The sequence below is a fragment of the Monodon monoceros genome, unplaced genomic scaffold, assembly GCF_005190385.1.
Source record: "Monodon monoceros isolate NGI ecotype Baffin Bay Population unplaced genomic scaffold, NGI_Narwhal_1 Super_Scaffold_11, whole genome shotgun sequence".
In the NCBI taxonomy this organism is placed as follows: Eukaryota; Metazoa; Chordata; class Mammalia; order Artiodactyla; family Monodontidae; genus Monodon; species Monodon monoceros.
In genome coordinates this window covers 4,049,962-4,121,619 of record NW_021703767.1, presented here as the reverse complement: position 1 = coordinate 4,121,619, position 71,658 = coordinate 4,049,962, and the positions used below count along the sequence as shown (strand labels likewise).

Sequence of the window (71,658 nt, the reverse complement as noted above, 5' to 3'; positions counted from 1 at the left end):
TGCCCCGGTCCAGGAGGATCCCACATGCCGCGGAGCGGCTGGGCCTGTGAGCCATGGCCACTGAGCCTGAGCGTCTGGAGCCTGTGCTCCGCAATGGGAGGGGCCACAACAGTGAGAGGCCCGCGTACCGCAAAAAAAAAAACCCAAAAACAGAAAACAAACAAAAAACGTATAGCAATAAAGGATGACATAAGTGAAGAGGAAACAAAAAGGAATACACAGAGAAACCCCTTTTGCGGGGGTGGGCAAGGTAAATACAAAGTACTCAGTGGCCAGTGGGTATTTTGGCCACAGGCTGAATGACAAGAATGCTTGCCCTGAGGCCACCAGGGACCTGGGAGACGGCCAGGGGCGTGGGGGGCATCCGGAGAGATGAAGATCCAGACTCGGACTCAGGGCTTGAAGCACAGGCTGGAATAACTCTGTACCCCTCCGCGCTGGGGTGCTGTCAGGAAACTGGGCCCGGGAGGCCTGGACCCCCAGTGAGGACAGGACAGGGCCCTTGAGTGCCAGGGTTGGACCTGGCTCTGGATGGAGAGCAGGGGGCCAGGAGGAGGGAGCCACAGGAATCCACGGCACCGAGACAGGTGAGCTCGCCTCAAAGAGGCTGGACACCCAAACCCCTTCATAAATGCCAATACTGGGAGACATGCAAGAAATTGATCTTTGGAACATGAATTCTCTCCTGGCAAGTTAATTTTACAGAAGATGTGAGTCCGCTCAGAGCTGTAACTGGAGGAGGAACTTGTGTGTTTCTGTTTGGATTTCGTGGTGTTCTGGAGGACCTCTTTTGTGCATGGGAAAAACTACCCACAGCTGCCCTTTTAAAAAATTTAATATTTGATTTATCAATAGTGACAAGTTTTAAAACTTGTTTTTTTTCCTCTTAGGCTTTGAAGTTCACTTTATCTTATTCTACTTACAGATCTGGAGAATTTTGATAAGCCTTAGTGGGGGAGTCGTGCTTCAAAAACTGTTTATTCAATGTCCTTAAACATTTTGGACTGCATTTCTTATTTTTAAATATTTATATTTTTGTTTCAAATACTTTAGTTATCTCACAAACAAAACTTGTAGAAGCACCTAAGTAATTTTAACAATCTAAGGTTATAAATGCAGTGACTTGTCAGCCATCTTCCAATATTTAATAATGTTTTTAAAAACTTAGTAAGATTCTATCTTTCAAGTTGATATCAAAATCTCCATCAATTACTCAAAAACACATTAGATTGGAATCACAAGTCCAGTTTGTTATATTCTCAAAGAGTCCAAGTTCTCTTAACTGTTACAAATATTTTAATCTCCAAGATTGTCCTAGCTATCCCTTCACTTGATACACATAGGCTGGACTTTCCTGTCTCTAGTGCCCAGGTCCTCGGTCAGGGCTCTTGCGCTTGAAAAGCCTGAAGCTTAAGCTGGATTCATTTCATGGTAAATTCAGTGTGGGCACACACACACTCACACACACATACCCCTTTGTTGTGTGTTTAAAATAGGTTAACCTGTAGGTGACAATAGTGATCATTAGAGGTTGGGTGTCAGAGTGGCCATGTCTCCTGGAAATAGAAATGTTGGTTTTCTTTATGTTTTAAAGAAAATGTGTAGTCAATTGTGCATGTTAAAAAAAAAGACCATCACTAAAGGACTAGTAGTTACATCAGTTTGGGCCCATTCAGGGAACCACAGAGAAACCAATGCAACAGAACAGAACTCGAAGGAAGGAACCGTCCCACACGTTGGTGGGGAACCGATATAGGCTGGAGGCATCCTGACGACAGCGCGGGTGGAGGGACCGTTCCTTCGTCAGCCCCAGGACCGGCCTGGGGAGGCAGTGGGTTTTGAGAGTTGGGACCACCTGACCCAAGGCAGAGGAAAGCTGATGTGCCGACTGCCTGCCCACCCTCAAGACTCCCCACCCTTAAGAACGAGTTCATTCTAGAGCGACAGGTATGGCTCTGTCAACTGAAAACAATGCACAACCTGAAAGTTGAGAATTATGTTTTATTTGGTGGACATTCTGAGGACTTAAGCCTGGGATACAGCATCTCAGATGCTCTGAGGGATGGCTCCAAAGAGGTCAGAGAGAAGCCAGGATATTCGGGGTTTTTGCAACAAAGACCAGGCAGTCGGAACGTCAAAAGATTGCTGTTAATAAAAGAAAACCAGACATCTCAAGTTAAGGAATTTACTTGTATGGGAAGACACAAGAGTCCGGGCTCACTGAAATCATTCCTTTGATGTGCACCTCAGCTCTCTGGGGCCAGTACCCTGTGCTTTCTCATCCTGCGTCTCCTCAGGGGGCACCGTCAGGGTGACTGTGTGTGATGGCTTGATGTCTGCAACATCCTTTGTTTACTGACATGACAGGCAATATTTTTACACTCACAGCTCTACAGGAATAGCTGCAGTTAGAACTGGGTCCTCTGCTGACACCTGGCCTGAAAGGTTGTTGGCTTGGAGGCCATCAGGGGCCCAGGGCTGGCAGAATGTGGCGGTGTGGTGGGGGACACCTGTCTCCATATCTGGGGTGCCTGAAGGCCCGGGCAGCAGTGAGCAGGGATGGTACTCATCTGGACACATTTACTGAGCGGCTTCCCCTGCCGGCAGCCAGGTCCCAATCTGAGACCTAGTTAAGTGTCTGCTCCAGCCTAGGTCCTGCCTTTATGAGGTTGATGGAATCTCAGTTTTACCAAGGAAAGATGCTCGAAGATGTTAAGTAGCTTGACTTGCCTCACACTTTATAAGTGGCTGGGCTGGGATTTGAACCAAGGGCTCTGTAGGTCAGAAAACACATCCCCCAACGCACCCCCCTTTAAGTTGCTGCTGACTCTTGTGTTGGAAGCAGAAGTTGTAGCCAGCAGAGAGAGGATCCTTCAGATGCATCTCCCAGGTCACTGCCAAGAAGACAAAGCAGCTAAGAGGCCGTCTCAGAAGTCGGGGAGGATTTAAGGGAGGGGAGGGCTCTGGGGAAAGGAACTGTATTTGAATTCAGACGTCCTTTGTTGCTTTCAAAGAAGAAAGGCAGCTAGCTCAGAGCAGGCTGTCCCCGTGGGGCTGGAAGAGGTCCAGGAAAAGGCTCAGGAGATGAGCTCCTGAGTCAGGGGCAGTGGAGAGTCCCTGACAGCTGCTAGGCAAGGATGGTGTCAAGGTTATGGCTGTCTAGATCCTCACCCTCCAAGCTTGCCTCCGTACTCAAATTGCTCTGCTGAGAGGCAGCTGAAAACAAGCCCCCTCCCACCTCCTGACCTGGCCGTTCCCCTAAGTCGGAGGAAGTGAGGGGTGCAGTTTCCAGGTCGGCTTTAAACCCGGGCAGATGAGGGCCTTGAGTGGGTCGTCATGGAGAGATCATTGAAAGCGCGCTGAAAATTATTTCACACCCGGAGGGGGCCCTTCGCGTGTGCCGGGCACTGTTGGAGGCCCCACTGACATAGCCCACGAACACCCCCAGGGCTGGACAGCACTGGGCCCACCTGGCAGGTAGGGAGACCGGGAGAGGGGTGTCAGGTCTAATGAGCCTGGCTGCCTCGCTTACATCATGCGATTCTGACCAGGCGCTCGGAAGGACTTCAAAGATGGGCAGTGTGGCTGGACCAGGGCTTTGTTCCCAGCTTCTTACTGAGATCAGCAAGCTTCTCAGTGTAAGGCCAACTGGCCCGGGGCAGGGGAACACAATCAGATTCACAGGTTGCATCAGACAGAAGCTCTCCGGACCACCCAGTTCCAGGAACTGACCTGGGGACTTTGCACCCGGCCCAGCCTTCCCGCCTTTCGAGGGGCGGGACTAAGGGTCCCCCAGGATACCCGAAAAGACCACCAAATAAGGAATACCCTGTGCCCTCCCAGATTCACCACACCCCTTTCCCTTCTTCCCCTATAAAATCTTGCCCAAGCCTCGCCCGGGTGTGACTTCTCTGGCCTCTTTCTCTCGGACCAGTGAACCTCGCCCGGGAGCGCTCCCTAATAAAGCTCGCTTGAAGCTTTCCTCTGTTTCGCGGTGCCGTTTGTTAAGATCTGACCGTACACCCAGCCCTGACATTTATACATCAAAGAGCAGAAATCCAGCTGATGCCCGACTTCTCACTCATCTGGAAACATAACCAAGGTGGGAAAACTGGAGCAGTCTGTTGCCTGTATTCCCATGACGAGTCGGGTTCGTTGGTCACCAGGCTGGGCAGCGTCCAGCTCCACGGAGCTGGGGAGTGTCTCGTAGGCGGAGTAAGGTCGGGATTTTTTGTGAGTTGGAAGTCTGGCTGGCTGGCGGGAGAGAGGTTTAGTTAGAATTGGGCCAGATGGTAGGATAGGTGGAAACAGACAGGAGAGGATTTTGAGGTGAGGGGTTTGAAAGAACGTTGGCCTGTCTCTGGACACCTGCCATTGAAGTGTTGATGGGCCTCTGGGGAATTTCCTGGAACGAAAGATGGAGCCATCCGCCTGGGCGCAGACGCCAGGAGTGGTACAATCATCTATGAAGACAGTGGGTTGGTGACGTTTCCTTAGAAGGAGCTGTTTGTTTCCATTCTCAGATCACACCATCTCATTAATAGTTCCAACAAATGGTTTATTAAACATAGAAGTTACAATCGCATCAAAATTTATACTATATACTCACATTGCCATCATCAACTATGCGTTAAGCATTGTGACAAAAACTCACAATTCAAGAGCTTTTTTGACACTCAGTGCCCTATGCCTCAGGTAATTTAAAAATTACATTTTCTTCCAAGGAAGCCCGACAGGTTAATCCAAAAAGCCACAAATACGTATTGTCAAATCAAAAACAAATTGAATCCAGGCTTAGTAAGGAGAGACAGTATCTGAAAGGCTATTGCAAGAGAGGAAAAGGGCCTCTTGCAGAAGGAGAACCACTCTGAGGAAAGCCTTGCAAACATCTCATGATGTGAAAGGGGGTTTCTTCCCTAGAGTAAAGCGAACAAAACTAGAAAAGAACGGGGACCGGGAAGTGAGATGAAAGGAAGACAGGGGTTCTGGCGGAGGAGAGGCTGCCTGGGGCACAGGCCAAAATTCAGGAGGCTGGAAGGAGAGAAGCTTCGCTCTGGGTAACCAGCGTTTGGTTCCGTGATCAGTGGGAACGATCACTTGAGCTAATCATTTATGAGGCGAAGAGTGCAAACACGGAGGGTCTGCACACAGCCTCGTCGCAGGTAAACAAGGGGGCCTCTGGGAGCCTTCTTAAGTCTTGTGAAGAAGGGGGGGTGGCCCTTGCTGTGAGCCATTTACCAGAACACAGAAGGGTCAGGGGATGTCTAAACCTTCAGGTAAAATTCAGCATTATCAATATCGAACTGATTATTTTGGGATTAAATCGGGAGGGCGTGAGGGTGGAAATGCAAGTTCAGCAAGGGAAAAATCCACGTGGAATTCCTGATTGTAAAAGAAGGACTGGTTCCTGTACTCTCTAAGTGGCCAGTGGTGGGGGTCAGATCTGTAAGTTATTTAGATTCTATTGGATACCTTTTAAAGATGATAAAAAATTGTATTTAAAATGTCAATATTCACAATATTCTGGATTCCATACTTCACTAATTAGATGTGTGACAGAAGTGTTTAGATAGCAGCTTAGGAAGTGCAAGGAGGCACCTGGTCTTTCAAAAATATTCTAGAAGTCAGAGAAGTAAAAATTTGAAGACCACCCCCAAGAATGGGTGGGAGTTGGGTCTTAAAGGCGACTCTCAAAGGCCGCCTGTTGGCGGGGGCGGGGTTGGCTCCCCACCGTCAAGGGGGGCCCCTCAGTCTAGGAGAGGGGCTGGAGGAGGACCGGAGGGGTCTGTCGGTCTGGGGGCTGCAGGTCTCTGGCCTGCAGGCTGCTGGCGACTCTTCTGAAAATACTGGCCTAGCATCCACCTTCCTTCCCCATCTCTGAAGGGAAGCACGTCCCTAACTCTTTGGAGGCGGTACTCAGCTCTGGCCGCCCCTTGCACTCACCTGTGAGGCTCCAGGAAAACCAGGGATGCTCAGGCCACATTCAGGCCACTCAGGTCCGAATCGATGGGGGCAAGACCTGGGGCTCTGGAGGATTTTCTGCTGCCAGGAGATTCCCAGGTGAGCCCAGGTAGAATGCCTCTGCTTAAAGGGATCCACTGTACCAGGAGCAAAGTGTTTGAGAAAAAGGCAATGTGAGTTTTTGTTATTAAAGGGACCCCAGGGCTGAAACCCCGGGTCTTCTCTCTCCTTTCAGATGCAGCCCCTTTGCTCGTCCTACGGGGATTCCTGTACCTCGCTCTGCCCTCTCTCTGCTTCCTACCTGTTGGCCCATCTGTCCTCCACATTCTCAAAGTTTGTGCTTCCTTGGGGACTGAAGTGGGCAGAAAGAAATAGCCGTTTTTTGGCTCTTACCTGGAAAAGAGGTCTAATTGTGTTGGCTTTGTTTTTGTGTAAAATAACGGGCTATTTACTTGCAGCCTAGGAAATGAATTTTAAAGATGACTGTCTCAAAGCCCCTGGATAAAATTAGCAATTGTGAGACTTCCCTGGTGATCCAGTGGTTAGGACTCCACTCTTTCACTGCCAAGGGCATGGGTTCAATCCCTGGTCGGGGAACTAAGATCCCACAAACCGCGCGGCCAAATAATTTTTTTAAAAAATTAGCATGTTGCTAATTAACTAAAATTGCAAAACCAGTATTGATGCTATAGCCCTGAGTGTCTCCTGCTTCAGCCTAAACTCAGGAAGCTCCCTCATGTCCTCGAAGATAGGAGACCCTGACCATTAAAGACATTTTCTTATGAGAAAATCCATAAAAGATTTAATGACCCAGATTAAACAGTCAAATCTTTCCCTAAAATATAAAATGTATTAATTTCATTACATACATCAAAACATCAGGTATTATCTATATCAATTCCAAACAACCATCTCGCTGATTTTCCATACTCCCATTCGATGAAGCCATACTTACTTGCCCCCTTGTCATCCAGTTTCTTTGCCACTTTTGAGTTAATAGTTTTCCAGGGTACATTATATGGTTTTCAGTTTTGTCTCATTTCTTTGAGCTAGAGCAAGCTGACTCAAGCAGGGTGCTGTCACTAGAAACTGTATCCCAAGCTGTAACTTTTTACATAACATGAGAACATTGTTGTTTCTGTTTCATCCTTTGTAGGCGAATTTACATAACATATTGCTTTTAATGTGGTCCTTAAAAGGCTTACTTTATACCCTAGGTGCCTAAGCGTGAGGTCATCCCTTCTGGAATAATTCAATCCCTGTTAAATGTCTTTTTTTCTTTATCTTTTGTGAGTGATTCAACAAGGTGGCTGCTCTAAACATCCCAACCAAACCCTGATCGAGGTCATTTCAGGCTATTGTGCTTTCAGGGAAAAGAAGCTTGCTTTTCGTATTAAAAAAAAAAAAGCTGGTGTTATATTTCACAATAAAAACATTAATTTAAAAAACAAGTATGAGTGCCTTATAATATGATAAACTTTATTAGAACTTAAATAGAAGGCAACCTAAGTTTTACTGGGGGATGAATTTTTTAGGGAAAATGCTTTATTTAGGGATCTGTGCAGTGATTGTGATTTCTGAAGATTTTTCTTTCTTGGCATCGTTAGTGTTGTTTTGAGTTGGCTGTGGTTTTCAGTTGCTGCTATCATGCTGCCTGCTTATAAATGACTGTTTTGTTAGTTTGTTTCATTATCAATTTAACTTGATTTGGGTTGTTTGGTTATTTAAAGAGAAATGAATTGATAGGATTTTTGGTCTAGAATTTTCTAATAACTAAACCCTGTGCCTTGGAGTTCACACGTGTTACCCAAACCCTTCCTGATGAGCAGGTGTGGGTTGAGACCTTGTGCCCAAGGAGCTTGTTGGAGCCGTAACGAGTCTGCCTGTGAGTCTGCACAGAAGAGTCTGTAAAATTCTCCCTAGTTCGGTGTACTAGCACTATTGGATTATTGGAAACTTTACAGAGCATTGGTTATGATATCAAGCAACGTATAGAAATTGATATTCTTTTCTAATTGAGGTGTAAATAGGGGGTTCCTATACAGTTCTAGGGCAAGTTGAATATTTATCTCTCTCCATTTTTGTTGTCGTTTCCAACAAGTTTTTTCTACTGCAGAATGAAAATGGGCAGATGTTGGTAGACCTCTGGGTCTTTTGCTCTAATTAAGTTCAGATTGGGATCAAAAGAGATTGTGAGTTAGTTGATCTTTAAATTCTATTCTACTTTTGATTTCTAGGAGCCCAGGAGATCCATGCGTGGTAGAGAGTAGAGTTGTGTGTATATACACCCATGCACATGTGTTCACACACATACACACATGCCCACATGCACATGTGCATACATGCTCATGACCTCACATGGTCACACCCACATGTATATACATATGCATGGACTTGGCTTCACACATGTACATATGCTCAAACATGATCACACACACACACACACACACACACACACACACCTGTCATCCTTTGTTTTCTTTTCAACAGTTTTATTCTCTAGGTCAGGTTTTCCCCAGGGAGAGTGGGTAAGCTTCAATTGTTTAAATTTAGCTTAAGCTTTATTAAGCTTCACATGCCCCATATATAAGCCCCCTTTTATCCTTGTATGGAATGACCTGAAATGATTCACGTCATTTCTCATCTCTCTTCTCATGAAGAAAAGTCCTTCGCTGATCCATCTTGAAATAAAAACGGTCTCAAGATCAAGTTCCACAGAAAGGGACAGAGGGTGTGGTACCTGACACTTGGCACTCAGTCTGCCTTTGGCCCATCAAGCAATCCCTCAAGCCTCTGGCAATGGTCCTCGGATTGTTGACATGTTCACGCTGAGTTGTGGACATTGCAGGTTCAGAGGAGCCAGGCCCAGAGCAGTGCCTACTCCAGGCCACCACCTCCCCACCCAGCAAGGATGTCCTCACGGGACACCAGATCTCATTCAAGCTTCAAGGCAACACTGTGATATTCATTCTGCTTCAGGTAAGGAGACTGAGGGCATTTTGCATTTTGGCTGTAATCTTGGATTTGGGGACTTATGAAGGGTTTAGGAACCATTGCTTTCAAATAGCAAGTATCTTCTGAACTGCGAAATTCTATAGGCTGCCAGGCAACATGGCATAGGGAGTTGTCATAGAAACACACCCTGAGATTCACCATGTCTCTGTCCTCTCCCAACTTAGCAGAGGTGATGGTTGTCTCCTTGTCACTCATTCCATCCCTGCCCCAATATATATCAGCAGCCCTACGACTGGAGGAGGGATCTCAGAGCTAGAAAATCTAAGCCAGTCACAGAAATTCCAACTTCCTCAGTAGCCATTGGTCAGAACACCCCTGTCTAAGCCAATCAACACATGGCATTTCCCCAGTGGAAAGGAATTGGCTCAAGAATGGACATGTGACTGATTATGGCCAATGAAATATCAAGGGAAGTTGGCTGGTGGCTTCTCGAAAAAAGTCTTTGTTTTCTAAAGGGATGGCCTCTTTCTCTCTCCCTGGATGCTAACACATATCAACAATTACTGCCCGTAGCCATCTAATAACAAACCACCGTTAGGAGGAATCTCATACTGTGGATGGCAGATTGGAGACACAAAAATACACTGATCTCTGGTGACGTTTTTGTTTTTTTTTTTAATTTTTATTTATGTATTTTTGGGTGTGTTGGGTCTTCGTTTCTGTGCGAGGGCTTTCTCCAGTTGTGGCAAGCGGGGGCCACTCTTCATCGCGGTGCGCGGGCCTCTCACCATCGTGGCCTCTCTTGTTGCGGAGCACAGGCTCCAGACGCGCAGGCTCAGCAGTTGTGGCTCACGGGCCCAGTTGCTCCACGGCATGTGGGATCCTCCCAGACCAGGGCTTGAACCCATGTCCCCTGCACCGGCAGGCAGATTCTCAACCACTGCGCCACCAGGGAAGCCCTCTCTGGTGACTTTTTATCAAGCAAATTCCCAGTAGATGGCACATTCAAATAGGAATAATTTGAAGAGATTTTTTTTTTTGGCCACGTAGTGCAGCTTTGTGGGATCTTAGTTCCCTGACCAGGGATTGAACCCAGGCCCTCGGCAGTGAAAGCGTGGAGTCCTTACCATTGGACCACCAGGGAATTCCCTTGAAGAGATTTCAATAAAGTAACTGCTTTAAAAAGTGCAGAAGAAATAAGTGCAGTGCCCCCCTTAGAGTTAGTAATGGGGGGGGAGCTGTTCCATCCTGCCCTCCGCCCCCAAGTCCTGAAAGAAGAGAGGAGACTTCTGAAACCTGGAGACAGAGTTGCTGTGTGGAGATGCCCTTCTGAGAGGAGCTGGGCTGGTCCATGGAGGATGCAGCTGGCCTGAGGGTCCCTGCAGGGAGACAGCAGGGAGAATAAATACCCCCTCACTCCCTTTTCCCTCTAGGATCTCCTGTTAATGCTGCGAGTAGCCACATTTGACTGGACATCTATTCAGGCAGGCAGCTGAGTAGACAGCACAGGGAGGGCTGGGACAGTCTAGAAAGACAAGTAGAAGTTTCCAGCACATTTTAGAACAACTGGACAAGAATTGCCAGATGTGCAGCTGCATGACGTGGGAAGTTTCCTTGTTTTAAAGTCACTCTGAGTTGGGTTTTCTGTTTCTTGTACCCTAAAGCATCCTAATATGTATACAGAAAATATTTTATGTACATCGTTATTTTTTTAAAATATTATGGGCTTGAAACCGAATGAGGAAACTCAGAGAAGAAGAAAAAGCTACCGGCCTATAGGTGTCCGGGCCCAGACACAGGCAGTGCCACCAGGATTTCACATCCTAAATGGGAAAGGACACCAGAGGCACCCAGTGTGTGGGAGAAGCCCAGAGCCAGCTCACTCTAGGAAAGAAAGAGGAGGGACATGGCTTCCCACCCATGAACAAAAAGCTGGACTGCTTTTGACAAGGGTTGTTTGTCTGACCTTGGAGTGGGGTAGAGTTGCAGGTGAGTTGACCAGGAGTCTGTCAACCATAATAGGATGAGAGAAGGAAGAGGAGAAACAGGAGCTGCAAAGTGACATTTCAAAGCATAGGGAAAACAAATGCCTTGAAAACATTTCCAGAAAGTGCAACAAATGGAAGAATGCTCCCAAGGAAATCTAAATAATAGAGCCATCATCGGAGGACTTTAACTTGCTGTGTGTGTTCTTCAAAGCGATGGAGGAAAGGATAACAACAGAAATGAACAAAAAATGGGATTCCATGAAACAAGCAGCTGTGAATCAAGAAGAAGTAGATTTAAAAACTGGCTGATTGGAGATCCTGGAAATAAAGAAAATATATATTGAGATAAACAACTTAATAAACAAGATGAGTTAAACACAGTTAAAGAGACAACTAGTGAAATAGAAGATTGTACCAAGGAATTAATGCTAACAGGCAGAGAGATAAAGAAATGAAAAACATAAAAGAGACTTAAATGATATGGAAAACTAAACGAGACCCTACAACATGCATTTAATAGGTGTTCCAGGACTAGAAAATATAGGAAAAAATGGAGGAAAGATCCAACTTATAGCAGAAGGTAACTCTCCAAAATTGAAGAAAGACATGAGTTTTCAAATAGAAAGATAACACAGAGAAGCAAGCAGGATACATAAAAATAGACCCACTGTCAGATGCATTGCAGTAAAAATGCAGAACAACAAGGACAAAGAGAAAATCTAAAGGGTAGCAGAGAGAAAAATGGTAGGTGAGCTACACAAAGGAATGACAATTAGACTAAAAGCTGACATCTCAACATTAAGGATAGAAGGTGGTGAGTGGAAACTTTCAAAAGGGAGAGGAAAATGACTTTCGACCTGGAATTCTATGAACAACCAAATGATTATCAAGACCAAATGCAGAAGAAAGACTTCAGACTTAAAAAGACTGAAGTGTTTTTTTTTAAATAAATTTATTTATTTACTTATTTTATTTATTTATTTCTGGCCGCGTTGGGTCTTCGTTGCTGTGTGTGGGCTTTCTCTAGTTGCGGCAAGCGGGGGCTACTCTTCGTTGTGGTGCGCGGGCTTCTCATTGCGGTGGCTCCTCTTGTTACAGAGCACGGGCTCTAGGCGCACAGGCTTCAGTAGTTGTGGCAAGTAGGCTTCAGTAGTTGTGGCGCATGGGCTTAGTTGCTCCGCAGCATGCGGGATCTTCCCAGACCAGGGCTCGAACCCGTGTCCCCTGCATGGGCAGGCGGATTCTTAACCACTGCACCACCAGCGAAGCCCTTGCACCACCAGGGAATCCCTGAAGCATTTAACACAGACTTTTTGATGAAAGAACTACAAAATCAGTGGCTCTCAGCCTTGCATACCCATTAAAGTATCCGGGGAAAATTTTTAAATTCCAGTGCCCAGGCCACACCTCAGAACAAGGCATCAGTTATATTTGGTCTCCCTAGGTCCTTCCAATGTTCAGCCAGGATTGACATCACTGTGCTACCTAATAACTTCAGGAAGAAGAAAAGCAAATACAGGAGAGGTTAACAAGAGAACAGAAATCAGTAAATTACATCAGCTAATATAACTATTGTTGGGGGAGAAATAAAATCCCCGGCAACAATCTCATTGGTTCTGGTGAGGCAGTTATTGGACAATCTGAATTTCACTTGGTTTGTTCTATTCCAAGTGAATTTTTCTCATTCATTTGTCAAGTGATTAAGATTCGTTTTGAGGAGAAAGTCCGGTTTGGTTTTGTGAAGGGAGTGGATCACAATCTTTCTGCCCATCGGAAACACCTGGGGAATGTTTTAAACCTGTTAATGCTTGGGGTCCACTCCCTGGGGCTCTGTTTTAATTGATAAGGAGTGAGGCCTCTCTGACAGGAGCTTTCAAATCTCCACAGGGACAGTCAAGTCTGAGAACCACAGAATTGCAGATTCTCTGGGCCAAGGACACCAAAAGAGGCAAAGAGAAGGTAGGAAGAAGCATTGCGTCCTATGAGCTGTTCTGAAGCCTCTTAGAAATAATGGGTAATGGGACTGCTGAATCCCTTAGAAGGTACAAATATAGCTTATTTTCACAGTTATCTCAGACAGAGATTGTGCATTAACCACATGAATGTTTTCTGAACTTTGGAACTGTCTAGAGAATTCATGGGTCATTTAAAGAATTGCTTACTCATAGTTTTTTCTGAGCCTACTTCTGCTTCTCACCACTGGAACCACTGTGGGCTCATTGGAAGATGACAGTGGTTCAGAACTCTTATCTCAACTGTGTTTTTACTTGGGAGACTTTAGACAAATCAGTTCATTGTTCATTGTTCATCGAGGTTACTTCCGGGAGAAGCCTGACCAATCCCACATATTTGCGGTTATAAAATAATTTGATAGTGAGCTCTCAAAAAGGCACTAGGTGCCTATGGAAGATAAAGCAGATTATGTGGGCCTTCCATGAAAGCCTAGTGGCCTTTGTCCAGGCATTTCATTTTAATTCATTTCCACAAGCATTTACATGGAGTATCCATTGCATCCAGCCTCTTGCCCTGACATAAATGAGCCCAGGAAGGGTAAGACAGCATCCCTGCCCTGAAACTTGAAATCTGTCTCAAATAACCACTCTTGGAACAGGAGTTGCAAACATAAATGCCCAAGGAACCAGACGATAAGACTGTGGGAATCCAGAAGGTGAGCTGGTAGGAGGGTGTTGTTTACCTGAGGACTTACAACCAAGATGTTCATGGACACAGCTGTCTACACCAAGGGCATTTCTGGGCTGAATTAGGTGAGACTTTTTCAGTAACATAAAATAAAAGCTGGCCAACTTTTTAAAAATAAATTTTACTTTATTTATTATTTTAATTTTTATTGAAGTGTAGTTGATTTACCATGCTGTGTTCATTTCTGCTGTACCGCAAAAGGACTCAGTTGTACACATATATACATTCTTTTTCATATTCTTTTCCACGATGGATTATCCCAGGATATTGAATCTAGTTCTCTGTGCTGTACAGTAGGACCTTGTTGGTCCATTCTATATATACCAGTTTGCACCTGCTAATGCCAAACTCCCAATCCTTCCCTCTCCCCTCCCCCCGCCCCGGCAACCACAAGTCTGTTCCCTTTGTCTGTGAGTCTATTCCTCTTTCGTAGATATGTTCATTTGTAAAAGCTGGCCAACTTTTGAAGGATTCACGTTTTATAAATCAAACTTTGCTACCCGGCTTCTCAAGGTTTCCAAACTTTAATATTCATGGAAACCCCTTGAGCACATGACCCAGATTCCCTGGGCCTACCCTTCAAGGCTCCGAGTCAGGGGGTTTGGGACAGGGCCCAGGCATCTGCATTTTACAGCAGCCTCCCAGGAACGCTGAGGGGCCTCCAGCACCAGGTGTGTCTGCTGTGCCCCGCCTGGTGCGGCCATCCTCGGAGCAGGGGTCACTTCTGCAGTGCCCTGAAATCCGCCGCACGGCTATGAGAGTAGGGAACTAGAATTTACTGTTTCTTTCCTGGAGCACTTTCCAAGTATCGATGCTGCATTGCTGGAGACTCAGTTGCCATGGGTGACCGTTGTCATCTTGAAAGGCCATCCAGTGCCAGGGCGGGGTCAGGGGGCCCACGACTGTCGGCATTGTTCAGGGACCCAGCTAACGGCCTGCTGCTGTGAGAGCTGGGTTATTAGCGTGTCTCCGAGATTACTGAACTGGTTTTGATTCCCTCATTTTACATATGGGGAAACTGAAGCTTTCAAAGGCAAGGGACTCCCCAGGTCCCAGCACCGAGGCAGAGCCCGGCCTTGCGCTCAGGCTAGCTGCCCCGTCTCCTCTGCTCCATCCAGCTCCACTTTCTTTTTTTCTGGCTTCATCAGATTCTTCCAGGAGTCTTCATGGTCCAAATTCTCCCATGTTTGGGTGCCCTGGAAGGGCCGGCTTCCCACATTCTGGGTGTTTCTCCATCAGCACAGAGCATCTGCGGTACGCAGGCTCTGGACCAGCAAGCCCACACCCTAGGAGAGATTGTCCAAAGCCCAGGTCTGTGGCCACAGCGAAGTGGGGAAAGGCCCCCAATCCCCCGTTGCTTGTAGAATGGCTCTCTCTCCCTGGGGCAGAATAAGCCACCTTACCCCCGGGGGCGTGTTTCTTAAATAGAATTTGGCAGGGCTGCAAAGACCTCTCTTATCTAAGGGTAAATGGGCTTACAGCACTCTCTGGCTCTCTCTTTCACACAGACACAGACACACACACACACACACACACACACACACACACTCACACACATAGGGGTTTTTGTGGTCAACCCTGGCCAAACTCACAGTAGTTCCGGAGGGAAAGGACTGTGACCCAGGGTGACGCCCGCCTCACCCCATTGTACCCTCACTGCCTCCCAAACCACGTGGACAGGAAGAGCGGGGGACTCGAACTGGGTGTGGCGGCCGGAAGGAGCCTTGTCCCCTGGGTGCCCAGGGCCCCGGGCCAAAGGGTACAGGCACACAAACGCCCGGTAGGACCGGTGATTGCCGTGGACAGGTGACTGGATGCCTGGCTCCCAGCCTTTTGCATTTTAGCCCAAATTGGATGTTGGCCAACTGTGGTCTTACCGATAAGAAAGGAAACTTTAAAAAAACAACAATCACTTGATAGAGCAAGAGAGCTATGAACAGTTGTCTTCCCTGGAGCCCCTCCCCGATCCAAAACACCTGAAGGGTTTCGCTTGTTAATCCAAAGAAATACTGCCTCTGTGGGTCACCGACACTGGGCCGCGGCACCTGCGGGTGGGAGACACTGCCCACTGAGTCTGCTGTGTCCACCCTGACCCCGCTATGATCTGTGTCCCCCAGATTCCCATGTTAAATCCTGCCCCCCAAGGTGATGGTGGTAGGAGGTAGGTCCTTTGGGAGGTGCTTAGACCATGAGAGTGGAACCCTCATGAATGGGATCAGGGTCTTTATAAAAAAGACCCCAGAGAGCTCCCTAACACCTTCCTCCTGACAAGGACAGAGCGAGAAGACGCTGTCCATGAACCAGGGAGGTGGACCACACAGGACGCTGACTCTGCTAGCACCTCGATCTTGGACTCCCAGCGTCTAGACCCGTGAGAGATAACTGTCAGCTGTTTATAAGCCTCCCCGTCCCTGGTGTTTTGTCATAGCAGCTGAGCTAAGGCAGACCCTGTCTCACACCATCCCTTTCCTACCTTCCCGGGCAGACTTCTCAGAATAACACCCACCACCCGCAGAGTCTCACCAGTCTCCTGCTGTCACGTCTTGCAGCCCGGCGCCCACCCAGAACTCTGGAAGTTGCTCTAAGTTGGCCCTGGGACCCCCGTTCCAGTCTGCCAGCAGTTACGCTGTCCTCATCCTCCCAGACCTGCAGCTCCTCAATTCTGTCTTCACACTTGACCCTTGAAATGCTTGCCTTCCTTCCACTGAGTCTCTTGTTCCCCCTCCAGGCCCCCAGGAGATGCACCCAGGAAGTTTCTGGTTCTCTGCCCCTCATTTCTACCCCCTGGATTCTCTGCCCGTTGGCATCTTGCCTGTTCTGACTCTGGACCACCAACCGTCCACCCACCCTCTGCCTAAGCTCTGTCTCTCAGGCAGCCTTGGGACCAGGAAGCTTATCTGCTCCATCCCCTGGGGGAGCCACTCAGGCGCATCAGAGAGGGATGAGACAGCCGAGGGGGAGCATCTAGGGGTCTCAGCACCTTCCAGGGGTCTCAGGAGAGATGGTAGAGAAGACAGCTCTTTGGGCCCCTCAGCACAGCTTTAGGCCTGATGATGCTACCAGAAGCCACGGTCTGCCTTCCGCCTGTCTATTCTCTCTTCTCTGTTCTCCCTTTGCCTCCGTGGGCTCCAGGGTCAGGCCTCCTTGCTCCCCCAACAGCGCGTCCTGGGAGCCCAAGCTGGTAGAATTTCAGCCCCCAGGTTTCAAGGACCCTGGGTAGGTTGTGGGGATTCCAACCAGTGGAGAGGAAGTGGCTCTGGAAAGAAGGTGTCTTCTTAGCTTTTCACTCTCCAACAAGTTCCAGGCAGACGCCAGGTGGCAAGACGTCGGGAGCAGGGGGCGGTGAGAAGCTGCAGTTTGGGAAGTTTGATGGGAAGGTAGGAAAGAGATCATCTGAGACCTGGAGGGAACCAGGTCAGAGAAGAGCCTCAAAGATGGAGAATCCTGTAGGTAACGGCAGGTTCCACCAAGGTGGAAAGAAGAAGGAAGGGAACAGAGAAGCATCACTGAGAAAGTCAAAAGAAAACTGGGTGGCAACAGAGGAAAGGAGGTGCGTGGTGGGGTGGGGAGCTTTACACACGGGAATACTTACAGCACGCACCTCTCCCTCTCTCCCTCCCTCCCTCCCTCTCTCTGTCCTGAAATGAAGGATTAGGAAAAAGTGACAATGCCAAATATTCCTTTTCCACTATGCTTCATTTTACGTACTTTCCAGAAAGAAGTAGATACTAATATTCTGTTTGATTGCAGACTTGATATATATTTTCAGCTCTAGGATCATATGCTTCTGTTCAGCGAACATTTACGAATCCACGTTGAGGTGCATCCTGGCATGGGCTCATGACCTGCTTTCCGAGAGCAGCCCGCCAGGTGCATGGGGTTTGCAGTCAGACCTGAACTCGGTGTGAACTCTGCGTTTGCTTTTCCAGCAGGTGACCCTGGTCACCTTCACCTCTCCCTGGTCTCAGTTTCTTGCTGAACCACACTAGAATAATTATTGTCCTATCACCGGAGTTGCCTAGAAAGCACTTGCCCCATCCCTGGTACTTTTTTGTATTTTTCCATTGAGTGTAGCAAAATGCTTAGTTTCCAGGGGTGACTGGTGTAGTTTATGAGTCACTAGGCCCTGGAAACCAGAGCAAAGTGTAGCTCTCCAAACTCCTGGTGGTTTCCTTGTTGCTAAATCTATTGCTTTTTTTTTTTTTTTTTACAGCTTTCTCTTCAAATGGCTTTCGCCGGGTATTTAGTGTCGCATGAACTTCCCTGGGGTGTTCCCTCTTTTCTTCCCCAAGCCTTCTTCCTCTCTCATGATTTATCATCCCCAGCAGCTCGAAGCCGCCAACTTGCCTACATTTCCTGGTGCCGCAAAATCGCCCTTAACACACAGCAGGTTTCCTTCTAGAACTGTCACCTACTGTTCATTTCCCCATTGTCCCTTTCCTTTCCCCAAAATTCTGCCCTAGGATGGATCCCCTGAGAACATTATTCACATGTGCTGTGACCTGTGGTGTATCAGTCTGAAAAAAATAGGCAAACAGATTTTTGCGGTAGAATATCTTGTGTCATCTTTCAAACAATCATCACTGCTTCTTTTAAATTACGTCCCCCGAAGGCTGTGTCTAAAAGGACCTGGCAGAATTCAATGCTTGTCGTTGGGAGTCCTCTCAAAGGCCACAAAATTCAGTGTGGGACGCACTTGCCCTAAGGGAACTTTAGATAAGATGTTATTTATTCATGGCTCTGTGTAATAAAAGTGATCACCATAATCCAATCAAGAAGAATCAAGAAAACACCAATTTTAGATTGACTTTTCGATTTAATGCATGGAGACGTATGGGGAGAAGAGAGAAAATGATTAAACTCTGATGTCTGAGCTCATCCCCTTCCTGATAAAACCCATCAGTGTTTAGAATAAGGACAAAAGCCCTAATGAAGCTTCTCCCTCCAGCCTGAAACCTAAACTCCCTGGCTCCCCCCCACCCCCCACTCACTGTGCGCTCCCTCCAGCCTAGGGAATCCTGCACGCGCCACCTGGACACTCTTCCCTACTCTTTGCCTCGTTGACACCCACTGAATCAACCTCAGCTCTGGCCTCAAAGCCCTCGTTCCTTGGTGAAGCTCTCCCTGATTTCCCGATGGGCTCAGATCCCCAGAGTTCACGCTTTCATAGCACCCACCACCCCCCAGCCCACAGGTGGTCTGTGGGGAGAGGTGATGTGTGTCTGCGGTGTCCTCTCTACACCTGCTCCTGCCCAGGTGAGCAGCACGGGTCATGCAGAGGCCGAGCCTCCTGAACAAAGGACTCACCGTCCTAAGTACTGTGTTAAGTTTATCACAGCGAATTTACCCAATAAACTGATGGGGTGGGATGGGACCCACCACCATCCCATTTTATGGATGAGAAGGTTGAGGCTTAGAGATAGTAAATATGCTGTCCAAAGGCCAATGGCTGGTGAGTGATAGAGTCCAAATTCTGGTGACTTTTTATCATTGAGCTAAAGATTCCCCAATTTCTTCTTAAATTAGGTCTGGCTTTGGCTGAGTTATCCACACAATTGTCCTATAATCGACTTCCCTCAGACTCCTTGGACCTCGATTTGTAATCCAAAGGGCAGATTGCAGACCTCCAGGAGAAGATGCAGGACGTGATCAATAAGACTCTTTCCCAAGGATTTTGGCTAACGACCTGCCCTTTGCTTGGCTTCTGGAATCCATGGCATATGGTGAGCTGTGAGGAAAGGCTTAGAAAAACGCCAGAGCTGCTCGCATTGGGAGCAGGGCTGAGGCTGGGCGAGGGTGAGGGGAGTCAGGCAAGAGCCTTTGCCCAGCTGCCGAGAGAGGAGAGGGGATTTTCAGCAGTTTTTCCTATGTGCTATATAATTCATCCTGCACACAGAGACCTCATAAAGGATTAAGCAGCTTTTTCCTTTTCTCTTTTTACTTTTCACCAGTCATCCGGCTGGTGTTTTCTGAACACCACATCTTACGAAGATGAGCTTTGCAAAAGGAGCAGAAAGGTTCCAATTTGGAATCTTCACATTATCCTAAAGCACCTGGATGCTGCACAAGGATTAAGCTGCTGTGTGTTTTATGAGACCTCGGTCACTGCAGCAGAGAAACTGGATGGGAAGAGTCAGGGTCGGGTTAGGGAAGAGACAAATAGTTTATCGGATAGAGAACAGACTTGGGGTTGCCAAGGGGGTGAGTGGGGAGAGGAGGGAAGGAATGGAAGTTTGGGATTAGCAGAGGCAACCTACTGCGTATAGGATGGATAAACAACAAGGTCCTACCGTAGAGTAGTGGAAACGATATTCAGTATTCTGCGGCAAACCTTAATGGAAAGAATGTGAAAAAGAATATATGTGTGTATACCTGAGTCACCTTGCCGTACAGAAAAAATTAACACAACATTGTAAATCAACTTACTTCAATACATTTTTTTAAAAATTCATCAAGAATAAGAGCTGGGGACTTGGATCAGGGCTGGGGCGGGAGGAAGGGAGAAGAGAAGAAGGATTTGGGGGTCTGGAAGGAGAAGCAGGAGGGTTTGAAGGTTGATTCGTCGCAGGCGTGAGAGACAAAGGAGTCGAGGATGGCACTGAGGTTTCGCCTGGAGCAGGTGGTGCTTCATTCACTACAATGACAGGAAAGGGGACGTGGACCCCCAATCTGGATACGGGGGATCCGCCGTGATGCCTGGGAACAGACTGGGGCCTCAGGAGAGATGCTGGCCCGGGCAGCAGATTTGGACTTTTCAGCAGACACAGAAACCCCCAATCACCAGGCAAAACTCCACTGCCCTGGTGGGTTTCCTGGTGACCACCTAGGACGGGGGTGGCAGGGCATCTCCTCTGCATTCAACTCACACAAAGCGAACCAAGGTTGCCTGTAAAAGAGGGAGAGAAAATGAGACCAGAACCGTCTAAGCAGCACAGGTGCGTGTGCCACCCTAGTTCCCCTTGCAGGAGACGAGCATGCAGCCTAGAACCCTGCCATCCCCCCAAGTCATCTAACTTTATGATGAAAATGATAAAAGTACTCTTGGCAATTTCCTTTCCTTTAGAGAAAATGGCTACCGTATATACGTTTTAATAGCTTATGTTCCTGTAGTACTCAAAACTTTAAAAATCTGTTCACGCCTTACTGTAAAGAGTCACTAATTCTTTTTTCTAAAAAACGTGTTGAGACACGTCTGCTCTCCTGAGGTCCCCTGGAGTGGTGGCTGGAGCCGGCAGGGACTCCGTGCCCCAAATTCACTGCCGCTGTCTCGTCCAGGAACGAGACCTGGCACATGGTTTGCAGAATCAATGGACAGAGGCCAACGTCATGTCCATTGCATCTGTTCGCAGGCGGTCCCTCCAGGGACAGCTGCAGGGGAAGTGGAAGCAATCAGGGTTGGGGGTTACAGGGATGGGTCTGGAGTGACAGCCAGCCCGCTCTGCTTTTTCCTGAGGAAACGATTGCAGATAAAATGCTGGGTCATGACTTCCCCCGTCAGGACGATTCACCCTCACAAAACCCAACAAACTCGGTGTTGAATTCTGTGGGGGCCAGGTCAATGGCTTTTGACTTTCCTTCCTTGTGTCAGAGGTGACGCTGCCCTGTCTCTGACCACCTAGGAAATCCATTCCAACAACTCAGGACCCCATGGGTTTGCCCCTGAAGGTGCTGGGGTCTCTGGATTCCCCTTCAGTAGACCTGCAAGCTGTCTGGGCTTTGGGAAAAGATGCCAGCCTTCGAGGAGGGTAATCGATTGAGGCCAGGAGCCCAGCCACCTGAGAGGGGTGTGGAAGGGGATAAGCAGTCAGGGGCATCCTCCTTCGGGGCCAGGCGGAGGGCAGCAGCCGTGAGAAGGATGGAGAGGAGGGGCTCCTGGACAGGTCGGAGAAAAGGCAGGAGAGGAGGCTGGCCTCTGTTTCTTTACCTGTGCAGTGGGCTCCCAACAGCTCTCCTGTCTCCCTGCTGCGCTGACGACGACCCAGTTCCCCCCCTTCCCGAATGGTTTCTTGCCCAGTGAGTCACCCAGGTGCAACCAGACACAACACACCTGGGAAGGACAGAACGATGGAGCCGGTGGTGCAAGCGCGCTCTGCCTCTTGGATGAGTCAGGGGAGCTGCGGGCCGAACGTCACCACCGAGACAGCTTCCTCCACAGCCTGTGAGCGGGGTTTAGCCCAGGCCCTTCTGAGAAGGTGGTCATCGAGTTATTCTGCACACGTGTTTTAGATCAAAGCCAGACCTCACGTGTCACTCTAAGAGGAGCCACCCAGGCCTCCTGATGTCGAAGGGCAGAACTTTTCCCATGCCCAGCACAGCTGTGCACCCACTCAGGAGTCAAGGAGCATCCTATGTCCCACCCGCGGAGTCACTGTCCTTGGGAAGCTAGAATCCCACATCTGGAATCATCAGGGAACAATGCCGCCCAGCCTACAGTGGGTTCTGGGCAGGATGGACAGGATGAAGGGGCAGCCCCAAAAGAGGGCGACCAACGAGGCTGGAGCAGCGCCTGGTCCACAGGAAGAATACTCTCCCTTTCTCTCTTTCTTTCTTTCTCTCTGTATGTCTCTCCCTGTCTCTCTCTCTCTCTCTCCTGTCTCTCTCCCATCTCTCTGTCTCTGTCTCTCCCTCTGCATTTACGATGGTGAACAGAGGATGCTCCATTGGAGAACCAGCACACGTCACCAAACCGCCCAAACAAAGAGCTGCGCTGAGCAGGTTACTGGAGGGCCAGTGGCCTCTGTGTACTTTCTGGGCAAGGGAGAGGCTGCCGTGATCTACTCGGCCTGGCACTGTGGGCACGTGCCTGGCTTCGCCTCGGCAGGCCACACAGCTCTGCCTCTATTACTGACTCATCTTGTTCCAGGGGTTACAGACATACACAGCATTCGAAGATAAAATCAGAGCCATAGAGGGGAGTGAAGACAGCAGGACAGAGAGGAAAGCAGGGCTGCAGTCGGACCCCAGGGCCCACACCCCGAGAGGGTCACCCGTCTGCCTGTGAGAGACTCAGGGACCCAGTGTCCACCCTGTGTCAACCGATTCTGCAGCCGAAAGCAGCATTTCCACGTGACCTCAAGTGCCTCTGTATCAGAGGTGTTTTCCCAGCACCCGCTACAGCCTCATACCTTGCGGGAAGGGGGTCCCTTATTTCCAGGGAGTGGGCCAGGCTTGGATTTTGAACCCAGGCCCTCAGAGAGGGTGGAGGACCCAGAAGCTAGAGCCCGGGGAGATAGAGGCAGGGCTGTGAGGCTCTGGGCCGGCACCTTAGAAGCAGGGCAGGCGGGTTGAGGTCCCAGAGGCAGGAGGGGACTGGCGCCTGGGCCCAGGGGTGCTCACCGCAGGCGGACCTGGGCCGGAGATGGCTGGGTCCTGGACCACCGCCGGGAGACACTGCCAAGTCACCAGCAGCCTTTCCGAGCCCCCGCCCCACAGGGGACCAAAAGCTGAGCCCGGGCTGATCGGATTCAGACATGGAAGAACGGCGCCGTCCTTCTCTCCAGGGTGCTTCTCACGTTCTGGGTTCTGTTTGCTCGACTTAGCGACATCCTGGGTCGCCTGCTGCCCCCAGAGCCTGAGTTCAGGGCCTAGCCTCCCTCCCTCCGGTCAACAACCCTGGGACAAAGACCCTGTGTCCCAGGCCTGTCCGAGCGGCGATCTCCTTACAGGCGTGCCAAGCAGATAATCCCCATCTCCCGGTCCTGCGGGGCTGAAACGTGGAAGCTGGTGGGCTGTCCTGCGTGTGCCATGCGCTGGGTGGCTAAGGGGCCACACTCCCCACAGGAGCAGGAATTAAAGGGGTGTCCAGCAGGAGAACCCACAAAAGTACACAGGGGCAGCTGCCAGACACCAGCAGACGTAGACCACCGTCCTGGGTGCAAGCCTGGCTGTGCACAGGGCCTGTCTGGGGGCACGTATGCGGGTGTGGCCCGGGGACTCGGGGGACTGCCAGGATGAGCGAGAGCCCCAGTTTCCTCCAGGGTGCAGGGAGGTTGTGACCCAGCCCCCTGTGGCCGGTGTGAGCTTCTGACACGGTGCCGGCACGTCATCACGGCTGTGTCAATATTTGCCATTATGGGTTGTATGTTTTCAACAACCTGGGATTCAGGTTTACGCTTCAGGGGTAAAAGTGAGTCAGGGAAGTTGGATCTAGAATGATGTCACTGTGAGAGGTGTGGTTTCCCCCGTGACCGTGGTCAAAGCCAGAGTGCCTGGCCTGAAAACAGTGCAGAGCAGGGTTAAGCAGTGTGGGACCTGGGACTGTTGGGATGGGGACCCTGGGGGGCCGCGACCAGCCCTGGGACCCTCTTCCTCATCCAGGCAAGCTCCCACGCTGAAGACGCCCCATCTCTTCCTTTGGCCTCAAGGAGCTCCATGCTCTCCTGTATCTCTCGGTTCCCTGGAATTCTCCAGTTGGCCCAGACAGAATCTCATTTTGCCAAAATACATCAGCATCTGGCATCGTCAGTTCTTTAAGGCTAAAATTCTCTGAACACTCCCTGAAGAGTGCGGGAGTTTAGCAGTAAGATCCTATAATTTTTGCAAAACCCAAAGAAAACAGAGTCCAGTGGTGCATGCCAGCCCTTCCCCACACGGAATTTACTTCTTCTTAAAGCACAGACCTCACCACCGGGCAGAGGTTCCAGTTTCCTCACTTACCCACGGGGGCAGGCACCATTCGCTGCCAACCCAATATCCATTTCCCCACATCCTAACCAACAGGACCCCAACTATGCCCAGGCAGGTAACATGCCCAGCTAAGAGTACTCGCCTCTTCAGGCTCACCTGAAGCTAAGGATGGCCACATGACAGTTCTGGTGAATAGACATAGACAGAAATCTGCTGGGGCCTCTGAGGAAGTTTTCCTTCCCTGAAACAGGGACCACCCTTCCTTCTCCCATTCCTTCCTCCTCCTTGAACCATAGATGCAATGCCTGGAGCTGCAGCAGCCATCTTGCAATCATGAAGCAATGATCTGGGAATGAAAGCCAACATTAAGGGTGGTAGAGCAGAGACAGAAAGAGCCAGTGTCCCTGATGGCATTGTTGGGCCACTGCACAAATGCGGGGCCTACCATGTGACTTCTTCTAATGTGAGACAAAAGCATTATTAAACCTGGGTTGTTTGTGGGGAGAGTGTTATTTCCAGGTGAACGCTCTTAGAATGTACCTGAGTTTATATGGGAGGCTTGGTAATGTGATCAGAATTGACCTGGGTTGAAGTCAGGGGGGCATTCTGGCCAGTCACAGGTGTATTGTTGCTGATAAAGACACAGCGGGCAACCACGGACAGGCTTCCTGTGTAAAGGTCCACTACTGAGGCCACGTGGCCACATTCTGCCTGTCCCCAGATCCCTACATGGTGACTGTGTGCCCTGGGGTGGTCTTGGAGTCCTGTGGGATCTGCTAATGAGTCGAGCAACACAGAGGCAGAAACTCTGCTTCTCTGGACCTCAGTTTTCGTTGGTTGATTGATTTTCTTTTGTTTTTACTATACATTAGGGCTCCTTCCTGATCCATCCTTCTCTGCACCTGGCTGAGGCTGGCAAGATGGCCAGTAGATGGAGGAGGAAAGTGCAGAGAGATTTCATTGGAAAACCTTTTCTGACTCTGGTAAGATAACCACGTACTGTTAGAGGTGTGGGTGGGGAGGTGTTTCCACATAAAACAGAACTGTTTTTATCAGAGAAGTGTTTTGGTTTTCTTCCTGTTTGACAAGAATGCACAGCGAGTATCACAGGTGTTGGTACGAACTCAGCACCCTGACCCCAAATATTTACATTCCAGGTGAATTACTCTCACTCCTGTGTCTGCTGGGTCTGTTCAGGTACCAGCCTGCACACAGGAAAGAATGCCCTGCCTGGGATCCCAGAAGACTCGGGGCCCCTGAGGGAGGTCGTGTGAAGCCTCTGACCCTACTTGCTCAGCGAGAGTCCTGAGAAATCAGAGTGATCCCGTGGCCCTTGCTCTGCAAATACACAGCTGCAGCCACGGACAGACCCACCCGGCTGCATTCTGAGAACTGACCGCACAGCAGGACGCAGGTCTCAGGTCACATGGTGAAGCCCCCACCCCACGCCGCCCACTGCATCCTTCAGGAAGGGCTGTTCCCGGCGTCCTAGAGGGCCGGATGCCCAGAGAAATCCAAGCTGCGTCAGTTCCGTAAGGCAGGGCTCTGGAGCTTCAGGGGGAGCAGCAGACAACTTTGCTGGATCCCCTGCTCTGTCCTTCCTGCCCCCCCCCCACCCTGGCACCTCAAATTCATCAGTAAGAGGCATGCCCATCCACCCCTCATACATGTCATCAATAAGATTCGTGTTTCTATTACTCCTGCAGAAAAAACTGATGGCTCTCAGGACACCTGGGGGCCAGAGATGGAGGAGAGAGGAGAGAGGGACTTACACTTCTCCAAAAACAGAAATGACACTGACTCTCCCACCCCGATCCAGGTGAGCTCAGGGAAGCCAGGGCCAGGCTGTTAATTTTGTATCTCTGGCTCCAGACACGGGGCTTGCATACAGTAGGTGCTCAACGCTTGTTCAACTGAGCAATTCCTTTTTTATTTGAAATAAGGGCATGCATTTGGCTTTGAAGAAAAGGCTCTTTTTTTTGCTTTTGAAACTCAAAAAGAGATCTATAAGGCTATAATAATTTAGGCATCTTCATTTAGCTTGGGGCTTTCAGATAATTTCATATCACAAGGTGTTTGATGTTCACAGTGGGCCCATTTGGGGCAAAGTACTAAAGAACACACACACACACACACACACACACACACACACACACACATCCTAGACAGGCCATATTTTCTCAAGATGTCATCCACATAAGATGCTCCATTATTTTATGTACATCTAAGCAAAAATAACGGCTACCAAATAAACTATGATATGCCATCATTTGGAAGATGTCTTCCCATTTCAGAGATGTTAAAATGTGGTCTTGAGTCAAGGAAGTATAGTTATTTATCTTGACTTAATGTGTGCCATCATATATATACCTGAAATAAATTTAAAAACTGACACAGTAATTACGAACTATGCAGTTTGGTATAGGTGACACACACCATGGGAATTCAGAGGGGAGAAGTTCCAGCTAGTGCTGAGCCAGATCAAGGAAGGATTTGAAAAGAAGGTGACATTATTTGGGCCCTGAAGAGTGACGCTCTAGCTGCAAGGAGAGGCCAGGAAGTGACATCATGGAAAATCCTTGGAGCAAAGGCATAGGGAGAAGGTCAGGGTGGGGTCAGGGTCGGGGGGGCATAGGCAGGGGCAGCGGGTGCTGGGGAGCCAGTCAGACTGACTGCAGCGCAGGTGTGATGGTGAGGATGACCTCTCACCTGTGCATGGGGCTCTTCACACACTATCACATCTCACCCATCACACCCCACAGGTGAGGCAGTTTCCCCAGGAGCACACATCGTGTATTCAGGAATTACTCCCAGGAGAGCCTGGTAAAGGGCTGGGACAACAAGCTCAGGGGCCAGAAGAAGGTCAAGCCCCAACCTGATCTCACAGGGGCACTGAGCATACGACACATCTCAGAGAAAGAAGCTGGGTGCGCCCCTGTCAGCCTGGTCTGGGAGCCTGGGTGGATACAAATCCCCAGGCACTGCGGACTCACTAAGATGTGTGGCAAAGTGGCTCCTTAGGCAATCCTCCAAGGAGACCTGCGGATGACGGCTGTTCCAAGCAAACCCACAAGGAAGCCAGGAGGTTCGCAGGTGTGGGGAATGGGGCTGGAGAGCACCTGGGCACGGCTCCAGTGGGATCGGCCCAACAGGCATCATTCCCCTTGTACAGGTGAAGACGACTGAGGTCTCTAAGGCGACACTACTGGGGGCTAGAAACAGGCTCTCTGACTCTGAATAAATCACTTATCCTTTCAATGAGCAATTTTTTTTCACTTTTTTTTTGCTACAGCCAACTGCTGAGCAAAGGATTTGATTGCACAGTAAAGAAACTTGAATTAAAATGGGAAAAACAGGACCATCAGTGAGCTGTGGAATTTTTCCACTATCTTTTTTTCCCTTTGTTCTACATTAAAATAGAAAGATATAGATAGATGATGGATAGATACATAGAAGATAAATAGATAGATGGTAGAGTGATAAAATAATACCATAAGGAAAGTATAAGACAAAAAACAAGTCAGAAAAAATATTTACAACTTGTACCACAGAACACGTGCTATATCACTAATATAAGAGCTGCCAAAAATCAGGGAAGAAAAACACCAAGACATCAATATTTTAAACGGGTTGGAGATATGAACAGCAACTCACAGAAAATGAAATGCAAATGGCCTTGAAAAAGATTCTCAAACTCATATTAAGAGAAAGGTAATATTTTAAAAACCACAAAAGATACTATTTCCTAGCTATCGGAATGACAAAAAGTCAAAAGCTTGATGACACATGCGGTTGGAAAAACTGTACAAAATAGGCATTCTCACACACTACTCGTGGGAGTGCAAAATGGAACTACCCAATACAGAGGGCAATTTGACAGGGTCTAGCAAAATTTCATGTTGATCCAGTGATAAACAATAAATAATAAAATGCTAGAAAGGTATCCCAAAGATACACTGGCAAAATTATAAATGATATCTATTCATTGCGGTGTTACTCAGAATAGCAAAATACAGGAGGAAAAACAATTCTCCATCAATAAACTGTGTTACTTTCATATATGAAGTGCTATGCAGCTGTAAAGGGGAGTAAGGAAGGTCTTGAAACCCTGCTACAGTGTGCTCTCCAGGATGTATCAGTAAGGGAAAAATCAAAGTGCAGACCAGGGTGTATAACATGCTACCTTTTTGTAAGAAAGGAGAATAAACAAACAGATTTTTGGTTACATTATTTTTTTAATGGAAAAATAAATCAAAACTCAATAAACCATTACCCATAGGGGGAATTAAAAAAACAGGTGGAAGGGACTGGAATGAAAGCCAGACCTCTGTGAAGGCATCTTGCGGGGAGTTATTGAAGGTGGTTCTTAGAACACAGATTCCCATGGGGAATGTGATGGGCGGCCAATTAGCTTAGTGGCAGCAATCACGCTGGAGCCGCCTGGAGCTGACTTGTACCACATTGCAAGAGGCAAGTATTAAATATTCAGGAATGTTGCAAGCTGGTTGTTAAACTACTGGTAACTTTGTACCGGACATGATCAAGGTATGCCTGTCTGAGGACTGGCTCAGATCCAGGAGCTGGGAGAGGGACCAAGCTTTCTACTGGGGTCATTGTCCTCCCCTTCCTGACCAACCAGCTTAGATTTCTGTTATTTGGGGGGCGGGGGGTATTTTGTTTTGTTTCTACAGGTTTTTGAAGAGTAGGCGAGTGAGATGTTGGGAAACTAGCCTTCCAAAAAAAGGTCGTGATTTTGCTGTGTTTCCCAATTTCCTTCATGTAAATGCTCCCACCCCAGAAGGAAGAATCTTTCGATCAAGACAAGTGCACGTAGTAATAATTATCCCAGTCCTTCCCCCTCACCAGCATTTGCTCATGCAGCAATACTGGGGAAGGGGAAGGATGGTTGAGCGCAGAGTTCACTCCTGAAACATCATTATGGGCCGTCGACATCAGAGAGAGGGAAGGGAGGTCCTTAGTGGAGTCCTGGCAACATCCAGCTCAGAGCGGGTCCACTGGGCCCACAAACCAACCCATTGGCCACTCCTGTGTCCCTGGAGGTATAATTGGAATGGATGTCCTCGGTGTTTAAAACAACTCCAACATTCATTTCCAGGCTTTGGAAGGAATTATCATATTAAGAAAGGTAAGCTTCTGAAAATGCTTTCCCCCACCCTCCCCCACCCCAAGTCAGGATAGTGATTCAAGATCAGCATTGCAACCTGGGAGCAGTGGCAGTAATTAGTGCTGCTTTAAAGATTAAAGGATGTGGGAGCGGTTCTTGGAATATCTCCATTCGCCAGTCGAGAGCCTGCAAAAACCAGTCGGATCCTGGGAAATGGCAGTGGACAGCTGCAGGCTCAACCAGGGAGCAGCCCCAGTTGCAGCTGCTATGACAGATGTGCTATGTTTGCTGGAGCAGCTTAACCGAGCATGCAACTTATGGATTTCATAAAATTTAAAAAGTCTATGAGACTTCCTTGGCGGTCCAGTGGTTAGGACTCCACGCTTCCAATGCAGGGGGTGTGGGTTCGAGCCCTGTTCAGGGAACTAACACCTCACCTGCCGCGGGGCACAGCCAAAAAATATCGGGCTGGCCAAAAAGTTCATACGGGCTGATGCTATACCATCTTACAGAAAAACCTGAACAAACTTTTTGGTCAACGCAATAAATAAATAAATTTTAAAAATACTACTAATAAAAAGTCTATGTATCAAATGACACTATCAAGAGAGTGAAAAGACGGCCCATAGACTGAGGGGAAATATTTGCAAATCATAATTCTGATAAGGGCCTAGTAACCAGAATACATTAAAAACTCCTATAACTCAACAACAGAAAGACAAACAATCCAATTTAAAATGGGCAAAGCACTTTCACTGACATTTCTCGAAAGAGGCTATACCAACAGGCACAAGAAAGGAAGCCCAGTATCCCTGGTCATTAGGGAGATGCCACTTCATGCCCACTAGGGTGGCTATAATTTAAAACAAACGAATAACAAACAAACAAACAGAAAAGAAATATCAATGAGCATGTGAAGAAACTGGAATCCTTGTACATTACCAGTAGAAATGTAAACTGGTACAGCTGTTATGGAAAATAGTCTAGCAGTTCCTCAAAAGTTTTACACAGCATTATCATATAGCCATCACATCTACTTCTGTTTTATTTGTAAAGACTTTAAAATTTTATATTGCAAGTGTTTTCTGGTGGTTCAATATCTTCACTTTGTATACCAAAAAGATTCCTTTTGGGTTCTGATTGAAATCACATCAGCGATGGATCCACCCAGGGAGAGTGGAGATTCTACAGTCTCAAGTTTCTTGCCCACAACTCTCTCGGGTCCCAGTGGACACAGGATGTGTGTGTTCTTCGGTAAAGCTTACTGTTTTGTTCACAACTTAATTTCCTAACATTCCTCTTAGGTGCTTTATAGTTTGGGCTGCAGTAGTGCTGGGCATCTTTCCCTGTTGTATTCTCACACTGGCATAGCTGGTGTGAGGGAGGGGCTGCCAGTGGCTGCGAGTTTATCTCACGCCCAGCCCATACCTGGATGTGACTTAAGAACCGAGACAGCCACTCAGCAGAAACTTGCGTCGTATACTCCCTACAAGCTTTCTGGAGCCAAAGAACAGATGAGAAAACAGATTCTTGCAACATACTCACAAGTTTAATGAGTAAAAGCTGATTGTAGAAAACACAGCAGCCCTAATGAGGGGCTCGTGCAACAGCTCCAAACATCAGCAAGGAAGGGCAGGCGTGGGAGCCTCCTGCTGGGGCCACGCGCACACCCTGGGGTGGGGGTGGGGGATAAAAGCGGATATCCCCAGCACCTCACACACACTCACACCCTCCTTCAGCCCCCCTGCCACACCATGGCCGCGTCCACCCTGTCCGTGTGCTCCAGCGCCCAGAGCTACGGCAGCGGCTCTGCCTGCCCGGTTCCTGCACCGGCTCCTGCTGGCAGGTGGACGACTGCCCAGAGAGCTGCTGCGATTCCCCCCTGCCGCGCCCCCAGCGGCTGCGCCCCGGCCCCCTGCCTGACCCTCGTCTGCGCTCCAGTGAGCTGCGTGTCCAGACCCTGCTGCCAACCAGCCTGCACCGGCCCCTGCACGGCCTCGTGCCGCCGGCAGTCTAGCTGCCAGCCAGGGGGCGCACCTGCTCCCCCTGCCAGCAGGCCTGCCGTGTGCCCCTCTGCCGCACACCTGCTTGCTGCGAGCCCGTGTGCTGTGAGGCGCCCCCTGCTCAGCCCCCTCGTGCTGCCAGCCCACCCCCTGCCGCTCGTCCTGCCGCAGACCCTCCTCCTCCGTGTCCCTGCTCTGCCGCCCCACCTGCTGCCCCGCCTGCTGCGTCCCCGCCTCGGGCACGTCCTGCTGCTGACCGGCTGGATCGTCTGCCCCCCACAAGCTGCTGTCTCTCGGGAGCCCCTGCCCCTCTGCTGGCACCAGGACCTCCCCTCTCCCCATCGCTTGACACTCAGTGGTTGCCTAGAGGGATTTGAACCTGCCGTCCATCCCACAGACCCCTCGACCAGGGTGGACTGCGGGCCCTGGGTGCCTCCTCTGCGGGTTGGCAGCTTGAATCCCATGTGACAAAGGTTAGCTGCTATCATCAATAAAACACTGTGTCCTCCTCAAAGACATAGTCTCAAATCCGAGTTCAAGCAGCTGAAAGACCACAGGATCTGAAAGCGCGTGTCATCTGCACGCTCTGTGTCCCTTCCTACCCCAGGGCCCACCCTCCCCAAAGCCGGCAAGGGAGACGGGCGTGGGGGCAGAAGGTTCGGACCCTGAGCAGGCCCTGGGCTCCTCCCATGCCCACCCCCCTGCCTGTGCAGGTTAAATGTACGTGGGGAGCTGCAGAAACCCTGTTGGGTTGGGATCTGAGAGTCCAGGACTAGCACCATTGGAGGGAGGTGCCCACCCAGAGGAGGCCTGCCTGCATACTGGTCTGCGTACGAGTTCCTGTGGGCCCCGAGGGCGGTGCAGGGTCGGTTCAGACATCACTCGTTCTACTCAAGATTTCAAGGCCTGAGTGAGAAGGCACAGAGCAAAAAAGGCACCTTGTGAACAAACCCTCAAGACAGCGGGGAGGATGAGCCTGCAGTCTCAGTGGACCACTAGCTCTGGAGTCAAATGGGCAGCAGTCAGACTGATGATGTCAGCATCCGGCACCCTACTTATCCCCCAGTCACGAGCAGGCTGATGGGGTCCGTAGGAGCAGAACAGTGGAGGCCAGGCAGGAGCGACCAGGAATTGAAGGCACCTCCCAGGGGGCTCCGCCCCCACCCCAGCTCAGCTCCATCCAGGGAAGAGGGGACAGAGCAAAACCCGAAGAGGATCTTTAAACAGGAAATGGCCAGATTGCAAACCTGCCTCAGCTCTTAAATCTCTTGCCCCAGTTTATTCAAGACCTGTACCCTTTACCTGTTCATTCAAGTTTTAAGAAAATATAACCATCTCCTTATGGACAATGGACAAAGGCCTTGATGGACTCTGCATAGCACAAAGAGTTAAAAGACATAGAGAAGGTTCCACTTCACCCCAACCCAAGAAAAGTGAAGTACAGGGATGTTGACACACGTGGAAATCAGAACCCACAACCCACAGGGACACTAAATCGTCCATCAGAAGGATGAGCAGGGCGTCTTCGGGGTTCCTGACAGGACAGCAGTGTCGCCATGGACAACACGAGCAGGACACGTGGCCGCATGTGCACCAAGTGACACCAAGCAGAAAACAGGCTGACTGCTGGCGCTGTGGGTGTCCACGCCGGTCAGGCCACAGCGCAGACCCGGAAGGAGAGAATCGGTTAAAGACATCCAGGTCTCTACTTTGGAGAGCTTGTTTAGAACATGTTTGTAACAAAACGACAATTCTAAATCCTCTGAGAGCCTCCAGATCTCAGGTGAGCTCCTCTGTCACCGTGACACATCTATCATCCATGTGACTAAGACACGGAGAGTTACCACCCTCAAAGTCATCCCATGAAACAAGAGCAACCCGCGAAGCCTTTCTCCCCTGCCTGGTGGACAGCGCAGGTGACACCCTGGGGGTGTCCGGGAGGGCGTCGGAAAGGCCAGGAGGTGACATAAAATGGCCTGGCTTGGATACAGGTGAAACTAAACAGGCCTGGCAGGGAGGTTTGGTTTGAAAGCAAGCATGGTGAGAAAGTGCTGGAGTAGTGGGTACTCTAAGAATTCCTTCTGCACTTCACACCCTCATGATCATGTGACATCACAGTGATGGAAGTTTCTAGATATGTGCCTTCCAACAGGAAGGATGCCCTGATGGCACTCCTTGGATTATTTCTTCGTTCCCAAAGAGCTCCCCACCGGCACCCTACTGTGGCAAGAGCTTCCTTCTCTTGGGGATGGTGCCTTCTCTGGGCATACCCTCAACCCCCTCCCCAGGACGGCCCCAGTGTCCTTGCTCCTGAGGGGCCCGCGTTCACACCACGGAGGCTGAGCCAGCACTTTCTGGGCCATCCCACATGTAGGCCTGCACCTTCCTCCCATAATTGCCGTGATTCCGGACACGAGTGGGGCCTCTGTGCACAGTGAGCTCGTCAGGTGTCAAGTGAGGTGGGATTCTCAAATTGGACTCTCCTGGTTCCTCAGGAACCAAGAGGTCAGATGTCACAGGACAAGGGGAACGGCGGCGCGGCCACGCGGGTGCACGAAGGAGGGGCTGGACTCGTCTTGCAGCTTTGAGCTGCCCCTCTGGCGGGTTGAATTGTGTCCCCCCACAAAGATATGTTGAAGTCCTAACTCCCAATACCTCTGAATGTGACCTTAGTTGGAAATGATGTCCTTACAGATGTGATCATGTTAAAATGAGGCCAGTGGGGTGCGCCCTAATCCAAAGACATATGGCGGTGTCTTTATCAAAAAAAAAAAAAAGGAAACTCTGGACACAGAGGCAAAAGCAGAGGGAAGATGTTGTGAGGGTGAAGGCAGAGATCGGGGTGATGCCTGTACGAGCTGAGGAACCCCAGAGACGCCAGCAAACAAACGCCAGGAGCCGGAAGAGGGGATGGATTCTCCCTCGCCGCCCTGGGAAGGGACCAGCCCTGCCCACACCCTGATCTCCAATTCTGGCCTCCACGCCGGGAGACCATACATGTGTGCTGTTTAAGAGAGTACCCTGGCAGCGGCCAGGCAGCCCAGCTTTGCAGAGGCTCCCCCTGCACCACAGCCCGCAGGCACCCGGCACGCGCTGGCCCTGCAGCCATGATGCCCAAGAGGAAGGTCAGCTCCCCTGAGGCAGTGGTGAAGCAGGAGCTCGAGAGGAGATCGGCGAGGTTGTCAGCTAAAACGCCTCCTGCAAAAGTGGAAACGAAGTCAAAAAAGTGGCTGGAAAGAACTTATCTTCAGCCAAAAAAAGTGCAAACAAAAGGGAAAAGGGGAGCAAAGGGAAAACAGGCTGAAGGGGCTAACCAAGAGACTAAAGGAGACTTACCTGCAGAAAACGGAGAAACTAAAAACGAGGACAGCCTGCCCTCTGATGAAGGAGGAGAGGAAGAAGCCAAGTCTGATTAATATCACACACACCCAGTCCTATCAGTGGTCCCTGTCTCCCTTCTTGTACAATCCAAAGGAATATTTTTATCAACTATTTTGTAAGTGCAAGTTTTTTAGTAGCTCTAGAAACATTTCTTAAAAAGGAGGGAATCCTACCTCATCCCACTTTTTTTAAGAGTAAATTCCTTTTTTTTTTTAGTTTCCCAAGGAGAATTTTATGGATGGCACTAGTTTATTTCCCTTCCAAGAAAACCAGTTGAGGGCTTCCCTGGTGGCGCAGTGGTTGAGAGTCCGCCTGCCGATGCAGGGGACACGGGTTCATGCCCCGGTCCGGGAAGATCCCACATGCCGCGGAGCGGCTGGGCCCGTGAGCCATGGCCGCTGAGCCTGCGCGTCCGGAGTCGCAACAGGAGAGGCCACAAGTAAGAGAGGCAGGCGCTCGCTCTGAAAAAAAAAAAAAAAAACCAACTGAAGCTAAATGAAGTAAACAGTCTCAAGTTTTTATTGTCTTCATAATAAAACAAAATATGAGGCTGAGAACTGGATCCCTTGGCCCTTTCTCTTCTTATCTCTTCCCAGTTCAAAATGCCTGCATCTCTTAAGAGCCAGCATTCTCTTAGATCTGCAGTTGGGCTCAACGCATTCAAGCCTCAGCACAATCTTCTTTGTAGTTTTAGCCTTTTTCCGGAAAATCGGCTCAGTCTGCCCACCATAGCCACTCTGCTTCTGTCAGGACGCCGCTGTCCCTGGGCACACAGAGAATCCTTGCCCTTGTACTGTGTCTCTTTGTGGGGCTGGTGGGTTTTAGGAATGCTCACCATGTCTGAGAGAGCACTGTCGGCGCGGAAGGAAGGTGAATGTCTTTTCTTAAGGGGTGAAACCACTTGCTGTTTATTTTTTGGTACAACGAGGAAACAGTGGGATATTGAATATGGGAGGCTTTGATTGTCTTGGGTGTCAGCTTAACATTCCACAGTTGGGAGGTAGCTTTTATATCCTATAATACAAAGCATACTACATGGCAATTTGGAGTCAGTTGCGCATTTGATGTCTTGAACACTTTAAGTTACTTCTCTTCCCGCGTTGTTTTTGGTAGAATTGTTTCCTAAAGCAAACCACTCACCCCTTGATCTTGGCTCTCCTGGGCAGAATTTTGCGCACTCTGTAACATCTTTGGTCGTGACAGTCCAGTTCTTCTAGTAACTTTGTTAATGTGCTGTGAACGATTGACAATTTGAGTATGTAGTGTATGTGATATTAAATTGTGAAATAGTGGACCAAACGTAAAATAGATAGCTAGCGGGAAGCAGCCACATAGCACAGGGAGATCAGCTCGGTGCTTTGTGATCCCCTAGAGGGGTGGGATAGGGAGGGTGGGAGGGAGGGAGACGCAAGAGGGAGGAGATATGGGAACATATGTATATGTATAACTGATTCACTTTGTAATAAAGCAGAAGCTAACAAAAATAAAAAAATAAAAAATAAATTGTGAAATAGTGGGACTTCCGATGTAACAGCATATCAGTATTTGAAGATATTGGTACTTGATATCCCGTCAAGGAAAATTGCCTCCACATTTTAGGCTGGACAGTCACTGGAATAACTGTTCAGAAAAGAATCACAACGACGATTTTTTAGATTTTTGGTACATACGTTAAGAATTGTCTACAAATTGAAATGTCTGTGTACTGATCCTCAAAACAACCAGCAAAATTTAAATTATGAAAGAAAAAACAATAAAAAAAGACAGTCGCCAGTCTGTGTACTTTGCATCCCTGGACGTTACCCCAGCCCCTCCCCAACTCCAGCCCCCTAGACAGGGTGGAGAAGCCAGGAGGGGGTCTGTGTGTCACGGGTCCAGGCCCGTGCCTGCCGGGGTCAAGAGCCATCCCTGGAGAAAGCTGTGCCATGTCCCCTCACCCTCCTGAGGAGGAGGGACTGGGGCAGTTATGTCCTCTGCAGGCAAAGGAGGGGCTCCCAGGGGGTCACCAGGAGCGTGATAGAGTCCCCTGCAGGGAGGCCCAAAACTGCCCGGTGCCAAGGTGCCCAGAATCTGCGCCGGATGCTCAGGGGCAGGGTGGTCTGAGAGTCCCCACGCGTGGGAGAGAGGACAGGGCCGGCTCAGGCCAGGGGAGAGAGCCTGGAGCGGGACAGACCTGGGCAGAGATATCAGCTACAGCGAGCGCCAGAGAAGGGCAAGGACCCGCTGGAAGGGCTTCCTCCCCCGGCTGGGGGCTGAGGGTCCCATCGCCCAGCAGGAAGGGCCCCCGAGGAAAAATGGGCTCCAAGACCGCACAGCAGGGCGAGGGGAGCTGGCTCCGCAGCCCCGAGTGGCTCCCCTCCTTCCCTTCGTCCCCCCGGCACTGATGGTGCAGCTGGCAGGACCACGGAGGGAGGGTGGAAGTCCAAGGCTGTGCCGTCAAGAAGCTGGACTGTCCTGCGGCTGCCCTAACAAGTGCCAGGGACACGTGGCTGAGACAACACAAAGTGTCACCCCACAGCTGTGGAGGCCAAATCGGGAGTGAGTCTCACGGGCCACAGTCACCATGTGGGCTGCCCGCTTCTCGCCGCAGGCTCCGGGCAGAGTCTGACCCTCGTGTCTTTCAGCCGGAGGCACCACATCCTCAGCTCGTGGCCTAGCGTCTGGCTTCCCTCTTCCCGCGGCCTCCCCTTCTGTGGCCGAGTCTCCCCGGCCCCTCTCCCAAGTCCCACCCGGATGACTCAGGACCATCCCCCATCACAAGACCCTTACTTTACTCCCATCGGCAAAATCTCTTTGCCGTGTGAGGGGACGCATCACAGTCTTGGGGTCGGGCCGTGGGCATCTCTGGGGGACCACGGAAGGTCCCCTCGAGGCTCTTTCCCACCCATCAGGAGGCAGAGGAGCCCTGCTTGCCAGTGGAACATCTCGTTTCCATTTAGACTCCAGGTGGGGGGACGCGGGGCACCACATATCAGTTGCTGAGCAGAAGACCTTTTCACCTAAAAGGGGTCAGTTCAGGAAGTGGCTTGCCCTCAATCCACGCAGAGCAGGGTAAGGACTGATCTCGTAAGTTCAGGGGACAGAGTGGGGTTCCTTGGGCTGAGCGCTGGGAGCTCGCCCCTCTGCCAAGAGGCCGGCCGCCTTCCCATGCTCGGGCACCCAGGGCAGGGCAGGAGAGCTAGAAGTACCCGGAGGCCTGACAGGAGGGGGCCACACACACAATGGGCTTGCAGCTCACGGGCACACACACAGCAGGCTTGTGGCTCAAAGGCACATGGCAAGAAGCCTGGCAGAAGCTGGGCACACAGGAGGCCAGCTGGCAGCCCTCAGAGCAGCTGGCGTGGCACACGGTGGCGTGGGGCTGGGTGCGGTCAGGGCAGAGGACAGGGCTGGTCCAGAGGCTCCTTCCCCGGGGCAGCCTTCATACTGGGCTGTGGCGTCCTGGCCATGCGGCACCCGGGTGTCTTCCTCGTAGCGGCCTGTTGTCTTTCCTCCTCGTCCCCCCCTCGGGTCTCTTCCTGGGGTTTCCAGTGGCAGTGATTCAGTGCAGGAAGCTCCTTCTCAGCCGGAGGCTGACGGTGACCCAGCGGCCCTGTGATTTCTGGAATCGGAGCCTGGGTTGGATGGGGAAAGGCCATCAGTTGGGGACAGGGGCCCCACTTCATGATTTTCAAGGCCCTCCCCAGGTTAAACATCCTGTCCTTTGTCCACAGAAGCAGAGTCACACTCACCGCACCAGCGTCCCCCATTGCGATTTGGAAACTCAGTGATCCAGAAGGTTCTCCCTCAGGGTCGGGCGCCTCACTGGGGGCTGTGGCCACGTTATGGCCATAATCGTAACGGCGGGGTTCCAGCTTTGTGCCAGAGCTGAGCTAAGCATTTTACGTGGACTCTCTCGTAACTGATCAATTATCAATCCTGCCACCATTCAAGGGCAGGATCTGCACAGATGTTCAATCAGGAAGATCTGGAAGGATCCCAGGACGTGTGCACGTTCTCACCACTGCAAACGGAGAAGCAGGCATTGAGGCTGCCCAGCCTCACTCTGGAATCCATGGTCTTTCCATTGTGCCTAACGGTGCTGGGACCTTAGGGGTGGTCTGAGATTCTTGGATCTGTAAACTGGAATATTTTAAAATCAGATTTGGGGATTTTGTCCAGTATTTCTTCAAAATATTCTTAGGCTTCAATGTCATTCTCTTCTCCTTCTTGGGTTGAAATTCCTTGCGTGTTAGCCCTTCTGATATGGTCTCATAGGCCCTCTTCATTTTTCTTGACTCTTTGTGCCTCTTCTTCAGATTGGATTCTTTCTACTGATGTGTCTTCAACTCACCGAATCTTTCGTCTTCCATCCATGATCTGAGCCAGTCCCTCTGCACCCATTCCCTAGCACCTCATGCTGCTCCTGGAACACGCCGGTTTCTGCAGCAGGGTCCTCACAGCCCCTTGACTGCCACAGCCTGGAGCACCGTCCCTGACCCTTCACTGCACCTAGTTCCAGTTCAGCATCACTGCCTCCCTGAGACCCCCAGACCACTCACCAGCACCCACTTCTGTCTGCTGAACCTGCTTTCCTTTCCAGGCCTCGGCGCCCCCCGGAATGATTCCATGCATTCATTTTCTATTTATTCATCGCCCTGGAAAGCTCATGAGGCCGGACATCTCTGTTGCCTGCCCAGAGCATAATCTGTTGCATGAACAAATCAGTTCTTGTACGATGACGTAAGGCAGAGCTGGCAAACTTTCTGTAAAGGGCAGAGGCTTTGCAGCCACACCGTCTCACTCACAACGACTCAGCGTTGTCGGGGAAAAGCAGCCTTAGACACACTAAATGCACAGACATGTCTGTGCCCCAGAGAACTTCATTCACACAAAAGCAGCAGGACAGACTTGTCTCACAGACGGCAGTTTGCAGACTCCTCCTTCAATGTTTTCCTGTGCGAGATAAAAACTCAAAATACATGACGGCCTCAAAGTCTTCATTGACGGCATGAGATAAAAAGGAGTAAAAGGGTACCGCACTCTGAGTGGATCCTGGGGTGCTCTGTGCACAGCGATGGCCTGGAGAAACACCACAAACCCCACGGGAAGGCAAACCAGAACATCCTGTTTGCAGAAGGAGGAACTGGCCTCAAAGCCAAACTAGTTTATGGTGGAGAACAGCACAGGGAAGCACGTCCCAGGATAATAAGATGCTGGGGAAGCACGATGACAGCAGCCACGAGGAAGTCAACAGCTGTGCTTCTGTGTCGCTGGGACGCCCACGGCCCGGGTATAAAGGCCCCCAGGGAGGCAGCCTGCAGACATCACCACCCTCCTCCCGACACCAGCCCAGCCCCACGCCACCGTGTGCCACACCAGCTGCCCCTCGGGCTGCCAGGCTGCCTGCCGCGTGCCCAGCTCCTGCCAGCCGTCCTGCTGCACGTCCAGCCCCTGCCAGGCGACCGGCATGCCCGTGAGCTGCAAGCCAGTTGTATACGTGCCCGTGAGCCGCAAGCCTGCCATGTGTATACCCGTGAGCTACAAGCCTGTGCACGTGGCCTCCTCCTGCCATTCCTCTGTGTGCCGTCAGCCCTCCCGCCCCACCCTGCTCTGCAGACCCACCCCCCTAGCATCCCTTCCGGCCTCTGATCACGAGGCTCCTCTCAGCTGCTCCCAGCGCAGACGGGGTCACACCTGTACCCCTCCCGGCACGAGTCCTCGGTGGGCCTCCAGGTTCTGCATGTGGCAGACGACAAGCACGCTCAGCCAACCCTCTGAACTCGGGCGAGGAGGTGGCAGGATGATCTGGGCCCTTCCGTGAGCTGACGCATTCCCCCTGGGAAGCCCTGGTCCCTGGGGTCCTCCTCTGTCTCCAGCAGGAAACCATGCCCCATGTGAGCCAAATAAACCATGCTTTCTCAATGCAGCCTGTCCCCCTGTTTTAGCTTCACATATTTTTGAAGCTTCCTTCCTGAATGTATATACAAATCACAAGCACGGAAGACCCTCCTCAAAGAGCCCTCTTCCCAATGGCTCAGCTGAAGGTCCTTGGTGGGTGGAGGGTGGGGGAAGGTGTGTCCTCATGTCCACCACTCGAGACTCACATTGTGGATGGGGAAGGATTTCCCCTCCCTCTGAGTGGGGCACAGGAAACAGGCCTGGGTCCAGGGTCCCACCTGGTGCCTAAAGGATGTCTATACAGGGAGGGCTGGAAACATTCACACAAACCCACCACACACACACAAAAGGGGGTCCGGCCATCCCAGGGAGAAGAGGCAGAAGTCTGAGAAAGCCTCATCCCCAAGCCCCAGGCACACAGGGCCTGCCAAGGCTGACCCTGGGCCAGGACCAGAGACCCTTCCCTGCCCCCTGGTTCCAGCCTGGCCAGCACAGATGCCTGAGCAGCATCGTTCTCCGCCAGGGAAAGGCAGATGCATGTAGAGGTCCCTTCTGTGTGCCAGACACGTAGGACAGCTGGAAATGTAGGACAGAGTGAAATCGCTCTGCTCCCCAACCCTTGCAAATGGAGAAGCAAACTTGTGTAAATGCTCATAGTATATATATTACATAAGTCTGATAGAGTTGACTGGAAAAAATGCACAACTTGAAAGTCGAGAATTATGTTTTATTTGGTGGACATGCTGCACACTTCAAGCCTGGGACACCGCATCTCAGATCACGCTGAGCACAAGGCACAGGTCCCCACAAGGAATCTGAAGTTGCTGGTACCCTGAAGGTCCTCAAATAATAATAAAACCCAATCCAAGGTCAAAGCAAGTAGATTCAAACCTCCTCTCGCACCGATGACCTGACAGAAGAAGAGACGAGACATACCCATTCCCAGAAGGAAACATTGTTTATGCCCATTTAAATCAACACATAATATCTGTTATTCAAGAAAACTAATAGATATACAGAAAAGCAGGGAAAAATCAATCTATTGTCAACAGACAAAGCAATCAACACAACTAGACTGAAAATGACCCAGATGTTGGAGCTGTCGGAATGAAAGTTTAAAATAACCATGAGTAGTGAACTAAGTGAGACAAAGAAAGACAAATACTGTATGATCTCACTTCTATGTGGAATCTAAGGAAGAAACAAAACTCATAGATACAGAGAAGAGATTGGTGATTGTCAGAGGCGGGGAGACGGGTGGGCAAAATGGGTAAAGGGGATCAAAAGGTAAGAACGTCCGTTTATAAAACAAGTAAGTCCTGGGGATGCAGTGTACAGCATGGTGACCATAAGAGGAAAAACATTTAGCTTTAATTATTTACTTTTGTTTAAAGAAATAAAAGAGAGAATTATGAAAGCAGAGTGATAGTCTCTTAAAATAGAAGAAAGAAACAGACTTCAGGAGAAACAAATAGAACTTCTAGGAATAAAAAGTCAAGTCATGGAAATTAAAAACTCAGTTAAACAAAATATTAGACACAGCTGAAAGAATTAGAAAAGTTAGAAGGCAGTTGTTCGATATCGCTTATCACTTTCTGGGAGTTGCGTCAGCTGAAGGCGATAGTCTTGACCACGGTCAGACTGCCTTTTCAGGGAAACTCACATCTAATAACTGGTCCAGGATAATAAAGACCTGGGCTGGCGTCCCAGCTCAGGACAGCTCCAAAAGACCCTCGCCTCCACAGATGTTGATCCTGAGAGAGCTCCCTAATAAACCTAATGTCTGGGCACCTCTGTCTGCAGCAAAGGACCTGGAAGCAATGGCAGCCCTGTAGCAATGAGTGCCCCAGGATCTCGCATGTGGTTGCTAAATCTCATTTCCCACTAAAAAGGACCAGGTGCTCCCTGAAAGAAAGGTAGGCTACTGGGGCAGGAAATGAGCTTAAGGAGTCTGGGACACCTTGAGCCCCCAAGCAAGGAAGCTCTCAAGGACTACTGAGATTATATCAACAGGACACAGGAGCCAACCTGAAGGGGCTCCCACTGATGCGCACTGAAGGAGGAGTAATTTCATCCTCCAAAAGAATAACTCCTGCTATAGAGTGAAACACACCAATTATATAAAAATCCTTAAGTGCATAAAATACACAAGATTTTATGCATATAAATATATACATATACATAAAATATATATATATGAGCATATATATAGTTTATAAACATGTATGTATATAATTAGAGATCTATAGAGGTTACTAGGAAACCAAAAATTATTCTGAAAATTGATTAAAAGGACAGAATAAATCATGTATCTGGACTTTCCTGGAAAAAGAGTATTTTAGGGTAACCAAATAGGGGTGGAAGGAAAGTTCTTTATAGAAGAATTCCAGGTTATAAATGTAGAAGGGGTGATAAACTTAGATAACCGCCACCTTGCAATGCCCAGTGACATGATAGATCTAAGCCCAGATTCTCAGTGGCTGCTGAAACCGAGCTGAAAGGCTGGCGGGGAACAGGCTGACAGCAGCCATCCCAGGGATGACAGCAGTCCCCAAACCGAGGCACCCAGACAGCATCTACCTTTTGATGTCATACCCTTGGAAGCACACAACTCCTGTGAAGTATTCTCGCCAAAGGAGTTGAACCTGCATTTCAGCCTACCCACAGATCTCCCATTCTGCAAGAAATACAGGAGATGGAGGATTATCTTAAAGAACATCTAAAGACACAAACAACCTAATCCAGAATGTGGAAAACTCTTCAGGACAAATAACTGAGTTTCCTTAACAAACACACGCCGTAAGAATTGCTGTCAATCAGAAGGGACTTAAGAGAAGCAACACCCACGTGTTCTGTGTGAGCCCTGTCTGGATTCTGATCTGAAAAAACCAGCACTTTAAATGTCTTTTTTTAAGACAATCAGAATAAATTGAATAGAATAGGTATCAGTTAACCACTGTTTACAACTCAGTATTTCAAACTTGTGTAAATGCTCATAGTATATATATTACATGAGTCTAATCGTGTTGACTGGAAAAAATGCACAACTTGAAAGTCGAGAATTATGTTTTATTTGGTGGACATGCTGCATACTTCAAGCCTGGGACACCGCATCTCAGATCACGCTGAGGGACCGCTCCGAAGAGGCGAGGGGGGAGCCAGGATATGTAGGAGTTTTTGCAGCAAAGAGCAGGTAGTCGGAACATCAAAAGATTACTGTTAATTAAAGAAAATCAGACATCTCAAGTTAAGGAATTTAGCGCTTTTCTATGTATGGGAAGATGCAAGAGTCTGGGCTCACTGAAATCATTCCTTTGATGTGCACCTCAGCTCTCTCGGACCAGTCTCCTGCTTTTCTCCATCCCAAATCCCCACAGGGTGCACAGCTGCGGGTGGCTCCCCTGGCTGAGAGGTGGGCAGTGGGCAACCCGTTGGTCTCCATCCCGAGTTCCCTCAGGGCTCACCATCCCAGCTGCTGTAATGTGATGGCTTGATGGCTGCAACATCTTTTGTTTACTGATATGGAAGGCAAAATTATTCATTCACAATAGACACATGTCTATCTATACACACACAGCTTTTTGTAATGTACTTATACTTAATCAATTTGCTCCCCTTGGTAAAATATCAAGGGCTTCTTCCCACCTCCACACACATAGATCTACCTCGTTCTTCTTAATGCCTGAGTAGTATTTCATTACACAGATATGCAGAAATAACGGCATTCCTCTATTAATCACCTTCGTCTAGTCTCCGTTTTTTGCTGTTGTTGCTATTACAATGTGGTCATAAACACCGTCACGCATATCTCTGCGCAAGCATTTCTGTTGGGCTGATTCCTAGGAGAAAATATCCACTTTTCAAAGGAAGTGGAAAGGACCTGGAAAGATCCCTGTCCCAGGCTGCAGTCAGTGTATACACAGCAGAGCTTGATGGAGTCCAAAACCTGGTCTGTGTCGGCCTGTCCAAAGGCTGATCACATCTTCCATCTCCTGCCCTGCCTCCTGCTCTGGGGACTCTTTTAGACGGTGCAATGAACTGACTGTAAAAACCTGGGAAAGGGGTTGCAGCAGCATCCCACCTGGTTGACAGCCACTGCAAATGTCTGCAACCTGCAGTCAGTGAATCGGGAGATCGCCAACCTCCCCATGGTTGAGCGACATTTCTCAGTTGGAATCCAGTAAACTGATGGAGCCCGTCGCCGCCCACTCGGGCCGTCCCGGCAGTAACCAGCTGATGGCGGAGGATGAGACGGCGGGCATGGAAGAATTCCCCTCGGGATTACACTTGGTAACACACACCAGCCGCACCCAGGGGCTTCAAGTTCTCTTCCATTGAATTGAGGACGCAGGGGAAGAGGGGACAACGATGCCTCTTGAGTGGGTGGCCCCGAGAGAGGCTCCCCTGTCTTGTCCCCTTCCAGGGGGCAGTGGGGCTGACCTGGAATAAGAAGGCTTCTTTTCTGGTATCTCCCCCAACCTGTTTTGTCCATCTCCGCGAAGGAGGCGTTGCCTAGCAACTGGAGAGGGGCAATGACGTCCTTGGACTATTCTGTTCCGCTCCTGTGACACTTAACTCTGGTTGATTATTAGCACACGCACTGGGGAGGCGACAACCAGCCTTAGAGAAAAACGAGTTCTATAAAGTCACCAAGGGGCAGAAAAGGGACTTCTGGCCTGGCTTTGGGATGGGGTCTGGCCCATAGGAGATTTTTCAGTTCTCAGAAAGAATCTTTCTTCCTAAACCTACAAGATTCCTTGGGCAAGAGGACAATGGGTGCTGAGAAAAGTCTTTGAAATATGAGCCATTCCATTTACTTTCTAATCTGCAAAGCTGCACAGCAAACGCGATCTTTGCTGGCCTCCCTCCCTTGACAGTTATAGCCTTTATGCTTTGTAAGTATATTAAGCACCTGGAAAATAATATCGTGTAGGTAACTATGATATACCATTAATGGGCCTTCTGTGTCTTTTTGTATAAGAATGTGTTAATAATTTACATTTTAACTCAGTACTGTTGACACAGTGGTAGAAAGACTTTTCAAAGAGCTGTTTCTATCACCAGGTAAATAATCCTAGATAAGCTTTGCTTACCCTGAGACTCAGGTATCTTGGAAACTTTAAGGTATGCCCTTTGGCTGCTGTCCTCCCATAGTAAATTGGCACAAGGAGAAAAAAAAAAAAGCCACCCACTTGTTCACACAGAGGAGATGTCAGGCGCATTCACATAACTCATGGTCCTGGGCTTGTGGACGAGGAATGTCGCCTGCCATTTCAGTAAACAAAGGATGTCGCGGCCATCAAGCCATCAGCTACTGCGGCTACCGGAGACAGTGCATCCTGAGGGGATTCAGGACGGAGAAAAGCAGGACACTGGCCCTGGGTCGTTAAGGTTCACATCAAAGGAATGATTTCCATGAGCCCAGACTCCTGCATCTTCCCTTACAGAGAGATCATTAACTTGAGGTGTCTGTTTTTCTTTAATTAACAGTAATCTTTTGATGTTCCAACTACCTAGTTTTTGTTGCAAAAACTCCTATACATCCTGGCACCTCCTTGATCTCTTCAGATCAGTCCCTCAGAGCATCTGGGAGGCTGTGTCCCTGGCTTGAAGTTCTCAGTACGTCCGCCACATAAAACATAATTCTCAACTTTTAGGTTGTGCACTTTTTTGCAGTCGACAGCCTCAACGGAGGTCAAGAGTCGTGCTTGCCCAGGGCTCGGGACAAACCTCAAGGATTTCTTCAACCCTGCCAGTCAGAGTTCCTATAAAAAGGGAGGGAAAGAACTGACCCCACCTCCACACTCCCTACAGTGGGAACCACTGTTGAGATTTTGGTGCGTTTTTTAAAAAGTCTTTTTCTGTATTGCGTGCGTATGTTGTTGGGGGTGGAGAAGAGTTTGCTTCTTCTTGTTATAAAGATGTGGCTATATTGTTGGTATAGCTTTGTTTCCTGCTTTTTCCTCATACGTCTCGTTTGTGACGTAGACCTATTAGCAGAATGAGTTGCTATGGTGGCCATCAACCTCCTGTTTGCAGTCCACGCTGTTGTCTACATCATGCTTTGCTATTTAAAATAATCTGCTGTATTGGAGTAGGGAGGACCCTGAAAAAATAACAAATCAGAATTTGGATTTAGATGACAGTGGAGGGACGCTGCAGAGCCCCGTCGAAAAAGGTTTGAACTTGGGAGCAGTTCACGTCTGCTCTCCTCAAATTTCAGGCTGGTGTTTCTGATCATTTCTGTGATATTCTAATATGTTTGCAGGGTGTCAACTTTGACCCTTTTGGTCAGATGACCAAAACCCCAAGTATACACTGGGATCCCTGCATTAGTTTGTCTGTTTTCCTTGTTTTCTCCACCGGAGTCTTGATTCCCTTCTGGGTAAAATCCTGGCATTTCCATCATGCTGCCTGTCGACTGAAAAAAAAATACAGAACCTGAAAGTTAAGAATTATGTTTTATTTGGTGGACTTTCTGAGGACTCAAGCCCAGGAGGCAGTCTCTCAGATAGCCCTGAGAAACTGCTCCAAAGAGGTCAGGGAGGAGCCAGGGTATATAGGAGTGGTTTTTCTTTAACCTTTTTTTAAAACTTTTAAAAAAAATTAAAGTATAGTTAATTTACAATGTTGTGTTACTTTCAGGTGTACAGGTGTACAGCAAAGTGATGTATATATACACATATATGCTGTTATACAGGAGTTTTTGCAAAAAAAACCAGGTAGTTGGAACATCAAAAGATTACTGTTAATTAAAGAAAAAACAGACATCTCAAGTTAATGAATTTAGGGTTTTTCTGTATAAGGGAAGATGCAGGAGTCTGGGCTCATGGAAATCATTCCTTTGATGTGCACCTTAATGATCTGGGGCCAGTATCCTGCTTTTCTCCGTCCTGAATCCCCTCAGAATGCACAGTCTCTGGTGGCTGCAGTGGCTGACAGCCCGATGGCCACAACATCCTTTGTTTACTGAAATGGCAGATCTGTCCACACACCTCTTGGAGCTGATGACAGGCAGCTGTGGCCACAATAACCTACCCCCCAAACCGGTGAAGAATGAACAGGAGACCCCCTCACATAGCGCCATCAGCCAGGTGGGGCGCTGCCTGTGGCCCCACCCACGGGGGTGGTTATGGGGTGAATCACGTCCCCCAAAAGAGATGTTGCAGTCCTAACTCCTGGTACTCGTGGGCGTGACCTTGTTTGGAAGTAGGCTCTTTGCAGATGTCACAAAGTTTAGATGAGGTCATGTTGGATTAGGGCAAGCCTTTAACAAGTGACCTTAAAGAAGCAAGAAACGCGGACAGACGCAGAGGGAGAAGGCCTTGGGAACCTAGAGGCAGAGGCTGGAGTGAAGCGTCTACAAGCCGAGGACACCAGGGACTGCCAGCCGCCTCCAGACGCTGGAAGATGCCTGGGAGGACTCGCCGTGACTGGTTTCAGGGACACCTTGATCTTGGATTCTGGCCTCCAGAACCGTGAGGCAATAAACTCCCGTCGTTTAAAGTCACCCAGTTTGTGGCACTCGGTCACAGCAGCCCCAGAACACTGGTAAAGGGGTGGTAAAGCAGGGAGCTTGGGGGACAGCATCCTGTGTCTGTAGGAACCTGGGATCCCGGGTCTCAGTGGGGACAGAGGCGAGGGAAGCTCACGGGCCGGGAGTGGACCCCTCAAAGCAGTGCCTCCAGGAACCCCACTGGGGGGCGGGGCTCTCTCAGCATCCTTCCTCCAAACCACCGCCTGGGGGTTCCTGAGCCCCATGTGCCGTCCCAGCAGCAGCAGTGGGCCTGCGTCAGCAGCCAGTGACATCACTGCCCCCTCGATCCCGTCACCAGGGCAGGCTGTGGAGCAAGGGTGCTCAGCGTGGCTGGACCTCGGGTCCTGACCCCTGTGGGTCCCTGGGAGAGTCCCGTGGAGTCGACAGTGACAGAGCAGCTGTGCTGGGACGTCGAGCCATAGCGTGGAGGGAGTGACCTCGGCCAGGGTGGCCAACCTGATGGCCTGTGAGCCCTCAGAGCAGGCCCCGCCCCGCCCCCTCCTTCTCAGGCCCCTGCTGACCTGCGCTCATGAGCTGCTGTGAGAACCACAGCCCCAGGGGACAGGATCCAGCCTCGAGATGCAAAGTCCCTGAAGTCCCGCTCCTGGTAGGATTCAGACTCAAACCGAGGCTCGGGGTCAGGGCGACGACCTCCGGTCGCCATGCGCGGGCTGCTAGAGCGTGGAGCACGCCTCGGGCTCTGTCCCTGGAGGGACCCTGGGCCCTCCAGAGTGTGACAGCAGGAGCGGAGGAGGTGGAGAGAAGACCCTCAGCCTGAGGTGCTCTCCAGTGTACCCAGGACCCTCAGCCCGAGGTGTTCTCAAGTGTACTGAGGTCCTCCGTGGCTTACTTCGCCAGTCTACACCTGCTCCCTTGCAGGCGTCCCTGGGTCCACCTGCAGCATGAGACAGAGGTCACAGGCACCCAGAGCCTGACGGCACCACCAAGGGCACCTCTCCGCCTGGCAGCCACCATCCGTGAAAGCCTGAATGATTGTCCCCCAAAGACACCCACGTCCTTCCTAAGTCCTGGAACCTGTGACTCTGACCTTATACAGCAAAAAAGGACATCGCAGATATGATTCAGCTAAAGCTCTTGAGATGAGGAGATGATCCTGGCTTATCCACACGGGCCCTAAATGTCCTCACAGGTGGCCTTACAAAAGGAAGGCAGAGGGAGATTTCACACACACACACGCAGAAGAGGAGAAGGCCATGCGACCACACAGATGAGATTCATGTGATGGGGCCACAAACCAAGGATACCGGGCAGCCTACAGCAGCTGCAGGAGACGAGGAACAGCTTCTCCCCTAGAGCCTCCGGAGGGACCACAGCCCTGCTGGCACCTTGGCACGCCTTGCCAGCACAGTGATAGCGATTTGGGACTTCCGGCTTCCAGAACTGTGAGAGAACACATTTCTGTTGTTTTAAAACCCCTCAGTTTATTTATTTTTTTAAATATTGAAGCAGAACCTAATGTTTATTTCTTTTAATTAGTTTTTATTGGAGTGTAGTTGAGTTACAGTGTTGTGTTAGTTTCTGTTGTAAAGCACAGTGAATCGGTTCTACACATACACACATCCACTCTTTTTTTAGATTCTATTCCCATATAGCTCGTTACAGAGTACTGAGTGAGGTGCTTTCTTAACAGCAGCCCCAGGAAGCTCACCCACCCTCACGTCTTACAGGCTCTGACTCAGGACATTTCAGCTCTACGTACAGGGAGACCCACAAGATGTACAGCCCAGGAGAAAATTCCCGTCGACGTGACCTCCCTCAAGGGCACCCTCATGGCTTTCTGGCCCCAAGCACTCTCTCTTCGCTCCTGCTTATTAAACCAGAGTAAGAAAAACAGAAAGAAATCTGACTTCTAAGGGGCTCGTCTTTCGTCTGCAGCATGCAGACCCCCAGCCAGAAAGACAGGCCCACGGACGAGGAAAGGACACCTTGATCTGGCCCGTGGGCGGGTCTGGCCTTCGCAGCACCGTCAGTTCCTGGATGAGATGACGCTACAGCAAGGAAGCTCTAGGCCCCGCTGAGGGCCAGGCCCCTGCAGGACGGGCCGTGCTGAGGCCGAGGCCTTTCTCCCTGTCCCTGTGCAACTGTTTGTCTTGCATTTGTGGCCCAGCGAGAGGCGGGCGTCTCGGTGACACCTCTGAAAGGCTCCATGTCGAGGGGACCACTGGAGTGTTGTCACGGCAGCTGGCTTATTCTTCGGTGTTCAGTCACCTGCAAACCCAGGCTGCGGGTCACTTTGCCAAGAGTCAGCCCTGACAGGTTTCCAGAAGGTATGAATAGAGCCAGTAGCCCAAGGACATACCTCTGCCTCAGCTCCAAATACCCACAGGTCAAGGCAGCTTAACCTTGGCACTTGGCATTTCCCCAGTGAGAATGTTCTTTATCCAAGTCATCAGGCCCAGTCCTTCTCCTCCTTCACAGCTGTGCCCGGTGCCACCTCCTTAGAGTAAAACCCCTCAACTTCAAGAAAGACCAAGATCAAGGCCAGCGGGGAGATTGAGCCGGTGTAGCCAGATGATCTGGGTCAGAACCAGGCTTTGTCCCTCATTAATCAACGGGGGAAAGTCGCTCACCTTCTCCAAGTGTCTGTTATCAGGGTTCAGTGACACAGGACACGGGGCAGGACATCCCAAAGTTGGAGGTAATTGATGTAAAGTGCTGAGCACAGGCCGACACAAAATTGGTGAGTGTCGGTCAACGCTGCTGCTTCCAGCCAGTCTACCCCGGTGCACAGTGCTGGGGCTGGTCAGGCTCCAAGACAGCCCCCAACCATGACTCTGCCTCTTGCCGTTCATGTCCTATGTGACCCATCCCTCCAGTGACTACCTTCTAAAGAATAGAAAACAGCAGGAATGACAGGATGTCACTTCCGTGTTGAGGTCTCAAGACCGACGTCCGTCCTGCAGGGCTTCTCTCTGCTGTGCTCCCAGCTCGCATACTCCAATGAAGCAGCAGTTGTGTTAGGCTCTGGTCCACGTGGCAAGGAACTAGGGCAGACTCTGGCCAACAGCCAGCCTACCTTCTGATGAGCACTGCATGCGGGCAGACCCCAGTGGAGCTTCAGATGCCCGGGGTCCCACACGGACACCTTGACTGCAAGCTTGGGAGAAGCCCCGACGAAGAGTCAGCCCAGCCGTGCCTGAATCCCCGCCCCACGGAAACTGAGATGATAAATGTCGTTCTCAGCCACTACGCCCTGGGTTTATTTGTTAGGCAGCGATAGCTAACTCGTACAGAGCCGTGCCCTCTCCGTGCCTGCCGAGTGTATATGCCACTGTTGGAAATGCGTTTCTTCAACCCAGTCCAGGTTTATTAATAACTGTCACCTACAAAGCACAAGAGCTGGTCTCGCTCTCCAGAGATGGTAAATCCCCAGTGTCTGCGGAAGGGGTGATGGGGCCACAGAGCACTGTGAGGCCCATGGCCTGCTTGATGGGCAGAGACGATCTCATAGACAGACGGAGCTGAGAACGGAGGCAGTGGACAGCTGGACGGCTGGTAGGGCTGGGCCTCTTGTCCCTGAAATACTCCAGTCCATAGATGGCTGCTGCACAAAGGCCCCCCAAGTGCTCCCTGTGGGGACCTCCCTAAAGAGGTAAGTCCTGCATCATGGGGGTCCCTGGGGCCCTGTTCCTGCACCCCGGCCAGTGTCCATCTGTCTATCAGTGTCCAGTGCCAGGCAGTTGTAGGAAGACAAACTCTATCTCTCCATCTTCAGCTGGCCTGAGAATTGAATGACATAAGACATATTAACAGGAGAAAAGCAGACACATTTATTCCATGTAGGTTTATTCCGTGTAAGACACAGGAGCCTTCATAAGGCAATGAGGACCCCAAGAAGTGGCAAAACCTACTTGCGTTTATACCGGGTTGAACAGAGAGACTATTGCAGAAAAGTGACTAAGTACACGGCGAGGCAAGGGGAAGGGAAGCGCTATTCTAATGAGGTCTGTTTGTACAGAACTTCCTGGCCTCCTGGTGCCGGGAGGGCAACCCTCAAAGGGGACTTTTCGTTGTTGTTGTTGTTATTGTTTTTTGGCCTCACAGCACGTGGGATCTCGGTTCCCCGACCAGGGATCAAACCCGTGGCCCCTGCAGTGGAAGCGCGGAGTCCTAACCACTGGACTGCCAGGGAAGTCCCCTCAAAGGGGACTTTTATCTCTCACTTTCAGGAGGAAAAGGGGGTCCAGACCACCCTCCTTGCACTGGCTGTTTTTCAAGTGCTTTCAGCTAAATTTGATCCCTATGTCAACAGGGCAGTTCTGGGGTGACCTATTCGGTCCGCCCCACAGGGGAGAGTTTTTATGAAACTCCCCCTCATTAAGTGAGACGCTTGGCTGCACAGAGGTCCCCCCTGTGAAAGGCCCCGGCTACCTTCCCCCGGCTCCACCCAGAGTCCTGTGAATGCTTTTGTCAAATAGGAGAAGATGACCCTCCTTGGGACATGTGCAGACCGGGCAGCCAAGCAAGACGGGATGTGGTCTCCCCAGTGGCTATGCCCGGATTGGTCACGTGCTGGCCGCCTGGTCATGGGCCCGGCATCTCTCTGTTAGCCGGTTTGAAGTCGGCCAAGCCCTGAGAAGACTGCACAAAATAGCTGAATGTAAAAGAAAAAAACATCCTGGTTTCTACCTCAGCTCAGCCACTAGTCATTCATGAAGGTGTCTTGGAAAAATTCCTCGATTTCTGGGGCGAGTTCCTGCGACTCTAAAATGAAGAGAGTTAAGTCAGTACTTCTCAAACTTCTCCACTGAACTGCGCGCGCCTAATGCAGGGAAAGCTCGGGGCACCTCTCGGGCATCTTTGGCCCTGAGTCGCCTCCTGGAAGTTCAGAATGTCTTCAGAGACTTATGTTTTATCTTTAAAGGCCATGAAATATTGTCATTCTGTTACATAGACTGTCCATGTTTGTTTTAAAATAAAAGTAGAGCCTCAGCCCCTTAAATTGCCCCTCTGAGATGTCTGGTTTGACCATGTGATGGTGGGGTTATCCCCCTCGCCAGCCCGACTCCACCCCAAGGCGGTCCCAGCCCCTCTGTCCCTCCCACAAGGGAGGGGAGGGTCAAGCACTCACCAAACCTCCCATCCCCACCCCCACGCCAAGCTGAGGGGTCGAGAGGATGACTCCCTGCGTTCGAGTCCCAGCTCCATCACTACTGGCTGTGTGACCTTGAGCAAGTCACTCAACCTCTCTGTGTGCCCCCCAGCACACAAGATGGAGGTGACGATATCTACTGGCAGGACTGTGGTGAAGCCTCGAGGAGCTGCTCTGTGGCGCTCTTAAACGACGCCCAGCACGTGGAAAGTGCTTCATGTGACGAGCGTCTCAGCCCCTTTCACCTCGAGAGCCTCTTCCGCCTGCCCCCTCACCTCTCGTCACCTCCACTTCTGCCTTCAAGCCCAGATAAATTTCTCTTCCATTTTATTTTACCTTTCCCTGGCTTTCTTCTCCCCTTACCTCTCTCTCCCTCTTGTTTTGTTCTACTTGTGACCCTAAGATGACCTCAGGGGCTGGGGCTCAGCATCAAAAGGCTTAAGGTCACGTGCCCTTGACTGTTGCGCTTCCGGTGCAGGAACCCATCCTCCCGTGGCCACCGGCACACTTCGAACCCTGCGCCCAGCACGGGCACATGGCTGACACAAAGGGTGGCCTCCTTCACAGTGAGATGCACGGGAAGCCGCTTACGAAGCGCACAGGGCCATGCGTATTGGCAAACAGAGGTGGTCAAGATGTGCCCCCGTAGAGGACCGCTAGGTAATTCATGATGCATTCGCAGTGTAGACTGCCTCGGAGGCATACCTAAGGCAGGGGTCTCCTTATATTCTAGCACTGAGAAGCTTTATTGAAAAATTTTAAATATTGCACAGTGGCCTCCAGACCAAAAGCCTAAAGCCGTTCTGCTTGCAGCAGGGCAGGGGAGCCGGGACACCAGCCCTTCCCGCGCCCCCCATGGTGGGCCCTCAGCCCCCTTGGGCTGCGACTGCAAACATCACCGTAGAGACGATGGGATGGCGCAGGGGCGTTCGTGCTGTGCTATCAAGTGAACGAAGCGGAACCCCCAACCCTGCAGTTTATCTCCCTCTCTGGCACGTTAACTCTCTCAGTTCATTCCGCTGCGGTAACCCGAGCTGATGCCACAGCCTGAGCTGTTGAACAAGCAATTCATTTCTCCCGGTCCTGGAGGGTGCAGCGTGGTCGGTGAGGGTCCTCTTCCGGGCCTCACACTTCTCACGGCGTCCTCACATGGGGAAAGGACAAGGTGCTCTCTGGGGTTTCTTTCATGAGGGCTCCACCCGGGGGTCGTAATCACCACCCAAAGACCCCACCTCCTAACATCACATGGGGCACTAGGATCTCCAGGTTTGAATTTTTTTTAATATTTGTTTATTTATTTATTTATTGGCTGCATCAGGTCTCAGTTGCAGCACGGGGGATCTTTCGTTCTGCCTCGCGGGCTCTTCGTTGCGGTGCGTGGGCTTCTCTCTAGTTGCGGCCCGCGAGATCCCGAGCGCGTGGGCTCTGTCGTTGCAGCACGCGGGCTTAGTTGCCCCGCGGCATGTGGGATCTTAGTTCCGCGACCAGGGATCAAACCAGCGTCCCCTGCATTGCAAGAATCTGTCGATTCTTAACCACCAGACCACCAGGGAAGTCCCAAGATTTGAATGTTGAGGGAACACAAACATTCGGGCTCTAGCACTTACCTACAGAAAACATTGAAAAGACGCCAATCTGTTATAGGCGATTTCTGGATGGTGAGGTTACAGGCGGTTTAAAGGTTTTCTTTTTTCCTGAGATTTTCAAAAAAATTTAGCATAAACTTATATGATTTTTGTATTAAGAACAAGAGTCAGTAAAATTCTCTTTGGCGGCAATAGCAGCTGAAATCGACGCCCTTAGCTGAGGGCAGTGTAGGAGGAGAGCAGCAGGGACAGTGCTGCAGGGCCTCAGACCCGGCCCTGACACTGGACACGGCGAACTCCATCGCAGGGGACCTGGGAGCCAGTGGGAGTTATGCCGGGAGGGGTGAATGGACCGTCCCTTTGGGTATATTGTGGGGGACACATGGGGGTACTTAGAGGAACTGGACGGACGGGAGGGATGGAACGGTGGGTGGGACCAGCAGGGTGCGTGGCCTGCTTGCATTCCGTTGTGAGGGGCCTCACAAGGCCGTCCTGCAGGGATGGTCCATGTGCACAGCCCACTCTGCATCTCCCTTTAAGGAACCAGCAAAGCGGATGTGTCATCGACAGCCCAGTGTTAAAACACTGCCATAGGCACCGTCCTTGGAATTAGCTGCAGCCGACTTGCCTTCCAGGCTCCCACAGGCAGGATGGAGAGACAGAAAGGGGGAGGGGGGAGGAAGCAGGCGGAATGGGCCAAGGTCCAGCCTGCGGAGGTGAAGCCAGCTGAGCAGTGTGGGACAAGGGTGTGACCCCCGGCTGAGTGGCAGGAGAGGGTGGGAGGTTAGGAAGAGCTGAGCTTGGGCTGTGGGCAAAGTCGCTGAGGACAGCCTGGGGGGAGGGGCGGACTGGGAGGGGAGGGGTCAGTGGCAGGGTGATGGGGGGAGGGGAGGGTGGTAAACAGATGGGAGCATGTGCCGTGATTAAAAAGGAGCAGAGCCCTTCCCTCATAGGTCCTGATGTGGGGTGAAGGGTGTCCCCCAAAAGATACACTGAGATCCTATCCCCCAGCACCCTTGAAAGTGACCTGATTTGGAAATAGGGTCTTTTTAGATGTAGCCAAGTTCGGATGAGGTCAGGCTGGATTAGGGTGGGCCCTGATGCAGCGACTGGTGTCCTTGTGAGAAAGTGTAGACACACAGATGCACGAGGAGAAGACCGTGTGAAGACAGGTAGAGACTGGAGTGATGGAGCCACAAGCCAAGGGCTGCCGGCAGCTACCAGAATCTGGGAGACGCAAGGCAGCATCCTCCCCTGAGGCTTCAGAGAGAGCACAGCCCTGCTGACACCTCGAGTTCAGGCTTCTGGCCGCCAGACTGAGAGAGAATAGGCTTCTGCTGTTTAAGCCCCCAGACTGCGGTACTTTGCTACAGCAGCCCCAGGAAGCCAACGCTGGTCCTTGCGGACACTCCCCATCGCACGGTGCCTGCCTGGTCCCTGACGGACACGCAGTGAGCCTGTGAGCCAGGACCACCCCGGACCCTCAGACAGGCCTCACTGCAGGGGGCCTGCACCTGCACACACACGCACCCCCCCCAGAGATGAGCATCGGGCAGAGGCATCTGAGCAAAGCAAGATCAGCAGGGAAGGGTGCGGGAGGTGGGGACGAGATCAGGAGACGGAGCCCTTGCAAAAGGCCGTCTGCACCCCGAGAGCACATGCCGACTGGGTTGGGGGGGGTGTGAAGCCAGTCGCTCCGGCTGGGCGGCAGAGGCGCACAGGCTTGGGGCGGGCGTGTCCACGTAAGCCTCAAGCCACCCTGCCCTTTGGGCAGCACCAGACACCCTCCTCTTGCCACCTCCCCACCCCCAGGACAAGCCCCGGGGGGCTGGGGGGACATAGCACTCCTGGATGGAGATGTCACCGTGTCCTTCCTAGGACAGCGGCCGGGTGGAGAGGGTGGTGCGTGCAGAAGTCGCCCTGCTGGCCGGTGGGGGACAGGGGGCCTGTGCGACTGCCCGGGTCACAGCCCGCGAGGGCAGCCTGGGCCAGGCGCTTGTCCCAGAGGGACCGGGTGGTCCTCACAAGGCGGAAGGGCCAGGGCCGCCTTGGGGACTGGAGTGTCCTGCATAGCAGGTGTTAAATGAATCCAACACGGAGGCTGTTAAACAGATACGGCTCGACAGCTGCGTAAGCAAACCAAGATCTAAGCCTGCGAACGCCTCCCGGTTCTGAAATCAAACCCGAAGGACAGCCAGTCCTAACAGCCCCCTGGGCCTTCAGCTACACCCATCAGGAATGGCCCGCTTTCGATGTCCCCGCCTCTGTCTGCGAGGGCTCCTCGCCACTGCTGGTTTTGGCGCTGCCCCATTCCAATCAACTTTTGCTCAGATAAACTCTGAAAATGTTCACTATGCCTCCGTTTACCTTCTCACAAGGAGAGAAGCCGCGCCTGTCCGCCAGAGCACACACTCACTGCCGCCCTGGTGGGGAAGCAGGTAGGGACAGGCCCCTGGAAGGGATCTGAGGCTCTTCCATTCTATATGCAAGTGAGGAAAGCGAGGCCAAGAATAATGAAAGGTACAGCATCATTAGTTGAGAGCCAGGCTCCGGGCTAGTACGCTGTGTCATTTAACCACCACAGCCCCATGGAGGGTGTTCCTAGTGACCCACTTTACAGATGAAGCAACTGAGCCAACACAGGACCTTCCCCAAATTCTTGGGGCTGCAGAGGCGCAGCGGGGCTGAAACCTGGGATGAGGCTGGTGGCGTGGCCTCCTGCTGCCTCGACTTACCAGCGCCCCTCCCCCGAGCCGGGACTCTAACCCACGAGGTCCTGATGCCCTTCCCCAGCGTGGAGCCAGGCAGTGGTCAGGCCAGGCTGTCCAGCCAGGACAGGAGGGCAGAGGCTTGCGGGCCAGGCCCTGAGCGCTGAAAAGGAGCCGCACAAAAGCTGCTGTGCAGTGGGCGAGGCCAGCCCCAGGCCAGGTCCCCGGGGCTGTGGAAGACCTGGGCACAGAGCCTGGAACTGTGGCTTTGGTGGCTTCAGGGAGGAGCCCAAGGACGCTGGAAGCCCCGGGCACACACCGTGCTGGCGGCGGCTGAGATACTAGACGTGTTCAAGCCTGACACGAGATACCAGGAGAAGACACCACTGGCTTGGGGCATTGTTCTTTGGATGCTTTTGATTCGGGATTTTTCTCACTGTCTCAAGTTAAGGAAGTCTGGGGCTCTGCATTCTTGAGGTTTCACAACTCTTCACCCGGAGTGGTGGCTGGCTTCTCATCCCTCCCCGTTCCCTGGGGAAACTCTCTTGTTTTTGCCCATGGCTCCAGAGGTCCTGAGTGGGTGAAGCTGATACTATGCCTGCCTTGCTGTGTGCGGGCTTCTTTCCAACCGTGTCCCCCCAAAAAGCGATATCCAAGTCCTACCCCCCAGTACCTGTGGATGTCACCTTATTTGGAAATAGGGTCTTTACAGATGTAACCAAGGTGAGATGAGATCAGGCCAGAGTCGGTCCCTTAACTCCCTCCCAGCCAGGCCTTGCTTGTCTGACCCTAGGCTGTTGCCTTACTCCCCACTCCTCCCCACCCAGCCCCAACTATGGACTTGGCCGTGGTCCCAAGCAGCCTGGCCCAGACCCCCATCACCCCACCTCCTGCTACTCCTTCAGGCAAAGCCTTGTCCACCCAGATCAACGGCACCTGCCAGTCCATTCCCACCCGCCAGCTTTAGCCTGCTCTCGCAGCCTGGAAACCTCCATTCATACGTCTCCTCCTCCAGGAAGGCTTCCAGGAAGCCCCCGTGTTGTGGAAGAAGCCCTCACACTGGCATTTCCCACACTGTTGGGTTAATCATCGTCCATGCATGGGTGGCCTCTGCTGGACGGCGGCTTCCCTGCTGGCAGGGACTGCGGTCATGCTCGTGGGGCCCCTGATTAGCACGGGGGCTGGTTCCCACAGGGACACCATGAAGGTCAGGGGAGCAGAGAGATGATTCAACAAGGGCGAGGGGTTAATTCACTTCCATTGTCCGTGCGTTTTCCCATTTTTTGGCCCCGAGGCAGCGTCTTTTCCTTGGTCCCAGAGTTCCTGTGCGGTAGTTAATGATGGGGATTAGACTGTAATAATGAAACTCATCTATTCATCCAGGTTCTGGCACTGAGGCCAGAGGAAAGCGGGCTGGCACCAAAGACTGAATCAAAAGGGCAAGTAGGGGGGTGAGTGGGTCAGAATTGCTGGCTGGGGACAGGCATGGGGGAGATACGGGAAGGGGAGGTCGGGGGGAGCCAGTGAGCACTGGGTGGGTAGCCCTTCACGCTGGTCCTCTGGGGTGCAGTCTGGGGATCCACGCCCTACAGCCAGTTTTTGACTCTGTCACAACACAGCACCCCGAGAATCTCATGTCACCATCCAGCTGCTCTAAGCTACCTGCTCCAGCTTGTTAGCTGAGAAAAGCTTGATAAAATCTCTGTCCTAATTTTGACGTCAGCAGCGCAGGGATTGCAAACACCCATGAAGAATCCAAAGTCCCCCAAGCCGCTTAGACTCGAGGGGAATTGCGTGAGGATGGTGCCCCCTCACCTGCCTCAAGGGGACACTGGGAGATATGCCTGTGCTTCCAGCCCTCACGGGAGCTGCTGGCTTCCGCCTCTGGGTCCCCGATCACATGGCCTCCTCCCCAGCCAGCAACTCTCAGCTAGAGGTTCTCACCACGGTCACCACTCTGCTCTCAAAGCTTAGAAATGTTGGCTTTTTTTTCCTTTCCTTTATTCTCTTTTAAGAAAATTGTGTGTGTGCATATGTGTGTATAAACATATATATGTGTATAGTTATGACTGAATTGTGTCCCCTCAAAATTCATATATTCCAGCCCTACCCCCAGCACCTCACCATGTGACCTTATTTGGAAATAGGGTCATTGCAGATGTAATTAGTTAAGATAAGCTCCCACTGGAGTAGGTGGTCCCTCATCCAGTATGCCCGGTGTCCTTATAGAAAGGGGACATTTGGACAGATGGACAGGGAGTTACCATGTGAAGATGAGGGCCGTGATCAAGGTGATGCTTCTACAAGCCTAGGAGTGACAACGATTGTTAACAAACCCCCAGAAACTGGGGGAGAGCCTGGGATGGATCCCCCCTCAGAGCCTCATAAAGAACCACCCCTGCGGACAACTCCAGCTCAGAGCTCTGGCCTCCAGAAAGAACTGTGAGAGAATAAACTTCTGTCGTTTAAGCCACTCAGTTTGTGGTACTTCGTTACAGCAGACCCAGCAAACTAATACCTACAGACATATACAAAATACATACCTATTGAATAAATATGGAAAATATAAAAATCATAAAGACGAAAATAACGACCCTAGCTCTCAGAGATAGCACACTTTTTGGTGGATGTCCTTCCATTTTTTTGCCCCATATGTGTAGGTATCAAGTTGAGTTCATACTGTGTACTTTTCCTTTAAAATATGGCTATTTTCTTGTATTATTATTTGTTCCTTGAAATGGTTATATAATACACCATCAAATAGCTAAGCCATTTCATTTCATGATTTCCAATTGTTTGCAATTTAAAAGAAATGCAAATGAACATCCTCATGTGTAAATCATTTCCTGCATTTCTGAGCATTTGGGTGAACCTACCCAAGCTGCAGGGAAGGCCTCCACTGTTTTAACCCAACTGGGTGAGTCCATCCTCTTAGCCCAGAGTGACCTTGGCCTATGGTCATCCATGTGAGATGGGTTCAGAAATGAACCTGCAGCCTGCCTGCTGCCATTGAGGCGTGGGGGACACCTGCCCTCACAAGGTTGGAGGGAACACAAGGCTCTGGGCTCTTCTAAGAGGCATTTGGGAAACCAACCTGCTTTTCTCCTGGAGGGTGCAGTATAAAGATGTGATGCGTGGAACCGCTGCAGCCTTTCTGTCACTGTGAGGGAAATCCCTTGGGGTAGAGCCAAGAGACAGAAGGCAAACAGGCCCTCGATGACACCCATTCCCAGACTTTCCAGGAGTGAAAGCTAAGGGATCTGGAATTAAAGCTGGATTTAGCCAACGTTTGTACCATAGAAAGTCGTGATGGATGCAACCTCTGACAGCTGCCACAAGCGAGGAGAAAAGCTAATAAAAGCACACTGGCCCTTCCGTTCGTACTTGGCCCTTCACACCCTGCTTTGTCAATACTTGTCTCACCGTCCTGTGGAACTTGAACTTGGATATATTAATAAAAATCCCTCGGCAGACCCATTTGGGCATCGGTTCACCAGACCAGGTGGCAGACCCAGGTCATCGTGGGTGTCCACGGGGTTCCATCCATGTGGAGGAACCATGGGTCAGGCCGGGCTGGTGAGGCCTGGGCAAGCACTTTTGTTCTCCAGGGCTGGAGGAAACAGGCTAGAATAAGGCTGTGTGAACAGCAAACTGTGTGAATGTGGGGCAGTCCAGCCCCTCCTCTTTTGTTTCTCTCCAGTGTAGGAACTGACTTGTGTAGTGGGTTGAATGGTGTCCCCCCCAGAATTTATGTCCATCCAGAACCCCAGAATGTGACCTCATTTGGAAACAGGGTCTTTGCAGATGTAAGTGGTTAAGAACCTGGAGATGAGATCACGCCGGGTTATCCGGATGGGCCCTGGATCCAATGCCTGCTGTCCTTGTCAGGAGAGGAGCAGACACAGAGACACACAGTGATGGGAAGACAGGGCAGAGGCCGGAGTGATGCGCGTATAATCCAAGGAACGCCAAGGGCTGCCAGACACCTGCAGGAAGCTGGAAGTGGGGCCTGGGTCAGATTCGTCTTCGGATCCTCCAGAAGGAACCAACCTGCCCACGACCTGATTTCGGAATTATGGCCTCCAGATTGGTGACGAGAATAAACTCCTGCTGTGTTAGACCACAGAGTTTGTGGTCACTCGTTCCGGCAGCCCTAGGAGCCTGACACCTGGGAATTCTGGCTCTAAAACTAAAGGCCACCCCCAGGCCCCCTGCTCAGTAAAGAACCCCTGTGATCTTAAAGCGTTATCAGGCCGCATGTCTGGAAAACTGGTCCAGTCTCACTCATCCTGTGTCCAGTGGCACCTAATGCCCCTTAAGACAGGAAGAGGTGCTTTGAGAGAAAAAGTGTCAGGTCTCATGGAGCTTGGTGGCCACCTCACGTTGCTCTAAAGCTCCCTGTTATAGGGACCTTCATATTAGCGTGTCACCAGCTCTGAGATGGATGGCCTGGAGGAAATAGAAAACTTGGAGAATTTCTCCAGGCAGAGTTTCTGTTCATAGACTCGTTTTCTTTCATCAAACACTTACAAATACATCAGAGAGCCAGAACACACTGTGGGGCTCGACGCTGTCCCGCACTGTGATATACTGTCTTCCTGGTGAGAGAAGGGGACACCAGAGTCCCAGGCAGATCTGAGTTAAATTCGCAGACCAAGAAAAGTCATTTATTTCTTTTTTCAGCATAGAATTGAGCTGACGCAATGGCACGGGAGGTGGGATTTGGGGAGAGGGACATACATACGTGCTAGGGAACTTCACAGCTGTTTCTGCCCAAAAACCTGTGCTGCGCTCACCAGTTCCTCCTTGCCGAGTAGCTGTTCCCAGGTCATGAAGAGAGAATGTGGCCCAGCCCAGAACTGTGGATCCAGGGCCGTCTGAGACGCGGCTGGTCTGATGGAGTTGGTGTAAAATGCACACAGCCTACTAGAGAGTGGACTTGAGGACACGGGGAGGGGTAAAGGTAAGCTGGGACGAAGTGAGAGAGTGGCATGGACACATATACACTACCAAACGTAAAATAGCTAGCTAGTGGGAAGCAGCCGCATAGCACAGGGAGATCAGCTCGGTGCTTTGTGATCACCTAGAGGGGTGGGATAGGGAGGGTGGGGGGGAGACGCAAGAGTGAGGAGATATGGGGATATATGTATATGTATAGCTGATTCACTTTGTTATACAGCAGAAGCTAACACACCATTGTAAAGCAACTATACTCCAATAAAGATGTTAATAAATAAATAAATAAATAAATAAAATACACACAGGCCTCCAAAGACGGTGCAGAGCAAGGGATGTGCAATGTCTCATCCATAACATTTTATATCATTACATATTGAAATGTTATTATTTTGGATATATGGAGTTAAATCAAATTTACTGATGAAATTAATTTTAATAACATATTTTAATTTTTAACTGTTTTTGAAGTGGCTGGTGCTACATTCCCACCAGGCAGAGCTGTGACTAGGGCTTGGGTGTCCTGACTGCCCAACTGCGGGAGGAGTGGGCCTCACCTTGGACCCTCCCAGGCTTCCCCAGAAGAAAGATGTCAGCTTGCCCCGCCTGGGAGATTAAGGTGTAAGTTCCCAGAGGCTTCTGGTGCTCATACTTAGGGTACAGGGTCTAGATTGGGGCCACTGGAGGAGAGGCAGGAGTGGGGAGCCTTCTCCCGGCCGAGAAACAGGATCCCCACTTTTCTTCTCTTTCCACTCACTGTCCACTGACCCCACTTTATGGAGGGTGGACTTCACGGTCCACAGAACCTTTGCTGGACGACCTTGGGAACAAGTGTGTGTTCTGCTCATTAATCCTCATCCAGTAGAAGCAGGTCTGCTGCTGCGCTTGGTGGGTGGAAGGTCATGGAGTCCTCGGCAAGTTCTTGGAGGACGCGGGCTGGGTCCGGTCGCTCTGGGACCCCTTCTGGCCAAGCACAGTTGCTGAGCGCGTGGTGGGTGGTCTCAAATGCCCGGAGGATGTGAATGAAAACTATTGCCTGCCATACCAGTAAACAGAGGAGGTTGCAGCCATCAAGCCATCACATAACAGCCGCCCAGATGGTGAGCCCTGAGGGAACTTGGGATGGAAAACAGGAGGCTCACCACCTAGCCCTCAGCCACCACAGCCCTCCCCCGAGCCCCACCCCCAGCCCCCAGAGGAGACTCGGGATGAGAAAGCACAGGGTTCTGGCCCCAGGGAGCTGAGGTGCACAACAAAGGAATGATTTCAGTGAGCCCGGACTCTTGCATCTTCCCATACATAGAAAAGCACTAAATTCCTTAACTGGTGACGTCTGGTTTTCTTTAATTAACAGTAATCTTTGATGTTCCGACTGCCTGGTCTTTGTTACAAAACTCCTCTATATCCTGGCTCCCCCCTCACCTCTTCAGGGTGGTCTCTCAGAGCTATCTGAGAGGCGGCCTCCCGGGCTTGAAGTCCTCAGAGAGTCCTCCAAATAAAACATGATCCTCAACTTTTAGGTTGTGCATTTTTTTTCCGAAGACAATAGAAAGCAGGGGTTGCTGCTTTCCTGCCTCACAGTCTGTGCAGCTCACTCGCCCCCCAGAAGGCCTGGGGGCGTGTGGAAGAGCCCTCTAGGATTACAATCTAACCTTCTCTTAAGAGTAAAAGACCTTTCCTCTAGCTGCGGGGGATTGAGGCTGGCAGCCCTCTCCAGCTAACAAAAGGCAGAGCGGTTACAGAGCAGCATCGGGGAGACCTGGTGCTCCCAGGCCAGCAGGGGGCAGTGTGGCACGTGTCTGCTCACCCAGGGCCCTGCCTCTAAAGAAGGGATTGCTTGGCGGGGTCCCCTATTAAATAGAAGATCCAGATCTGTTGTCATAATAATTTACTAAGAAAGTTCAGGCAGTGCTTGGGGGCTTTTGCTGCTGCAGGCATTTCCAACACTGACTTGATAACTTTAAAATACACAAGCAAATCTAAATAAAAGTAAAAAGACGGACCTCAGAGAAGTTTCTGGGAGGTCCCAGCAGCAACCTGTCCTGGCAGGGGAAACGGAAGCAGTCACGGGCCTTAGCACCTCTCCCCACAGGCCAGCTTCTGCCAACGGTGAATGACGCTTAGGACTTTAGTCCTTGAAGAGGTGTCCACACACGACTTACTAATGTATAATCTATAATTTATTGCACATACGTTAATTCTCCCCCTAAAGCATGAACCCTGTTCTGGTCATTTCTCAGCGCTCCTAAGGCTGAGGGGCGTCAGCCTCAGCCAGTAGAGGCGTATCTGGACCCTGTGCAGAAGGGGTTTGGGGATCTCAGTGTGAGGCAGGAGGTGCCGCGGCCAGAGAGGCCAAAGAGGGGGGCCCTTCAGCATGTCACCAGATGTCAGCCCCTCAGGGGCAGGGATGCAGCGGGCAGCTGGGGCTGCACCGATGGCTCTTCGCCTCAAAGTGGGAGGAAGCATCTCTGTGATTCCTGTTTGCTGGAACCTGGCTGAACCTGACCAGGACAGACAACTGAGTTCAGAGCTGCAGCTTCCAGACGAGGGAGCTCTCTCCCTTGCCTTGACGGGTGAGCCCCTACACTTTCCACACCTTCTGGTCTTAGCCAGCGGTGACCTGGCCCTCCCCTGGCGGCCTCAGCTTCCACAAGCCCAGGATGCTGGACGCAAAGCAGCATCCCCACCCGGGGAACCACGGGGTGGGCAGTAGAAATGTTGAAGCCCACCTCCCGTCCTTTTGCAAACACATGCTCCGTATTTGGGAAGATGGGATAGAGGGTCCCTGTCCTTGTCTGGAGCACTGCAACAACTGAAGAGGCAAGAACATTAAATTTTTTTCTTTTCTTTTTTTTTTTAGCAAAACTGGTCCCTGCTGAATGCCTTGAATTCTGTTGCTCAAGTCCCAGACTTCCTGGAGTTGCTGACTGTGGTCGAGGCTGAGCGAAGCCAGGGCTGCAGGCTGAGCTCTCTATGGACCGCGCACTGGGGGCAGGGAGGGTCTGTCTAACTGATCTGTACCCTCCACACACGCACACACATCTGGCCCACAGCACGCCCGGGCTGTCCAGCTGGGAAGGGTCTCAACCTCGTGGAGGGCATCCATGCAGTGGGTTCAGAACGCACCCTTCTCGTAAGAAAGGCAGAGCCACCCAGATTCCTTTCCCGCCTCTCTCTGCCAAGACACACATATGTTAATTCTCCCCCAGTTTTAGGTTGAAAGGAATGTGTGTTCGCCTACAGCGACTTTAGCCTCGGGACTTGAATGCGGCTTTGATCTGGATCCTGGAGCGCAGTGTGGGAAGCTCGCAGCTCCCGGGCCTGGGAACAAGCCCAGACATCCCCGCTCCCGGACTCACGTCTGCCTTGTGCCCTCCCCGTTCCCCTCCCTGCGGTGCTCCACAGAGGGGCCACCCTGGAGAAGATTCCCAGGAGGAGGATCCAGATGTCTGTGTGCAAACGGCCTTCTGGCTTCCATGCTCTGAGAGACTGCACGCGTCTCCCTGAGCTTAGCAAGTGGAAGCGCCCTTCACGCCTCTCTGTGTCGCTTATTTAAATCAGCACATGTCTACTAGTCATTTATTCATTCACTCCTCCTGCAAACCTGTCTTGCATCCCTCCCACACCGCGGTGCCGGGCTTCATGCTGGGATGGAGAATGGATCACTCTGAGGCCCTTTCTCCATGGACACGCCAAGCCTAACTCAGAAAACATGTTCAAACTGGAGGCTGAAAGAGTGAGACTTTCTAGCCTCTGTAGTTGGTAGATGGGAGAGACAGAGCATCCTAGAAAATGGCAATTTTTCTTAAAGATCTTAGTTTATAGAGCAGTTTTAGGTTTACAATAAAATTGAGAGGTAGGTACAGAAATTCCCCCTTGACCCCACTTGCCTATCTTCCCCGCATGACCAACATCACTCCCAGAGTAGCACATTTTTAACCAAGGATCAGCCTACACTGGTACATTATAATCTCACCCGGAGTCCATAGCTTACATTAGGGTTCACTCAGTGTTTTACATTCTATGGGTTTGGACAAATGTATAATGACATGTATGCATCATCGTAATATCATATAGAGGATTTTCACGACCCCAAAATTCCTCTGTGTTCTGCCTGCTCATCTCTCCCCCTACCCACTCTCTGACAACCACTGATTTTTTTTTTTTTTTTTACTGTCTCCATAGGTTTGCCTTTTCCAGCATGTTGTATAATTGGAATCATACAGTATGCAGTCTTTTCAGATTGGCTTCCTTCACTTAGTAATCAAATGCATTTAAGGATCCGCCACGTGTTTTCGTGACTCCATAGTTCATCTCCTTTTAGCACTGAATGATATTCCATCATCTGGATGGGCTGTCCTTCACCGACTGAAGGACATCTTGGTTGCTTCCAAGTTTTGGAATTTATGAATACAACTGCTATAAACATCCATGTGTAGGTTTTCATGGGGACATAAGTTTTCATCTCCTTTGGGTAAATACCAAGGAGCACAATTGTTGGGTTGTACGATAAGAGTACGTTTAGTTTTGTTAAGAAACCTCCAAACTATCTTCCAAAATGGCTCTACCGTTCTGCGTCCCCACCAGCAGTGAATGAGAGTTCCTGTTGCTCCACAGCCTCACTAGCATTTGGTGATGTCAGTGTTCAGGATTTTTTTTTTTTTAAAGATAGGTACTTTATTTAATTAATTAATTTATTTTTGGCTGTGTTGGGTCTTCGTTTCTGTGCAAGGGCTTTCTCTAGTTGCGGTGAGCGGGGGCCACTCTTCATCACGGTGTGTGGACCTCTCACTCTCACGGCCTCTCTTGTTGCGGAGCGCAGGCTCAGTAGTTGTGGCTCACGGGCCTAGTTGCTCTGCGGCATGTGGGATCTTCCCAGACCAGGGCTCGAACCTGTGTCCCCTACATTAGCAGGCAGATTCTCAACCACTGTGCCACCAGGGAAGCCCAGTGTTCGGGATTTTGCCCATCTTAAGAGGTGTGTAGTGGTATCTCATTGTTGTTATTGCATTTCTCTGGTGACATACGACGTGGAGGGGGGAATGGAAATTTGATGAGCCAGCCACTCAGGCCTGCCAAAGTCATCAAAAGAGTGATTCCTTCATCCAGTATATATTTACTGAAAGTCAAGTATTCCTCTAGGTTCTATTTAAATAGCATATGCACGTAGGTGAAATAAATAGGCTCCTAGACACATACAAGATATATTTTTATAAACACAAAAATATAAAACCAATTAAGAAGGTTGTACCACTTCAAAAAAGAAAAAACAGAACTTTGCATTATCCATTTTTTAAAGTGTGCTTTCAAAAAACTGTACCTGGATATTCCAGCGTGCTTGCTTCCTCTGGAGCCTGCAGTCTAGGAAGAGAGGCAGTAACCAAGGTAACAGCTCCAGGAGCCGCAATGGGAGAGCCCACCTTGGCAGGGCAGGTGGGAAGAGACCTCTGTGAGCCAAGACCTGGAGAAGCCATCCTGCACAGAACAGAGACCCTGAGTGGGGAGGAGTCTGGCTTGTTCCAGTCCCCGAAGGACCCTGTGTGTAGGCAGAGGAATGACCCTAACCAAAGATGCCCATGTCCTAATCCACGGCACCTGTACTCCACGTTACAGCACACGTCGAAGGGAACTCAGGTTGCAGGCAGAGCTGAGACTGCTAAACCATTGACCTTAACATAGGGAGGTTTTCCTGGCTTATCCGGATGAGCCCAAGGTAACCACAAGGGTTCCTAAAAGGGGGAGGTTCTGGGCTTCCCTGGTGGCGCAGTGGTTGAGAGTCCGCCTGCCGATGCAGGGGACACAGGTTCGTGCCCCGGTCCGGGAAGATCCCACATGCTGCGGAGCGGCTGGGCCCGTGAGCCGTGGCCGCTGAGCCTGCTCATCCGGAGCCTGTGCTCTGCAACGGGAGAGGCCACAGCAGTGAGAGGCCCGCGTACGGCAAAAAAAAAAAAAGTGGGAGGTTCTGACCCAGAGTAGCTGCCTGCGAAAATAGAGGAAGGGGCCCCAAGCCAAGGAATACAGGCAGCCCATAGAAACAGGAAAAGATAAGAAAACAGATTCTCCCCTGGAGCCAGCAGGAACTAGCCGTGCTGGCACCTTGATTTCAGCTCAGCGAGACCCGTTGCACACTTGTGACCTCCAGGTGCTTAAGGTGATGAATTTCTCTGTGCCATTTTTTGGTAGTTCGCTACAGGAGCTGTAGTAGAAGGCTGATAACACCTACCAGAACCACTTTCCCCTTCTGTAAGCTTCAGCACAGAACCATGAAGTGAACGAGGATGCTATGACCAGGGACATTCTAGAAATGGTCAGGACCTGCCATCTGTGGGCAAGGCTGCCACAGCAGGAATGCAGTGTGTGGTCGCCTCCTCTCAGTGCAGGGAGGGTGAGGAGGGGCGGGTGGGTCCGTGGGCAGCTGTTCCTCCAGCCAGGCAAACCCCAGGTCTCTGCTGACCAGCTGTGCAATTCAAGGTGACTACTTAGCCTGGCTGGGTCTCAGTGTCCCCTCTGCTGCCAAATGGGCATAAGAATCTCAAATTTAGGGCCGTTGGGATGATTATTGAGGGTGAGTGCAAAGCATCTCACACCATCCGACTTTTAATAGGATCTCAAGAAAGGGATGCTCTTGTTAGTTTTGCACATTTATTTTTTAAAATAGAATGCCTGTCATCTGCCCTGAGAGGATACAAAACAGTATATAAGTCAAGACAATTGCATGAAAGTTATAAAGTGAGAACAGAAACAATTTAAAGAGCGTGTTCCAGGTGTCTGCGATGAGCTAATTCCTGCAGGTGAAAGTGGCACTTAGCTCATGCTTCCCGGGTACAGGGTGGAGAACAGGCCAGGTGTCAGGAGGCTCCTGTCGCCCACAGAACACCTGTAAGCTTTGCCTAGGGGCTGCCTTCTTTCTGCTGAGAAACTCCAAAAGATGTTAAAGATATATCGCATATGTTTACGTGTATGTGTTTTTGCAGGGAACACATTCATATGGTTTAAATATATTCAGACACATACATATATTATAAAATGCATGTATACATACACATATGAACTCACCACGTATTACATATACAGTGAAAGGTCCCTTCAACTCTCTCCTCCGTCAGCCCCTTCCCATCCCCACCCCCTCCTTAGCCAACCATGTTACTAGTTTTCTTATGTATCCTTCACGAGTTTCTTTAAGGAAATAACAAGCAAATAAAAAATAGACATTCTGGGGCTTCCCTGGTGGCGCCGTGGTTAAGAATCCGCCTGCCAATGCAGGGGACATGGGTTTGATCCCTGGTCCGGGAAGATCCCACATGCCGCGGAGCAACTAAGCCCGTGCGCCACAACTACTGAGCCTGCGCTCTAGAGCCTGTGAGCCACAACTCTTGAGCCCGTGAGCCTAGAGCCCGTGCTCCGCGACAAGAGAAGCCACTGCAATGAGAAGCCTGCACACCACATCGAAGAGTAGCCCCCGCTCGCCACAGCTAGAGAAAGCCCGCGCGCAGCAACAAAGACCCAGCGCAGCCAAAAATAAATAAATTTGAAAAAATATATAGACATTCTTATTCCCCGCCTCCTCTCTTTTTATACAAAAGGTTTTACTATTACAATGCTGGCTAACATTTACACGGTGCTTATATGCCAGGCATCGTTTTAAGTTAACCTTCACAATAGCCCTGGGTGATGAATAAATTATTGACTCTGGTTTATGGATGAGGCACCCAGGCACAGGGAGGTTAAGTTACCTGCCCGACGCCATGTAGTCAGTAAATGATCCAGTGTCTGGGAGCTTCTCTTGCCCCGGATCCCATCTCTGAAGCGCTCACCTGGCCTTGCCCCCTTCTCTTCTCTTCCCTTCTCTCTCTTCCTCTTCCTTCTTCCTTCCCTCTTTTCTTTCTTTCATTCTTTTTTTTTTAATTGAACAAGACACCATTCCTTAGTATATAGAAATACCTCCTTTTATTTTATTGTGTTTCATGGATATTGCACGTTTTAACGAATTGAAGGTTTTTGCAAATTTTGGCACCCCTACGTCGAGCAATTCTATCAGTGCCGTGCTTTTCAATATCATCTCTCTGTGTCACATTTCTGTAATTATCACAATATTTCCAGCTTTTTCATTATTCCACTTGTTAGAAATATAAAAACTTTAACATACGAGGAGTTGCTTCTTACGGATGAGCAAAGACGGTGGTTCTTTGAGATGGAAACTACTCCCAGTGAAGATGTTGGGAAGACTGTTGAAATGACAACAAAGGATTTAGACTATAACAGAAATTATAGTTGATAAAGCAGAGGTAGGGTTTGAAAGGATCGACGCGCATTTTGAAGGAAGTTCTCCTGTGGGTAAAATGCTATCACACAGCAGTGCATGCTACCAAGAAACTGTTCGTGAAAGGAAGAGTCAATCGATGCAGAAAACTTTGCTGTCGTCTTATATTAAGAAATTAGCACGGCCACCCCGACATTCAGCAGCCACCACCCCGATCAGTCAGCAGCTGTCAACATGGAAACAGGGGCTTCCCTGGTGGCGCAGTGGTTGAGAGTCCGCCTGCCGATGCAGGGGACGCGGGTTCGTGCCCCGGTCCGGGAGGATCCCACATGCCGCGGAGCGGCTGGGCCCGTGAGCCATGGCCGCTGAGCCTGCGCGTGCTCCGCAACGGGAGAGGCCGCAGCAGTGAGAGGCCCGCGTACAGCAAAAAAAAAAAAAAACAAAACCATGGAAACAAGAGTCTCCACCAGCAGAAAGATTACGACTCGCTGAAGGCTCAGATGATGGTTAGCATGTTTTAGAAACAAGGTATTTTTAAATTAAAGTCTGTACATTTTTCTAGGTATAATGGTATTGGACATTTAATGGAATACAGTATAATGTAAACATAACTTTTATAAGCACTGGAAAACGGAAGAATCGGGATGACTGACTTTATTGCAGTATTCACTTTATTGCGGTGGTGTAGAAGTAAGCCCGCAGTATCTCCGAGGCCGCCTGTGTTCACTCCCTACTGCTGTTGCAACAAATTACCAAAAACGTAATGACTTAAAACGACCCCAATTTATTATCTTATAGTTCTGGGGGTCAGGAGTTGAGAATGAGTTTCACTGGGCTACAAATCTTATGTTGGCAGAGCTGCATCCCTTCTGGAAACTC

General features: G+C 50.5%; 2 pseudogenes; both read left to right on the top strand.

Moving 5' to 3' along the window:
- The first annotated feature begins 31,109 nt into the window (after nt 1–31,109).
- Nucleotides 31,110–58,530, top strand: LOC114890765 (annotated as a pseudogene).
- LOC114890979 lies at nt 34,469–34,774 on the top strand (annotated as a pseudogene).
- Nucleotides 58,531–71,658: the final 13,128 nt, after the last annotated feature.